This window comes from Triticum dicoccoides, chromosome 7B (genome assembly GCF_002162155.2).
Source record: "Triticum dicoccoides isolate Atlit2015 ecotype Zavitan chromosome 7B, WEW_v2.0, whole genome shotgun sequence".
Classification (NCBI taxonomy): Eukaryota; Viridiplantae; Streptophyta; class Magnoliopsida; order Poales; family Poaceae; genus Triticum; species Triticum dicoccoides.
Genome location: NC_041393.1, coordinates 248,305,577 through 248,377,665, shown reverse-complemented (window position 1 = coordinate 248,377,665; position 72,089 = coordinate 248,305,577). Strand labels below are relative to the sequence as shown.

The window sequence follows — 72,089 nt, the reverse complement described above, 5'->3', positions numbered from 1 at the left end:
CCACAAGCACCATGAAACCCTATTTCCACCGCCGCAACCTTCTCTACCCGTGAGACCCCATCTTGGAGCCTTTTCTGGCGCTCCGTCGGAGGGGGAATCGATCACGGAGGGCTTCTACATCAACACCATAGCCTCTCTGATGAGTTGTGGGTAGTTTACCATAGACCTTCGGGTCCATAGTTATTAGCTAGATGGCTTCTTCTCTATCTTTGAATCTCAATACAATGTTCTCCTCGATCTTCTTGGAGATCTATTTGATGTAACTCTTTTTGCGGTGTGTTTGTCGAGATCCAATGAATTGTGGGTTTATGATCAAGTCTATCTATGAGAAATATTTGAATCTCCTCTGAATTCTTTTATGTATGATTTGTTATCTTTCCAAGTCTCTTCGAATTATCAGTTTGGTCTGGCCTACTAGATTGATCTTTCTTGCAATGGGGTTTCAATCTTCCGGTGTCCTTTCCCAGTGACAACAGGGGAAGCAAGGAACATATTGTATTGTTGCCATCGAGGATAAAAATATGGGGTTTATATCATATTGCTTGAGTTTATCCCTCTACATCATGTCATCTTGCCTAATGCGTTACTCTGTTCTTATGAACTTAATACTCTGGATGCATGCTGCATAGCGGTCAATGTGTGGAGTAATAGTAGTAGATGCAGCAGGAGTCGGTCTACTTGTTGCGGACGTGATGCCTATATACATGATCATGCCTAGATATTCTCATAACTATGCACGTTTCTATCAATTGCTCGATAGTAATTTGTTCACCCACCGTAATACTTATGCTATCTTGAGAGAAGCCACTAGTGAAACCTATGGCCCCCAGGTCTATTTTCCATCATATAAGTTTCCGATCTATCTTATTTTGCAATCTTTACTTTCCAACCTATATCATAAAAATACCAAAATATTTATCTTATCTTATTATCTGTATCATATCTCACTTCCGCAAGTGGCCGTGAAGGGATTGACAACCCCTTTATCGCGTTGGTTGCGAGGTTCTTGTTTGTTTGTGTAGGTACGAGGGACTCGCGTGTAGCCTCCTACTGAATTGATACTTTGGTTCTCAATAACCGAGGGAAATACTTACACTACTTTGCTGCATCACCCTTTCCTCTTCAAGGGAAAACCAACGCGGTGCTCAAGAGGTAGCAAGAAGGATTTCTGGCGCCGTTGCCGAGGAGGTCTTCACACAAGTCAAGACATACCAAGTACCCATCACAAACTCATCTCCCTCTAATTACATTATTTGCCATTTGCCTCTCGTTTTCCTCTGCCCCACTTCACCCTTGCCGTTTTATTTGCCCTCTCTTTTTCGTTCGCCTCTTTTTCACTTGCCTCTTGTGTGCTTGTGTGTTGGATTGCTTGTCACGATGGCTCAAGATAATACTAAATTATGTGACTTTTCCAATACCAATAATAATGATTTCCTTAGCACTTCGATTGCTCCTCTTACCTATGTTGAATCTTGTGAAATCAATGCTGCCTTGTTGAATCTTGTCATGAAAGATCAATTCTCTTGCCTTCCTAGTGAAGATGTCGCTACTCATCTAAACAACTTTGTTGATTTGTGTGATATGAAAAAGAAGAAAGACATGGATAATGATATTGTTAAATTGATGTTATTTCTGTTTTCACTTAGAGATCATGCTAGTATTGATTCATGGAATAAGTCCAAAGATGCTTTTATCTCTAAGTATTTTCCTCCCGCTAAGATCATCTCTCTTAGTAACGATATTATGAATTTTAAGCAAATTGATCATGAACATGTTGCACAATCTTGGGAGAGGATGAAATTAATGATTCGTAATTGCCCTACACATGGATTAAATTTATGGATGATCATACAATTTTTTTATGTCGGATTGAATTATGCTTCTAGAAATCTTTTAGATTCGGCCACGGGAGGCACTTTTATGTAAATCACTTTAGGAGAAGCTACTAAACTCCTAGATAATATTATGGTTAATTATTCTCAATGGCACACCGAAAGATCTACTAGTAAAAAAGTTCATGTGATAGAAGAAATTAATGTTTTGAGTGGAAAGATTGATGAACTTATGAAATTGTTTTCTAATAAGAGTGCTCCTATTGATCCTAATGATATGCCTTTGTCTATTTTGATTGAGAATAATAATGAATCTATGGATGTGAATTTTGTTGGTAGGAATAATTTTGGTAACAATGCTTATAGAGGAAACTTTAATCCTAGGTCGTTCCCTAGTAATTCCTCTAATAATTATGGTAATTCCTACAACAACTCTTATGGAAATTTTAATAAGATGCGCTCTGATTTTGAGATTAGTGTTAAAGAATTTATGAATTCTCAAAAGAATTTCAATGCTTTGCTTGAAGAAAATTGCTTAAGATTGATGAATTGGCTAGGAACGTGGATAGAATTTCTCTTGATGTTGACTATTTGAAACTTAGATCTATTCCACCTAAGCATGATATCAATGAGTCTCTCAAAGCCATGAGAATTTCCATTGATGAGTGCAAAGAAAGAACCGCTAGGATGCGTGCTAAGAGAGATTGCACTGTAAAAGTGTGTTCTTCTAGTTTTCATGATAATAATGATGAAGATCTAAAAGTGATTGATGTGTCTCCTATTAAATCTTTGTTTTGCAATATGAATCTTGATTATGATGGGACTTGAGATGAGTCAACTTTAGTTAAAAGGCGTCCCAATAATTTGGAGTTTTTAGATCTTGATGCTAAATTTGGTAAAGGTGGGATTGGAGAGATCAAAACTTTACATAGCAATGAACCCACTATTTTGGATGTCAAGGAATTTAATTATGATAATTGTTCTTTAATAGATTGTATTTCCTTGTTGCAATCTGTGTTAAATTCTCCTCATGCTTATAGTCAAAATAAATCTTTTACCAAACATATAGTTGATGCTTTGATGCAATCTTATGAAAGAAAAACTTGAATTAAAAGTTTCTATCCCTAGAAAACTTTATGATGAGTGGGAACCTACTATTAAAATTAAAATTAAAGATCATGAATGCTATGCTTTGTGTGATTTGGGTGCTAGTGTTTCCACGATTCCAAAAACTTTATGTGATGTGTTAGGTTTCCGTGATTTTCATGATTGCTCCTTAAACTTGCACCTTGTGGATTCCACCATTAAGAAACCTATGGGAAGAATTAATGATGTTCTTATTGTTGAAAATAGGAATTATGTGCCCGTAGATTTTATTGTTCTTGATATAGATTGCAATCTTTCATGTCCTATTATTCTTGGTAGACTTTTCCTTAGAACGATTGGTGCAATTATTGATATGAAGGAAGGAAATATTAGATTCCAATGTCCATTAAGGAAAGACATGGAACACTTTTCTAGGAAGAAAATCAAATTACCTTATGAATCTATTATGAGAGCCACTTATGAATTGAATGCCAAAGATGGCAATACTTAGATCTATTCTCGCTTTTATGCCTAGCTAGGGGCGTTAAATGATAGCGCTTGTTGGGAGGCAACCCAATTTTATTTTTGTTCTTTACTTTTTGCTTCTGTTTAGTATTAAATAATTCATCTAGGCTATGGTTAGATGTGTTTTTATATTTTAATTAGTGTTTGTGCCAAGTAGAACCTATAGGATCATCTTGGGTGATAGTTAATTTGATCTTGCTGAAAAACGGAAACTTCTGCATGCACGAGAATAATTTTAATAAATCACAGAAACGTTATTTTTAGTTGATTCATTTTGCATAAGATTAATATACAAATTTCCTAGGACTTCCTATTTCGTTAGGATTTTTAGAATTCCATAAGTATTCGAAAGTTACAGATTCATACAGACTGTTCTGTTTTTGACAGATTCTGTTTTCCGTGTGTTGTTTGCTTATTTTGATAAATCTATGGCTAGTATCGGGGGGTATGAACCATAGAGAAGTTGGAATACAGTAGGTTTAACACCAATATAAATAAAGAATGAGTTCATTACAGTACCTTAAAGTGGTGGTATGCTTTCTTGCACTAACGGAGCTCATGAGATTTTCTGTTGAGTTTTGTGTTGTGAAGTTTTCAAGTTTTGGGTAAAGATTTGATGGATTATGGAATAAGGAGTGGCAAGAGCCTAAGATTGGGGATGCCCATGGCACCCCAAGGTAATTCAAGGACAAACAAAAGCCTAAGCTTGGGGATGCCCCGGAAGGCATCCCCTCTTTCGTCTTCGTCCATCGGTAACTTTACTTGGAGCTATATTTTTATTCACCACATGATATGTGTTTTGCTTGGAGCGTCTTGTATGATATGAGTATTTGCTTTTTAGTTTACCACAATCATCCTTGCTATACACACCTTTTGGGAGATACACACATGAATCGGAATTTATTAGAATACTCTATGTGCTTCACTTATATCTTTTGAGCTAGATAATTTTGCTCTAGTGCTTCACTTATATCTTTTTAGAGCACGGCGGTGGTTTTATTTTGTAGAAATTATTGATCTCTCATGCTTGACTTATACTATTTTGAGAGTCTTTTAGAACAGCATGGTATTTGCTTTGGTTATAAAATTAGTTCTAATATGATGAGCATCCAAGATAGGTATAATAAAAACTATCATATGAAGTGCATTGAATACTATGAGAAGTTTGATGCTTGATGATTGTTTTGAGATATGAGGATGGTAATATTAGAGTCATGCTAGTTGGGTAATTGTGAATTTGAGGAATACTTGTGTTAAAAGTTTGTGATTCCCGTAGCATGCACATATGGTGAACCGTTATGTGATGAAGTTGGAGCATGATTTATTTATTGATTGTCTTCCTTATGTGTGGAGGTCGGGATCGCGCGATGCTTAACTCCTACCAAACCTTCCCCTAGGAGCATGCGTGTAGGACTTTGTTTTGATAACTTGTAGATTTTTGCAATAAGTATGTGAGTTCTTTATGACTAATGTTTTGTCAATGGATTATACGCACTCTCACCCTTCCATCATTGCCGGCCTCTCTTGTGTCGCGCAACTTTCGCCGATACCACACACCCACCATATACCTTCCTCAAAACAGCCACCATACCTACCTATATGGAATTTTCATAGCCATTCCAAGATATATTGCCATGCAACTTTCCACTATTCCGTTTATGACACGCTCCATCATTCATATTTCTTTTGCATGATCATGTAGTTGACATCGTATTTGTGGCAAAGCCACCATTCATAATTCTTTCATACATGTCACTCTTGATTCATTGCATATCCCGGTACACCGCCGGAGGCATTCACATAGAGTCATATTTTGTTCTAAGTATTGAGTTATAATTGTTGAGTTGTAAATCAATAAAAGTGTGATGATCTTCATTATTAGAGCATTGCCCCAAGTGAGGAAACGATGATGGATACTATGATTCCCCCACAAGTCGGGATGAGACTCCGGACTCTATGAAAAATAAAACAGGCCAAAGAAGCCCAAATAAAAAAAGAGGCCAAAGAAGCCCACCAAATAAAAGAGAGAAAATGAGAGAAGGGACAATGTTACTATCCTTTTTCCACACTTGTGCTTCAAAGTAGCACCATGATCTTCATGATAGAGAGTCTCCTATGTTTTCACTTTCATATACTAGTGGGAATTTTTCATTATAGAACTTGGCTTGTATATTCCAATGATGGGCTTCCTCAAATTGCCCTAGGTCTTCATGAGCAAGCAAGTTGGATGCACACCCACTTAGTTTCTTTTGATGAGCTTTCATACATTTATAGCTCTAGTGCATCTGTTGCATGGCAATCCCTAATCACTCACATTGATATCTATTAATGGGCATCTCCATAGCCCGTTGATATGCCTAGTTGATGTGAGACTATCTTCTACTTTTTGTCTTGTCCACAACCACCATTCTATTCCACATATAGTGTTATGTCCATGGCTCACGCTCATGTATTGCATGAAGATTGAAAAAGTTTGAAAATACTAATGTATGAAACAATTGCTTGGTTAAAACCGGGGTTGTGCATGATTTAAATATTTTGTGTGATGAAGATAGAGCATAGCCAGACTATATGATTTTGTAGGGATAACTTTCTTTGGCCATGTTATTTTGATAAGACATAATTACTTTGATAGTATGCTTGAAGTATTACTATTTCTATGTCAATATGAACTTTTATCTTGAATCATTTGGATTAGAACATTCATGCCACAATAAAGAAAATTACATTGAGAAATATGCTAGGTAGCATTCCACATCAAAAACTCTGTTTTTATCATTTACCTACTCGAGGGCGAGCAGGAATTAAGCTTGGGGATGCTTGATATGTCTCCAATGTATCTATAATTTTTTTATTGTTCATGCTATTATATTACCCGTTTTGGATGTTTATGGGCTTTACTATACACTTTTATATCATTTTGGGACTAACCTATTAACTGGAGGCCCAGCCCAAATTGCTGTTTTTTTGCCTATTTTAGTGTTTCGAAGAAAAGGAATATGAAACGGAGTCCAAATGGAATGAAACATTTGGGAGAGTTATTTTTGGAACAAACGCAATCCAGGAGACTTGGAGTGGATGTCAAGAAGCAAACGAGGCGGCCGCGAGGGTCCAGGGCACGCCCTAGGGGGGTGGGCGCACACCCCACCCTCGTGGGCCCCTCGTGGCTCCCCTGACCGACTTCCTTCGCCTATATATATCAACATACCCCGAAAACATTCAGGAGCACCACCAAACCCTATTTCCACTGCCGCAACCTTCTGTACGCGTGAGATCCCATCTTGGAGCCTTTCCGGCGCTCCACCAGAGGGGGAATCGATCACGGAGGGCTTCTACATCAACACCATAGCCTCTCTGATAAGTTGCGAGTAGTTTACCATAGACCTTCGGGTCCATAGTTATTAGCTAGATGGCTTCTTCTCTCTCTTTGAATCTCAATACAATGTTCTCCTCGATCTTCTTGGAGATCTATTTGATGTAACTCTTTTTGTAGTGTGTTTGTCGAGATCCAATGAATTGTGGGTTTATGATCAAGTTTATCTATGAGAAATATTTGAATCTCCTCTGAATTCTTTTATGTATGATTGGTTATCTTTGCAAGTCTCTTCGAATTATCAGTTTGGTTTGACCTACTATATTGATCTTTCTTGCAATGGGAGAAGTGCTTAGCTTTGGGTTCAATCTTGCGGTGTCCTTTCCCAGTGATAGCAGGGGCAGCAAGGAACGTATTGTAATGTTTCCATCGAGGATAAATAGATGGGGTTTATATCATATTGCTTGAGTTTATCCCTCTACATCATGTCATCTTGCCTAATGTGTTACTCTGTTCTTATGAACTTGATACTCTAGATGCATGCTGGATAGCGGTCGATGTGTGGAGTAATAGTAGTAGATGCAGGCAGGAGTCGGTCTACTTGTTGCGGACATGATGCCTATATACATGATCATGCCTAGATATTCTCATAACTATGTACTTTTCTATCGATTGGTCGACAGTAATTTTTCCCCCACCGTAATACTTATGCTATCTTGAGAGAAGCCATGGCCTCCGGGTCTATTTTCCATCATATAAGTTTCTGATCTATCTTATTTTGCAATCTTTACTTTCCAATCTATATCATAAAAATACCAAAAATATTTATCTTATCTTATTATCTCTATCAGATCTCACTTTCGCAAGTGGCCGTGAAGGGATTGACAACCCCTTTATCATGTTCGTTGCGAGGTTCTTGTTTGTTTGTGTAGGTACGAGGGACTTGCGTGTAGCCTCCTACTGGATTGATACCTTGGTTCTCAAAAACTGAGGGAAATACTTACGCTACTTTGTTGCATCACCCTTTCCTCTTCAAGGGAAAACCAACGTAGTTCTCAAGAGGTAGCAGGGCGTGCCCTACCCCCCTTGGCGCGCCCCCTACCTCATGGCCGCCTCGGAGACCCCCCTGACTTGTTCCTGACGCCAATACCTCTTATATATACCCAAACTTCCAGAACAAAACCTAGATCGGGAGTTCAGACGCTGCAAGCCTATGTAGCCACCAAAAACCAATCGGGCCCTGTTCCGGCAGCCTGCCGGAGGGGAGATCCCTCACCGATGGCCATCTTCATCATCCCAACGCTCTTCATGACGAGGAGGGAGTAGTTCACCCTCAGGGCTGAGGGTATCTACCAGTAGCTATGTGTTTGATCTCTCTCTCTCTCTCTTGTGTTCTTGATTCGGCACGATCTTGATGTACCCGTGGTGACAATGGGGTATTCTATTGATCCACTTGATGTATGTTTTGGTGATCAACTTGCGGGTTCCGTGACCTTGGGAATCTATGCATAGGGGTTGTCACACGTTTTCGTCTTGACTCTCCGGTAGAAACTTTGGGGCACTCTTTGAAGTTCTTTGTGTTGGTTTGAATATATGAATCTGAGATTGTGTGATGTATATCGTATAATCATACCCACGGATACTTGAGGTGACATTGGAGTATCTAGGTGACATTAGGGTTTTGGTTGATTTGTGTCTTAAGGTGTTATTCCAGTACAAACTCTAGGATAGATCGAACGGATAGAATAGCTTCGTGTTATTTTACTACGGACTCTTGAATAGATCGATCAGAAAGGATAACTTTGAGGTGGTTTCGTACCCTACAATAATCTCTTCGTTTGTTCTCCGCTATTAGTGACTTTGGAGTGACTCTTTGTTGCATGTTGAGGGATAGTTATATGATCCAATTATGTTATTATTGTTGAGAGAACTTGCACTAGTGAAAGTATGAACCCTAGGCCTTGTTTCCTAGCATTGCAATACCGTTTGAGCGCACTTTTATCATTAGTTACCTTGCTGTTTTTACATTTTTCAGATTACAAAAACCTATATCTACCATCCATATTGCACTTGTATCACCATCTCTTCGCTGAACTAATGCACCTATACAATTTACCATTGTATTGGGAGTGTTGGGGACACAAGAGACTCTTTGTCATTTGGTTGCAAGGTTGTTTGAGAGAGACCATCTTCATCCTACGCCTCCCACGGATTGATAAACCTTAGGTCATCCACTTGAGGGAAATTTGCTACTGTCCTACAAACCTCTGCACTTGGAGGCCCAACAACGTCTACAAGAAGAAGGTTTACCTTAATACTTCTTTTGTAGTTGTAGATGCTTGAAATAGGGGTTAATCATAAGTGGGATGCTTGTCCAAGGAAGGGCAGTACCCAAGCACCGGTCCACCCACATATCAAATTATCAAAGTAACAAATGTGAATCATATTTGCGTGATGAAAACTAGCTTGATGATACGTCTCCAACGTATCTATAATTTTTTATTGTTCCATGTTATTATATTGTCTATCTAGGATGTTTTATATGCTATTTTGTATGATTTTTGGGACTAACCTATTAACCTAGAGCCTAGTGCCAGTTTCTATTTTTTCCTTGTTTTTGAGTATTGCAGAAAATGAATACCAAACGGAATCCAATTGACGTGCCAATTTTTGATGATTTTTTATGGACCAAAAGAAGCCCCCGGAGTAAAAGAGTTGGGCCACAAGAGTCCCGGGCCGTCCACGAGGGTGGGGGCGCACCTTACCCCCCTGGGTGTGTCCCCCTATCTCGTGGACGACTCGGAGACCCCCCTGACGTGAGACCTACGCCAAAAATTCCTATAAATACAGAAACCTCCAGAAAATAACCTACATCAGGAGTTCTGCCATCGCAAGCCTCTACAGCCACCAAAAACCAATTGGGACCCTGTTCTGGCACCCTGCCGGAGGGGGTATCCCTCACTGTGGACATCTTCATCATCCCAGCGCTCTCCATGACGAGGAGGGAGTAGATCACCCTCGGGGTTGAGGGTATGTAACAGTAGCTATGTGTTTGATCTCTCTCTCTCTCTCTCTTGTTCTTGATTCGGCACGATCTTGATGTATCGCGAGCTTTGCTATTATAGTTGGATCTTATGATGTTTCTCCCTCTCTACTCTCTTGTAATGGATTGAGTTTTTCCTTTGAAGTTATCTTATCGGATTGACGTGATCTACTTGACATATGTTTTGGTGATCAACTTGCGGGTTTAGTGACCTTATGAACTTATGCATAGGGGTTGGCACATGTTTTCGTCTAGACTCTCCGGTAGAAACTTTGGGGCGGTCTTTGAAGTTCTTTGTGTTGGTTGAATAGATGAATCTGAGATTGTGTGATGCATATCGTATAATCATACCCACGGATACTTGTGGTGACATAGGAGTATCTAGGTGACATTAGGGTTTTGGTTGATTTGTGTCTTAAGGTGTTATTCTAGTACGAACTCTAGGATAGATCAAACGGAAAGAATAGCTTCGTGTTATTTTACTACGGACTCTTGAATAGATCAATCAGAAAGGATAACTTTGAGGTGGTTTCGTACCCTACAATAATCTCTTCGTTTGTTCTCCTCTATTAATGACTTTGTAGTGACTCTTTGTTGCATGTTGAGGGATAGTTATATGATCCAATTATGTTATTATTGTTGAAAGAACTTGCACTAGTGAAAGTATGAACCATAGGCCTTGTTTCAACGCATTGCAATACCGTTTGTGCTCACTTTTATCATTAGTTACCTTGTTGTTTTTATATTTTAAGATTACAAAAACCTATATCTACCATCCATATTGCACTTGTATCACCATCTCTTCGCCGAACTAGTGCACCTATACAATTTACCATTGTATTGGGTGTGTTGGGGACACAAGAGACTCTTTGTTATTTGGTTGCAGGGTTGTTTGAGAGAGACCATCTTCATCCTACGCCTCCCACGGATTGATAAACCATAGGTTATCCACTTGAGGGAAATTTGCTACTGTCCTACAAACCTCTGCACTTGGAGGCCCAACAACATCTACAAGAAGAAGGTTGTGTGGCAGACATCACTTGACGATAATTTCCATGTGTCCTCAAGAGCGTTTTCCTTTATATAAGATTTTTTCCAGGCTTGTCCTTTGATACAAAAAGGATTGGGCCATCTTGCTGCACCTTATTTACTTTTATTACTTGTTACCCTTTACAAATTACCTTATCACAAAACTATCTGTTACCGATAATTTCAGTGCTTGCAGAGAATACCTTACTGAAAACCGCTTGTCATTTCCTTCTGCTCCTCATTGGGTTTGACACTCTTACTTATTGAAAGGACTACGATAGATCCCCTATACTTGTGGGTCATCACAGCTTCACCGAGGTCTTTCATTGAAAAATTCTTATTCAAGTATCCTTTTATGCTATCCAGAAATTTTGTATTATTTCCAATCAACAATATGTCATCCACATATAATATTTGAAATGCTACAGAGCTCCCACTCACTTTCTTGTAAATACAGGCTTCTCCAACAGTCTGTATAAAACCATATGCTTTGATCACACTATCAAAGCGTATATTCCAACTCTGAGAGGTTTGCACTAGTCCATAAATGGATCGCTGGAGGTTGCACACATTGTTAGCACCTTTAGGATCAACAAAACCATCTGGTTGCATCATATACAACTCTTCTTTAAGATATCCATTAAGGAATGCAATTTTGACATCCATTTGCCAAATTTCATAATCATAAGATGTGGCAATTGCTAACATGATTCGGGCACACTTAAGCATCGCTACGGGTGAGAAGGTCTCATCATAGTCAACTCCTTGAACTTGTCGAAAACCTTTTACAACAAGTTCAGCTTTGTAGACAGTAACATTACCGTCAGCGTTAGTCTTATTATTGAAGATCCATTTATTCTCTATGGCTTGCCGATCATCGGGCAAGTCAACCAAAGTACACACTTTGTTCTCATACATGGTTCCTAAGGGAGTCCTGGATTAGGGGGTGTCCGGATAGCCGACCTATCACCGTTGGCCGGACTCTTGGACTATGAAGATACAAGATTGAAGACTTCGTCCGTCCGGATGGGACTTTCCTTGGCGTGGAAGGCAAGTTTGGCGATACGGATATGTAGATCTCCTACCATTGTAAACGACTCTGTGTAACCCTAACCCTCTCCGGTGTATATATAAACCGGAGGGTTTTAGTCCGTAGGTGTCACACCCTAGCTAGTTCATGCATTAGAGTGTTGCATCATGTCTATTTTTCTGAACAAAAACTTGAAATGGGGATGACAGAACCCCCAGCCCCCTCTGAAACCAACTAGGGTTTACTAAAAATATTTTCAATGAACCTGAAATGCCCTTCTAAAATGTCCATCATTTTTGTCTTGGTTCAGACCTCTGCCAAAAGTGGTGCTCAATTTTCTAGGTCATCCTAAGGTTTTTGAATTAAATCATAAGTATTTGAGTTTGGGCATTTAAATTATATAAATTATTTTAAATGCTCAAATATTTCCAAACTAAAATGTTCCATGCTGTATATTCCAGCTAGTGGCCATGAGCGGGTTGGGAAATTTAGGAGTTGTTTAGGTATTTTTAATAAGTCCACAAAGTTACAAAATAATTAAAAAAGATTAAAAAAAATAGGAAAGTCTTACCTGGCGCCACCTAGCAGGCCACCTGCCGGCCCAGCCCAGCCACCGCTCCAGCGAGCTGCTTGGCTTGACCAGGCAGGCAGGCAGCTGCTCGACGGCGAGCACAGCATGCGTGCCACGCAGCTGCCCGCCGCCTCGCCGCTCCCCTCGTCCAGCTGTTGACAGGGAACGAACCCTCTCCCTCTCCCCGACCCCGCAGACACCCGCTCCTCCCCCAGCTCCTCTCCCTCGCTCTCCCGCACCATGGCCGACGCCACCGCAGCCGCACCGTCGTCGTAGTCGCGCTCTCCATCAACCCCGCGCTGCGCCATCGTGTCCAGAAGCTTCGCCGCCCTCCGCTCCTTCGAGCAAGCCGAGCCCCGAGCGCTCGCTTGCCCTGAAGCCACTGCCCCGACCTTGTTCGACCTCGCCACCGCCGGAGATCCCTTTCGCCGTCGCCGCCGCACCAGCTCATCCCCGACCGCGTTGTCTGCTTCCTCAAGACCGCTGTGAGCCTGGCTACCTCCTCCCCTTCCCTTTCTCGCTCTCGTGCACCACCGTGAGCACACGTACCTCACCCGCACGCGCCGCCGCGGAGCTCGTCGCCGACGTGTCTCCGGCTAACCACCGGCCACCCCACCATGTCTAACGCACTCACTGTGTCCCTAGGGGCCCAACGCACCTCACCACGTGCCTCGTCGTGCCCCATAGCCTCGGATTCGTCTTCACCCGACTCCGGCGACCGCCAAAGTCGTCGCCGGCGACGTTTCCGGCCGCCCCGAGCTCAACCACCGCCACCAAGAGCTGCGGCTTGCTCCCAGCTACACGTAGATGCCCTCCGCCGCTCATTTGGTCGCCAGAATGCACAAAACCACTCTAGCCGCTGCGTTCGGCCTCGCCGGCGGCTAGACGCCGGCGTGTTTGACCTTGACTTTGACTAGGGTGGGTCCAGGTTGACTCCCCTGAGTCTATGACAAGTGGGGCCCCCCTCTGCTAATTAACCAGTTTAGATTTAACTAAATTTAGTTAGTTAATTAACTACTGACATGCGGGACCCACTGGTCAGTTTGACCTGGACCGGCCTGTTGACCTGCTGAGGTCAGCATGACATCATGCTGACGCAGTAATCCTTTTCTGGAATTAAAATAAATCTAGAATGGTTTATAAATTTCAGAAAATGATCTAACTTCAAAAATTCATAGTAAATCATCTGTAACTCCAAATGTAAAGTTTTATATATGAAAAATGATTAGAAAAATCCAATCTATCCATCTGTACTGGTTTCATGCATGTTTAAGGAAGCTAACCTGATGTTTAGAGCAGAACTAGATAAAGCACTTATAAGGGCCATGTATGAGTTTGAAACTTGAATCTTTGATTCAAAATGGTTCAAACCCATCTAGTTTTAGTGGCATTAGCCCAATACACTCATGTTTGCCATGTCTCATGCATACATCATATTGTTGCATATTTTTTGGTGATGTTGTGTATTGGTGCTCTTTGCGGCAGGTTCTGCCTCCGAGGAGTACCACGATTACCCTAGCGAAGAACAATATCAGTGCATCGACCCATCAGGCAAGCAACCAACCATTTGATCATATCAATACAATCCCATGTTCTCGCTCCTGCTCTCTTTTACTGCATTAAGACAACGTGTTTCAAACTGCTGTGTGCTACGGTAGTTGAACCCATTTCCTCTGCATGACCTGTCATTGCCACAGTAACTAGATGAAACCCACTAGCATGTGTAGGAGTTGTTTGAGCCATATGTATGTGTTGTTCCTACCTTCTATGCCTTCTATGCTTAGAGTCGTGTCAGGTCTGGTTCATCTGTGTGATGGGCTAGAGTGAAATGATCATGCCGGTAATGAGAGTGATGTGGTGAACACGGTTTGGTAAAGGTATCGATGAAAGGCCATGTAGGAGTACATGGTGGGTTGTTTCATTGAAGCCGTCCTTAAGCACTGAGATCTGTATGTGTGATTTAAGAATCAGCTACTACCATGCATTGGGCCCGAAACCAATGGACCCTCTCGGCTTCTTATTCACCCTAGTCCTCTATCTAGGAGTTGCAAGTAGTTTCTGGTGTTTGTAGCCTACTGGAGGCCGTGGACAGCGCTGACCGTAGGGGTGGGCTATGATGCGGTAGGTACATGGCCGGGTGTATCGGATACCCGTTAGGTATCTCGGGAACCATGTACACATCGTTTGGGGCCGTATGTGGAAACCTCGGCCGGACTCCCTGCGGATGGAACCTGGATAGGCGATAAACCTGGACTAGAGACTTAGGTGTTTAGGTAGGTCGTGGCCAACACCCACGTTGGGCTTCCGCTTGAAGGTTGCCGAGTACATGTCGTGTAAATGGCGGTAAGTGGTGAGAGTGTGTACGAAGAAGTACACCCCTGCAGGGTTAACATTATCTATTCGAATAGCCGCGTCCGCGGTAAAGGACTACTTGGTTGCCTATACAGTTCATAGACAAGTAAATGGATACTACTAAAAATCTCAAGATAAGCGTGAGTGCCGAGGATGGTTCTTCCGTAGGATGACGGAGGTGGATCCTCGGTGGTGTATTGAAGTGGTGAGTAGTGAACTCGTGTGCGCAAAACCATTTCAAGTTGGTGTCTCGTAGGATAGCTTAGCCAAGAGTCAAAGCTGGCTTGCTGCAATAACCCCACCAACCCTTCTTGATAATGTGCATGTATGTAGGATCTGATGTAAGTCTTACTGAGTACCTTTGTACTCATGTTGCTTAAATTTACATTTTTCAGAAGACGCTGCAACCCCTTCTGATGGGTTCTTCGTAGACGTTGACATCGATGAGTAGACCGAGGCCCAGGTGGTGATCCTGAGCTTGTGAAGGACCATGTAGTATAGCCAGGCTTCCCAAGCCTCTTTTATTTTACTAGTTGTCTGTACTCAGACAAGTTACTTCCGCTGTTGGCTTGTGTGTCTGTATGACTTGAATGTGGGTCGTGTGACCCGTACTTGTGTGTATGCTATGTATGGCTCTCTGAGCCCTTAAATAAAGTACTTGTGTTGTAGAGCCATGTTGTGATGCCTTGTTGTATTTGCACATATCGAGCATATTGTGTGTATGATTGAAATGCTTGGTATGTGTGGGATCTGACTATCTAGTTGTTTATTCTTAGTAGCCTCTCTTACCGGGAAATGTCTCCTAGTGTTTCCACTGAGCCTTGGTAGCTTGCTACTGCTCCGGAACACTTAGGCTGGCCGGCATGTGTCCTTCTTCGTTCATGTGTCTGTCCCTTCGGGGAAATGTCACGCGATGGATACCGGAGTCCTGTTAGCCCGCTACAGCCCGGTTTACCGTAGTCCTGCTAGCCCAGTGCTACAGCCCGGATTCACTTGCTAATGACCGACACGTTCGATGCTGGGTCATGGATGTCTGTCCCTGTAAGTCTGTGCCACTTTGGGTTTACGACTAGCCATGTCAGCCCGGGCTCCTTACCATATGGATGCTAGCAACACTATCATATACGTGTGCCAAAAGGCGCAAACGGTCCCGGGCAAAGGTAAGATGACACCCGTGGGAATACCGTGCGTGAGGCCGCAAAGTGATATGAGGTGTTACATGCTAGATCGATGTGGCATCGAGTCGGGGTCCTGACAGCGTTGGCATCAGAGCCGGACTGCCTGTAGGTTCTCCAAGCCAAACTGGTCGATGTTGAGTCTAGAAATGCTTTAGTTATATGTAGGGGAATTGTTTGTGGGATGGAACATAAGGCTCTTTTTACTCCTTTATCTCATGACATTCTGATCTGAGTCAGTCTATTCTTCCACCGGGGGTTAAGGACTAGGATCTCTTCTCTCTATCAGGTTCACGTGTTACTAATCAGTAGTACCTTATAGGTTTGATGGATACAAGCCTAGTTCAGTTCTACTACCCCATTATGTTGCTAAGATGGACCCAGAACCTTGATATGATGTTGTTGAGTGTCTATGCAATTCTTTGTCAAATGCCTCAAAATCCTTTTTGAGCATTTACAGCCGTTATGCTGTCCAATTTCTGCTAGGAATCTTAATGTCTTGTGTTTATCATGTTCCAGATGGCGTCCCGTCCTCAGAATCAAGTGGTTCATTTGACTCGATGTCTAGATGTACCCGGCTATACTGCTATGTTGGTCAGGGTAATGACCGAGGCTGGATACCGTTGGTATCCTGAGTACACGATCGAAGAGCAATTCCGAGACTTTAATCAAAGTCAATATTTTTGCACTGTCAGGATATTTCCATCTTATCCTGGATCTACCGAGCCCCTCCACTGTTCCTATGGACTCGGGGTTACTATTGAGATGGCTGTGCAGGATGCTGCCTACTCTATGATGACCATCATGCGAGTCAGGACTGGCCTATTTCGGGACTCCGACTTCCGGTTTATGCCAGCTTCACTCCCGGGAGCACAAGGGTATCTCCAGGCTATCTATGCTGACTCCACTCAGGAGGATTCACTGACCCGCACCACTGCACAGTTGCTTGAAGACAAGGACCGTGAAAATCAGGCCTTGAGACTAGAGCTTTTCAATACCCGTGCTGATCATTGGGCCACTTTGACTCGGTTTGCACCGGCTGTGCAAGCTGGATATATGGATATGCGAGATCTCTATCCTGTGAGATCTGCTCTGCCAGACGTGATGGATTGGCGTGATGTAGGAGGCATCACCCCACCTCATGGTCCCCGCAGGCCACCATTTGTTAGTCCAAGACCTCATCCTAGCCCCTATGGTCCACAAGCTCCACGGGACCGACTGTTTCCGGATGATCACGTTGAGCTTCCAGGCTATGGAGGTGACTTCTATGAAGACTACTACGGAGCTGTCTGAGTTAGTAGTAGTATCACTAGTATCGTACTAGCTGTATCGTCCACCGTCCTGCGTGACTCGTGGGATATGACTTAGCTTGTACCGCCTTTCGGAGGTGTAGAAAAATAATGTATAGGAGCTTGGAATGCCTCCGATGAGATGTAATCCTCTTTTCACCGTAGTAGTACTTTGTTTGGTTCTGTACTAAACCTTGTATGGTGTGTATGACGATGGAATAAAAGAAGCAGTTTTTGTATCTACCATGTCATACGGATGCTCATCTTACATTCCGAGTTATCCATTACATTCTACATTTCTATGTCACAATCCTATCATCCTGGACTTAACCATTGTCTTGTTTTCCTAGGATGGTTAACACCCGCACCAATCCTGCTCCCCCAGAGCAGGCCGAAGGCAGCAGAGTTGGGGGAACAAACCTGCCTCAACCGCCCTCTCTGGCTGAAGTTATGCTGGAAGCCGAGAGAAACAAGCGGGAGACCAACCGTTTGTTGGAGCGCATCGAGCAAAACACGGCACACCATCAGAGGAATAACTTGGTGTCACTCAGTGATTTCATCAAGTTACATCCACCCACTTTCCACCACTCCGTCGAGCCTCTCGACACCGATGACTGGCTTCGCAGTATTACTCACAAACTGCGTTCTGCGCTAGTAGCTGAGGCTGATAAGGTCACCTTTGCTGCATATCATCTCGAAGGCCCCACCAGTCTCTGGTGGGAGAACTATGAAGCTATGCGCCCAGCGGGCCATGTCACTACTTGGGCTGAATTCAGCGAGGCTTTCCATGAACATCACATTCCGGAGGGTCTCATGGACCGTAAACGCGAGGAGTTCTGCAGTTTCACTCAAGGCCGACTCTCTGTTGACGCTTACAGCAGGGAGTTCGGTAACCTAGCACGGTATGCAACTGAGGAAGTCTCTACTGATGCAAAGAAGCAAGCAAGGTTCCGCAAGGGACTTAGCCCTGAGCTTCGCCGCGACCTCCGTTTGCATGAGTGCACATCTTTTCAGAAGCTTGTTAACAAAGCCATCAGTGCTGAGTCTGGTCAGACTGATTATGAAGCAACACGCAAGCATGGCCGTGACATGGGTTCCTCATCCGGTGCTGGTCCTCAGAAGCGCCGCGTGTGGGTGCCTAACACTGCCCTGCCACCCAGGTTCACACCGAGGCCATCCTTTCAGGCGCCTTGCCCCGCTCCATAGTTTGCACCAGCCAAGCTCTATGGTGGTCCAACCAACAATGCTCCTCCACGTACCAGCTCTGTGACTTGCTTTAAGTGTGTGGAATCGGGCCACTACCTACGCGAGTGCCCCCAGACCAACCCCAACCAGTCTGGAAAAGCTGTTGGCCATGGCAAGCCAACAGGAAAAGTGTTCTACGCCAAGCCGGCCACCGCTGCACGTGGCCATGTCAACTGTATCTGGGCTGAAGAAGCTCAAGAGGATCCCAACGTCGTTCTTGGTACGCTCCTTGTTAATTGCCACACAGCATCTGTTCTTTCCGATACTGGAGCATCTCATTCTTTCATATCCGAAAATTATGCTCGTTTGCATAACACCGCATTCTGTGACATGCCGTCCACTATGGAAATTTCTACTCCTGGTTCTAGATGGCAAACCTCTAGAGTAAGCCATGAAAATGAAATTCAAGTCGACCGACTTGTTTTCCTCGCATCCTTGATAGCTCTCAAATCTTCGGATATTAATATCATCTTGGGTATGGACTACATGTCAGCCCATCATGCCAAAATTGATTGTTTCTCTAGGACTGTTCAACTCACACATCCTTCAGGAAAGATAGTCAATGTCTTGACCCGAGTAGCTAAGCGACAGCTATATTCTCTTAACGCCAGTCCATTGCCAGACCTCGAAGACGTTCCGGTAGTTCGTGACTTCCTGGATGTCTTTCCAGAAGAATTGCCAGGTGTTCCACCTGACAGAGATGTCGAGTTCGTAATAGATCTCATTCCAGGAACTGTCCCAATTTCTAGAAGACCCTATAAGATGGCACCTTTTGAACTAGCCGAGCTTAAGAAACAACTCGATGAGTCCTTGAAAAAGGGCTTCATCCGTCCTAGTTCGTCTCCATGGGCTTGCCCCGTCCTCTTTGTCAAGAAGAAGGATGGTACGGACCGGATGGTTGTAGATTATCGACCAGTCAACCTGGTCACAATCAAGAACAAATATCCGCTCCCCAGGATCAACGACCTGTATGATCAGCTCGCTGGATCCTCAATCTTCTCTAAAATGGATTTGAGGTTGGGCTACCATCAAATCAAAATCGGGAACGGGACATTCCTAAAACGGCCTTTGTTACTCGTTATGGGCAATACGAGTACACCGTCATGTCCTTCGGTTTAACCAATGCTCCAACCACTTTCTCTCGCTTAATGAACTCAATCTTCATGGAGTATTTGGATAAATTCGTCGTGGTTTACCTCGATGATATACTCATCTACCCCAAGAACGAGCAAGAACATGTCGAACATCTAAGGCTAGTGTTGATGAAACTTCGAGAGCATCGCCTTTATGCCAAGTTCTCCAAATGCGAATTTTGGTTGCTAGAAGTGACCTATCTAAGGCATGTAATTTCTGGTAAAGGTATTGCTGTTAACCCCGAGCGAGTTCAAGCCGTCCTTAATTGGACTCCACCTGAATCGGTCAAGCAAGTTCGGAGTTTCCTTGGCTTAGCGAGCTATTGTCGCCGCTTTGTCGAGAACTTCTCCAAGGTTGCTAAACCTCTAACTGAACTCCTTAAGAAAGATAAAAAGTTCGAGTGGACTCCACAATGTGAGCATAGCTTTCAGGAACTGAAAAGACGCCTGACATCTGCTCCCGTATTGGTACCACCAGATTTCTCTAAGGACTTTGTTATCTATTGCGACGCCTCGCGACAAGGACTAGGTTGTATTCTCATGCAAGATCGTCACGTAATTGCTTACGCTTCACGGCAATTGCACCCACATGAGGAGAATTATCCTACTCATGATCTAGAGCTTGCAGCTGTAGTCTATGCACTTAAAACCTGGCGACATTACCTCCTTGGTAATCGTTGCGAAATCTTCACCGATCACCAAAGTCTGAAGTACATCTTCACCCAACCGGATTTGAATCTCAGGCAAAGACGTTGGGTTGAGTTGATCATAGATTTTGACTTAGGGATAACTTACACCCCAGGAAAAGCCAACGTCATGGCTGATGCGCTAAGTCGTAAATCTTATTGCAACAATCTAATGTTGCAACAAAGTCAACCACTTCTCCATGAGGAATTTCGGAAACTTAACCTTCACATTGTTCCTCAAGGATTCCTTTCCACCTTGGTGGCGAAACCTACCCTTACGGATCAGATCATCAAAGCGCAGAAGGTAGATCCGGGGATTTCCCGCATCAAAAGAAACATCAAGAAAGGAGTTGTGAATTGTTTCTCCATTGATGATCAAGGAGTCGTATACTTCGGGAACCGTCTAGTGGTTCCCAAAGTGCGAAACCTGAGGCGATTGATCCTAAAGGAAGCTCATGAATCTCCTCTCACCATTCATCCCAGTAGTACCAAGATGTATCAGGACCTACGCTAGAGGTTCTGGTGGACTAGGATGAAGAGAGAAATTGCTCAGTATATTGCTAGTTGCGACGTCTGTCGTCGTGTAAAAGCAGAGCATCAACGGCCTGCTGGCACCCTTCAACCCTTAGCTATTCCTGAATGGAAATGGGACAAAATTGGTATGGATTTCATTACCGGTTTTCCCAGGACCAAGAGAGGGAATAACGCTATCTTCGTCGTTGTCGATCGTCTTTCCAAAGTAGCCCATTTCTTACCTGTTCGCGAGAGTATAACCGCTAGTCAATTAGCAGACTTGTACATCTCCCAAATAGTGTCTCTCCATGGTGTTCCACTGGAAATTAACTCGGATCGAGGAAGTCTCTTCACCTCTCGATTTTGGGAAAGTTTCCAAAATGCTATGGGAACCCGCCTTTCCTTTAGCACTGCCTTTCACCCTCAATCAAGTGGTCAAGTAGAACATGTTAACCAGATTCTAGAAGACATGCTTAGAGCTTCTGTTATCTCATTCGGAATGGATTGGGAGAAATGCCTTCCATTTGCTAAATTTGCTTATAACAACAGCTATCAATCTAGCTTGGGTAAAGCCCCTTTTGAAGTTCTCTATGGACGAAGGTGTCGAACGCCTCTTAACTGGTCAGAAACCGAGGAAAGACAATTCTTTGGCCCGGATATGATCCAGGAAGCAGAAGAGCAAGTTCGCATTGTTCATGAAAAGTTGAAAACAGCCCAATCTCGTCAAAAGAGTCAATACGACCGAAAACATAAGGCTATGACTTTTGAGGTTGATGAGAAGGCTTACCTTCGGGTTACTCCTCTGAAGGGAACCCATCGTTTCGGTATCAAAGGCAAATTGGCTCCTCGCTACATTGGACCCTTTCGCTTTCTCGCTAAACGAGGAGAAGTTGCCTACCAATTGGAACTACCTCTGCATCTCTCCAGAGTCCACGACGCCTTCCACGTTTCTCAACTCAGGCGTTGCTTCTCGGATCCTATCCGTGGAGTGGACCAAAAAACGCTTGATCTTCAAGATAACCTCATGTATCGAGAGTACCCCGTTCGTATCCTCGATCAAGCCGAGCGTACCACTCGACGTCGTAATATCAAGTTTCTCAAGGTTCAATGGTCGCACCATTCTGAGAAGGAAGCAACTTGGGAAAGGGAGGATCGTCTTCGACTTGAGTACCCCGCCTTCTTTCTGGAGGAACCTAAATCTCGGGACGAGATTCTTTTGAGTGGGGGTGAGTTGTCACACCCTAGCTAGTTCATGCATTAGAGTGTTGCATCATGTCTATTTTTCTCAACAGAAACATGAAATGGGGATGACAGAACCCCCAGCCCCCTCTGAAACCAACTAGGGTTTACTAAAAATATTTTCAATGAACCTGAAATGCCCTTCTAAAATGTCCATCATTTTTGTCTTGGTTCAGAACCTCTGCCAAAAGTGGTGCTCAATTTTCTAGGTCATCCTAAGGTTTTTGAATTAAATCATAAGTATTTGAGTTTGGCATTTAAATTATATAAATTATTTTAAATGCTCAAATATTTCCAAACTAAAATGTTCCATGATGTATATATTCCAGCTAGTGGCCATGAGCAGGTTGGGAAATTTAGGAGTTGTTTAGGTATTTTTAATAAGTCGACAAAGTTACAGAATAATTAAAAAAGATAAAAAAAGAGGAAAGTGTTACCTAGCACCACCTAGCAGGCCACCTGCCGGCCCAGCCCAGCCACCGCTCCAGCAAGCTGCTTGGCTTGGCCACGCAGGCAGGCAGCTGCCCGACAGCGAGCACAGCATGCGTGCCACGTAGCTGCCCGCCGCCTCGCCGCTCCCCTCGTCCAGCTGTTGATGGGGAACGAACCCTCTCCCTCTCCCCGACCCTGCAGACACCCGCTCCTCCCCCAGCTCCTCTCCCTCGCTCTCCCGCACCATGGCCGACGCCACCGCAGCCGTACCGTCGTCGTAGTCGCGCTCTCCGTCAACCCCGCGCTGCGCCACCGTGTCCAGAAGCTTCGCCGCCCTCCGCTCCTTCGAGCAAGCCGAGCCCCTAGCGCTCGCTTGCCCTGAAGCCACTGCCCCGACCTCGTTCGACCTCGCCACCGCCAGAGATCCCTTTCACTGTCGCCGCCGCACCAGCTCGTCCCCGACCGCGTCGTCTGCTTCCTCAAGACCGCTGTGAGCCTGGCTACCTCCTCCCCCTTCCCTTTCTCGCTCTCGTGCACCACCACGAGCACACGTAGCTCACCCGCACGCGCTGCCGCGGAGCTCGTCGCCGACGTGTCTCCGGCTAACCACCGGCCACCCCACCATGTCTAACGCACTCACCGTGTCCCCAGGGGCCCAACGCACCTCACCACGTGCCTCGCCGTGCCCCATAGCCTCGGATTCATCTTCACCCGACTCCGGCGACCGCCAAAGTCGTCGCCGGCGATGTTTCCGGCCGCCCCGAGCTCAACCACCGCCACCAAGAGCTGCGGCTTGCTCCCAACTACACGTAGATGCCCTCCGCCGCTCATTTGGTCGCCGGAATGCACAAAACCACTCTCGCCGCCGCGTTCGGCCTCGCCGGCGGCTAGACGCCAGCGTGTTTGACCTTGACTTTGACTAGGGTGGGTCCAAGTTGACTCCCCTGAGTCTATGACAAGTGGGCCCCCCCCCCTCTGCTAATTAACCAGTTTAGATTTAACTAAATTTAGTTAGTTAATTAACTACTGACATGCGGGACCCACTGGTCAGTTTGACCTGGACCGGGCTGTTGACCTGCTAAGGTCAGCATGACATCATGCTGATGCAGTAATCCTTTTCTGGAATTAAAATAAATCTAGAATGATTTATAAATTTCAAAAAATGATCTAACTTCAAAAATTCATAGTAAATCATCTGTAACTCCAAATGCAAAGTTTTATATATGAAAAATGATCAGAAAAATCCAATCTATCCATCTGTACTGGTTTCATGCATGTTTAAGCGAGCTGACCTGATGTTTAGAGAAGAACTAGATAAAGCACTTATAAGGGCCATGTATGAGTTTGAAACTTGAATCTTTGATTCAAAATGGTTCAAACCCATCTGGTTTTAGTGGCATTGGCCCAATACACTCATGTTTGCCATGTCTCATGCATACATCATATTGTTGCATATTGTTTGGTGATGTTGTGTATCGGTGCTCTTTGCGGCAGGTTCTGCCTCCGAGGAGTACCACGATTACCCTAGCGAAGAACAATATCAGTGCATCGACCCATCAGGGAAGCAACCAACCATTTGATCATATTGATACAATCCCATGTTCTCGCTCCTGCTCTCTTTTACTGCATTAAGACAACGCGTTTCAAACTGCTGTGTGCTATGGTAGTTGAACCCATTTCCTCTGCATGACCTATCATTGCCACAGTAACTAGATGAAACCCACTAGCATGTGTAGGAGTTGTTTGAGCCATATGTATGTGTTGTTCCTACCTTGCTATGCCTGCTATGCCTAGAGTCGTGTCAGGTCTGGTTCATCTGGGTGATGGGATAGAGTGAAATGATCATGCCGGTAATGAGAGTAATGTGGTGAACACGATTTGGTAAAGGTATCGATGAAAGGCCATGTAGGAGTACATGGTGGGTTGTTTCATTGAAGCCGTCCTTAAGCACTGAGATCTGTATATGTGATTTAAGAATCAGCTACTACCATGCATTGGGCCCAAAACCAATGGACCCTCTCGGCTTCTTATTCACCCTAGTCCTCTGTCCAGGAGTTGCAAGTAGTTTCTGGTGTTTGTAGCCTACTGGAGGCCGTGGACGGCGCTGACCGTAGGGGTGGGCTGTGATGCGGTAGGTACGTGGCCGGGTGTACCGGATACCCGTTAGGTATCTCGGGAACCTTGTACACATTGTTCGGGGCCGTATGTGGAAACCTCAGCCGGACTCCCTGCGGATGGAACCTGGATAGGCGATAAACCTGGACTAGAGACTTAGGTGTTTAGGTAGGTCGTGGCCGACACCCACGTTGGGCTTCCACTTGAAGGTTGCCGAGTACATGTCGTGTAAACGGCGGTAAGTGGTGAGAGTGTGTATGAAGAAGTACACCCCTGCAGGGTTAACATTATCTATTCGAATAGCCGCGTCCGCGGTAAAGGACTACTTGGTTGCCGATACAGTTCATAGACAAGTAAATGGATACTACTAAAAATCTCAAGATAAGCGTGAGTGCCGAGGATGGTTCTTCCGTAGGATGACGGAGGTGGATCCTCGGTGGTGTATTGAAGTGGTGAGTAGTGGACTCGTGTGCGCAAAACCATTTCAAGTTGGTGTCTCGTAGGATAGCTTAGCCAAGAGTCAAAGCTGGCTTGCTGCAATAACCCCACCAACCCTTCTTGATAATGTGCATGTATGTAGGATCTGATGTAAGTCTTGCTGAGTACCTTTGTACTCATGTTGCTTAAATTTACATTTTTCAGAAGACGCTGCAACCCCTTCTGATGGGTTCTTCGTAGACGTTGACATCGATGAGTAGACCGAGGCCCAGGTGGTGATCCTGAGCTTGTGAAGGACCACGTAATATAGCCAGGCTTCCCAAGCCTCTTTTATTTTACTAGTTGTCTGTACTCAGACAAGTTACTTCCGTTGTTGGCTTGTGTGTCTGTCTGACTTGAATGTGGGTCGTGTGACCCGTACTTGTGTGTATGCTATGTATGGCTCTCTGAGCCCTTAAATAAAGTACTTGTGTTGTAGAGTCATGTTGTGATGCCTTGTTGTATTTGCACATATCGAGCATATTGTGTGTATGATTGAAATGCTTGGTATGTGTGGGATCTGACTATCTAGTTGTTTATTCTTAGTAGCCTCTCTTACCGGGAAATGTCTCCTAGTGTTTCCACTGAGCCTTGGTAGCTTGCTACTGCTCCGGAACACTTAGGCTGGCCGGCATGTGTCCTTCTTCGTTCCTTTGTCTGTCCCTTCGGGGAAATTTCATGCGATGGATACTGGAGTCCTGTTAGCCCGCTACAGCCCGGTTTACCGGAGTCCTGCTAGCCCAGTGCTACAGCCCGGATTCACTTGCTGATGACCGACACATTCGATGCTGGGTCATGGATGCCTGTCCCTGTAAGTCTGTGCCACTTTCGGTTTACGACTAGCCATGTCAGCCCGGGCTCCTTACCATATGGATGCTAGCGACACTATCATATACGTGTGCCAAAAGGCGCAAACGGTCCCGGGCAAAGGTAAGACGACACCCGTGGGAATACCGTGCGTGAGGCCGCAAAGTGATATGAGGTGTTACATGCTAGATCGATGTGGCATCGAGTCGGGGTCCTGACAGTAGGACGAAAAACAAATCATACCATAGGCTAGCTTCTAGGGTTTAGCCTCTTTGATCTCGTGGTAGATCTACTCTTGTACTACCCATATCATCAATATTAATCAAGCAGGAGTAGGGTTTTACCTCCATCGAGAGGGCCCGTACCTGGGTAAAAACATCGTGTCCCCTGTCTCCTGTTACCATCCGCCTAGACGCACAATTCGGGAACCCCTACCCGAGATCCGCCGGTTTTGACACTGACATTGGTGCTTTCATTGAGAGTTCCTCTGTGCCGTCGCCATCAGGAAGGATGCCTCATCCCGTCTTTAAACACAACACCATTGCTAAAGGAGATTTGGCCGTCGGCCAAACTCTCCGGCTAGGTGGTTTTCTTATGACCGCCTGTTCGGCCGCCGCGCCGGCGATGACTTCTCGGGTCATCAAAAGCAATCTTCACGTCAACTCGGAACTCGCTGAGCAGTTAGATCCGATGGAGCTCTCCTCCTTAAACGAGCTCTTGGATCGCATCGCCGCCCTGGGAGTCGCTACAGACTACGACCAGATTGGGCCTAAAATTGATCTGAGAGAGATTAACTCTCCCCAGGCTACCCACCATGTTGTCGTGGTAGAGGAACAATATGGCGACCCTTCTTCTATCCTAAGGACTAGCTATGTCAAGATTCCTAACCCCTCCATGCCGGATTCCCGCGGAGGGGAGAACGCCACTCAAGCCCTGAACGTAAAGTCAGGCAGCGGGCTAGATTCATCGGACAATGTCCAAGAACCCAAGCTTCCAAGTTCGGAAGCTTCTTGGCCCCTGAGTCTTAGATCGGACGGAGTTCGGAATTTAACTCCACCCGCACACCCAAACATAAGTGATCTATCCCAAATCCGGCAAGAGCCCGCTGAAACAGTACATCATTACTGGGCCAGATTCCTCCTGGTCATGAACAGGATAAAGGACTACCATGAAGAGGATGCAATTTCATTCTTCCGCATTAATTGCACGGACGAAGGAATCCTCAACGCCGTAAGTCGTCGCGAAATTACACGCTTTGCTGACTTGGCATCCATAGTACGAAAGTACTGAGCGATGGAGAGCGCCTGGAAAACCGAAATCAAATTTTGGGATAATTCGGCCTTGAACACAACCCTAGTCCAAAGTAAAAGGGTGCATCATTACCAGGCACCTAGGTTAAATACCAAAAAGCAAAAACCCTCTAAAGAGCATGGAACCGTACTGGAGGGATGGCTCAATGGACCCTGCAAAATTCATAGTACAGAGGGCGCCACGCCAACCCATAGCCTTAGAGCATGTTGGATACTACGGCAGGTGGCCAAAAGTGGCGAAGAGCTTCTAGCTCCAGAGCACCAGCCCAAAAATACCAGTACAGTATTAACAGTCTTCGAAACTTTCGCATCAAATAATATGCGGAAACGAACACTCCGCAGCCTCGCCGAAGTCCACCAGGTAGCAACAATAAATCCATGGAGTGACACGGCTATTACCTTCAACGCCAGTGACGAACCTAAATTCCGAACAGCCCGAGCACCAGCCGCATTGGTCCTCAGTCCAATAGTGGACGGCTTTCGCCTTACCAAGGTACTCATGGATGGCGGCAGTGGATTAAACCTCATTTATGAGGAAACCCTTCGAAAAATGGAAATAGACTGGAGCCGCATTGAGAGAAGCAGCGTAACCTTTAGAGGAATAATCCCCAGTCGGGAAGCATGCTGTACAGGAAAAATCACACTGGATGTGGTGTTCGGCACGCCGGATAATTACAGGTCCGAGGAGGTCACATTCCAAGTGGCCCCATTCAGCAGCGGATACCACGCTCTATTAGGGTGAGAGGCATTCACAATTTTTCAAGCTATACCCCACTACGGGTACATGAAGCTCAAAATGCCCGGACCCAATGGAATCATCACTCTTGCTAGTGACCCGGACATAGCACTCCGCGCCAAAAATAAAACAGCCGCACTTGCCCTTGAGGCACTATCCGAAGCCCTAGTGGCTGAGGAACTCACTGCGCTGAGCTCCACGGTGAATAGGGACGATGTGATACTCGATAAGAGATCCAAGTCCACCTCTTTTAAACCGGTGGACGAAATAGTCAAATTCCAAGTCCATCCAACAGACCCTACAAAAACGGCCTCCATCGGGGCACAATTAAACCCTGATGTAGACGCCGCACTACGTGAATTCCTACGCGAAAATTGGGACATCTTTGCCTGGCACCCTTCAGACATGCCAGGAATCCCACGTCGGCTGCCCGAGCACAGCCTAAATATCCTAAAAGGATTCAAGCCAGTCAAACAAGCTCTTCGGCGCTTCTCCGAACCTAAGAGACAGGCCATGGGAGAGGAGCTAGCCAAACTATTGGAGGCCGGATTCATTAGAGATATAAAACATCCGGACTGGCTAGCAAACCTAGTAATGGTACCAAAGAAGGACAAATCATGGCGCTTGTGTGTTGATTTCAAGGACCTTAACAAGGCTTGCCCAAATGATCCCTTCCCCCTCCCCCGCATCGATCAAATTATCGACACTACCGCAGGACATGATTCATTGTGCTTCCTCGATGCATACTCCGGCTACCACCAAATTAAGATGGCAGAGCCAGACAAAGCCGCAACGGCATTCATCACTCCATACGGCCCATTCTGCTTCAACACAATGCCCTTCGGGCTCAAAAACGCCGGCGCAACATATCAGCGCATGATTCAGACATGTCTGGCAAACCAGATCGGCAAAACAGTGGAGGCATACGTAGATGATGTGGTCCTCAAATCTAAGCAGGTTGAAACTCTAGTAGATGACTTGAGGCTCACATTCGACAATCTCCAAGCATATGACATTAAGCTCAAGCCGGAAAAATGCGTTTTCGGCGTACCAGCCGGAAAGCTCTTGGGCTTCATCGTATCTGGTAGAGGAATTGAAGCAAACCCAGCTAAGATCCGAGCTCTGTCACAATTGGATATCCCAAAAGACCTCAAACAAATACAAAAATTGACTGGATGCATGGCGGCTCTAAGCCGCTTTATCTCCCGCTTAGGAGAAAAGGCATTACCCCTTTATGGCCTCCTGCGGCGCACCGAACACTTCGAGTGGACGGATGCCGCCACAGCCGGACTCGAAGAAATCAAAGCCATATTGGCAACAAATCCAGTCCTGGCTGCACCCAACACGGGCGAACAATGCTATTATACATCGCGGCAACCCATCAAGTTGTAAGCGTGGTGCTCATTGTCGAACGAGAAACGGACGGACACAAGTTCCCTCTCCAAAAACCAGTTTACTACGTGTCCACTGTCCTAACTCCATGCAAGTCACGGTACCCGCATTATCAAAATATAGCATGCACGGTGTTCATGGCATCCCAGAAGTTGCGACACTACTTCCAAGAGTGTTTGATAACAGTAGCCTCCGAAGTACCTCTTAATGAAATTATATACAACCGCGACGCAACGGGCCGGATTGCCAAATGGGCCATCGAGCTCCTCCCGTTCGACATAACTTACAAGCCACGGCGAGCTATTAAGTTGCAGGTTTTGGCCGACTTCATCACCGAATGGACTGAAGCCGAACTCCCTAAAGAGTACGACGCATATTCCAACTGGATCATGCACTTCAACGGCTCCAAAATGTTGGCTGGCCTAGGGGCTGGCGTCATTCTGACATCCCCAACTGGATATATAGTCCAATACGTACTTCAGATAATGTACACGGACTCGAACAACGCAGCTGAATACGAGGCCCTTCTACATGGTCTCTGGATGGCAGTCTCCATGGGCATTCAGCGCCTAGAGGTCCGTGGGATTCAAACCTCGCGATATCCCAAATAAACGGAGACTTTGATGCCAAGGATCCGAAAATGGCAGCTTATCGCAACGCCATCCTAAAAATGTCAGCTCGGTTTGAGGGGCTCAAATTTCACCATATAGCCCGGGAGAACAACTAGTCAGCAGACATGTTGGCACGCAATGGCGCAAAGCGCGATGCCGTCCCTCCCAACATCTTCCTAGAGAGGCTTTTCAAGCCATCCGTATTACGGGAGGGAGAGTCGGGAAATAACATCCCGGACCCAACCACACTACCCCTCACCAAACATTCTCACATAGTTGGTGGCTCTGCCAACGAAATAACACCGTCAGCCCACACAATAATGGCAGTCATTGCCCCGCGGATAGAACCATTCCTAGCCTACCTAACTAGGCAGGAACTTCTCGAGGACCAAAACGAGGCCCGCTGCATAGTGCGGCGATCTAAAGCCTATAAGGTCCATGAGGGAGAGCTTTATAAGAAAAGCACAACCGGAGTCCTTCAAAGGTGTATCTCCGAAGAGGAAGGGCAGAATCTTCTGGCTGAAATTCATGTCGGACTCGGCGGGCACCATGCCGCAGCCCGGGCCCTTGTAGGCAAGGACTTCCGTACATGATTTTATTGGCCGACGGCCCAGGCAGATGCTCAGGACTTGGTCCAACGATGCGTTGGATGCCAGCTCTTTGTTAAAAGCCACATGCCACCTACCGCCCTCAAAACTATACCCATCACCTGGCCGTTCGCGGTCTAGGGGCTTGATATGGTTGGACCCCTTAAAGGAGGAACCCACAAGCAAAAATACCTATTGGTCATGGTGGATAAATTCACCAAATGGATAGAGGCAAAGCATGTTAAGACGGCCGAATCCAGACCGGTGATAGACTTCATATCAGGGGTAGTACACCGTTACGGCGTCCCCCACAGCATCATCACTGATAATGGCACGAACTTCACGGCCGATGAGGTCAAACTCTGGTGCAAAAACATGGGCATCAAGCCCGAGTACGCTTTAGTCTATCACCCTCAAACTAACGGTCAAGTCAAGTGAGCAAATGGTCTAATAATGAGCGGCATTAAACCCAGACTAGTGCGGTCCCTCAAGGAATCTAATATGCACTGGGTAGAGGAGCTCGACTCCGTACTCTGGGGGCTGCGGACCACGCCGAATCGCACTACTGGATTCACACCATTTTTTATGGTGTACAGCACAGAGGCAGTTTTGCCCTGCGACATAATTCATGACTCACCTCGCGTGCGCATGTACGAAGAAAGAGAAGCCGAGCTCGATCGGCAGGACAGTTTGGACGCCTTGGAGGAGGAGCGCGACGTGGCAAAAGCCCGTTCCGCATTCTATCAACAGCAGGCTCGAAGATACCAAAGCAGAGAAGTACGGGCCAAAGCTTACAATGTTAGTGAATTAGTTCTACGCCTGCCGGACAAGAAAAAGGACAAACTCAAGCCCAAATGGGAGGGTCCCTTCATCATCGACAAAGTCCTGACCGGCGGAGCGTACCGTCTGCGGAACACATTGGATAACCAACTAGAGCCGAACCCATGGAATGCAGCCCGTCTCCGAAGATTTTATGCCTAGTGCCGGACTCTGGGTTCGTCTCCTTCCTCCGTCTATATTTTATACTTTAACTGTCCTTTATTTTTCTCCTTCTCCCTCTTTTTTTCTGAAGCCGTTGGAGGCTCATCTACGCACTGTTCGCACACACTTGACGCGTTATCCGCGCTTAGTATACCTGGGGGCTTCATTAACAGAAGCTTATTTATACGGGCTTTATGCCCAACACATGTGTCACACTTCCGCATGTACCTTTTATTCACCATTATATGCATCGATATGACTTAAGTTTTGGCCAAGCTGGGTTGCCTAGCTCCTGTGCTTACCCCTACGTTCCCGATTGTTCGGCTAGGTGGTAAAGGGAGCACCTCTGCGATTGTTACCGCCGGGTCAGCCGGACGTGTACCTCAGACTGGGTGAAGCCGAAAGCTAGCGTTCTTAAGGGAATATTCGGTCGGTGAACTAAAAGAAGATTTCGTACTTAGTCATTTATCTGCCCCCAGATGTTTTTCTGCTTTTTTTCGCAGTCCGGACATGCACTTTAGGGCATGCATCCCAGGGAAAGGAACCCCTAACGAAACTATTCTCCCTGGAAGATGTTTCTTACTAACTATGTAATATAACATAACTAGTTGGGCACTTGTCTGATAGAGCACTAATGACCCCTACGCCTGGTCTCCACGCATGCCCCGGTTCTTACATAACCGCGAGGGTATTCGGACACACTCCAGACTATCGGGTCCCGAGGTTGAAGCGAAAGGGTCCGCTACGACAAACGATCTACAATCCGGCTAGAAGGTATTCTACATGTCATTTTTAATTACATAGTCAAATTGACTGATTGTATTCCTCTTCAATACCATCTAATAGGCTGTCTAGTTTACAGTCCCGCTGGGAATACTTTGCGGCCAACTCTACTTGGCCGTACACTAAGCTCGCAGGGATCTCCTTCCCATCGGGCCCCACAGGTCTGACCTCGGCCATGTGGTTTGGGTCAGCCTTCGTGTACCGCATCTTCACCATGGCCCAGGCCTCCCTGGCGCCTTGACGGCAGGCCGATATCTTCCATAGCCAGAAGCGCCGCCGTGCTCCCTGAAGCCTCTCTGCAATCTCTCCAAGGCCTTAGGGTAGGGAGATGGATGGCCACAAGGCCTGGCCGACGTCTCTTATCACCTGCCGAACTCATTTGTGCAGTTGCAGCAGCTCGGGAAGTAGGTCACCCGTTGAACCGGGCATTTCCTCTGCAGGACAACCTATGAGCATACCTACAGACATATTTCTGTTAGTCGACTTCCTCGCCGAACTCTTCATTTCAAAAAAGCTTGCTCAAGCACTTACTATAAATGTCGCGACGAAGCCGCCGATTCTCCCTAACGGAGTCAGACAGCTGGGCTCGAACATCCTTTAGTTCCTCACCCAGATGGGTGTTAGCATCTTGGAGATTGTTTTTCTCTTGCCTCACCCTTGTAAGCACATTCTCGCCGGCCTTTAAATGGCGCAGGAGATGTTGCTTGTGCAGATCTAGTCCGGCGCCATCTGCAATATTATTGTCAGACTTATACACACGTCGCACTTCACAAACTACTTATCTTTTGAAGTATATATTACCAGAGGGGGTCTCTGTGGCTCCCCCTGTGCCGGCTAGCGCGGCCTCAAGCTGGGCCTTGCACTCTTCAAGCTCCTGAGACAGTCGGGTATTCTTTTCCGTAAGATCCTGCATAACAAATGATCCGTAAATCAGTTCTCCTAACTATTTTAAGTCTTGGGGGCTACTGGCATATATAACTGTCAAATCTCCTCACCTGTATGTCCTTTACATACTGCTCTGTGGCTCTGGCTAGACCATCTTGAGCGGCACGGAGGTGCGCGTCTCCCGAATTGAAGGCGTTCAATGCCTCTTGGGAGAAACATGCGTCACAAAGAACTGTCTGGCGGCGCCTGTCATTCATGGCACTCTCCACCTCGGAGTTGGTGGCGGACAATCTGTCGGCATCCTCTGTCAGAGGAGCATTCGATGCACGCCTCGTGTTCACCTCCGCTTCCGGACCCGGCGTTGGAGCCTGGCTGGTGGAGGCTCGGTTGGCCATCTCTCCGGACACAGTCCGGCCAACGCTCTTTTTCCTGAAAAGAGCACCAGCGTTAATATACCTTCCCGGAATCAATCCCAGGAATATGGTGACACGCCTTACCGTTGCGGCTGCGCTTCAATCCGAACCGCACTTCTTTTTAGCCTGCGTGGCCGTGCTGCCCCTTGTTGGCTAGTCGCCGCGGGCTCGGCCTCCCGCCTCGAAGGCACCCCCTGCGAAACACCATTGATATACGATGATCAAAAATAAGCACCGATGGGTCATTATCAAAGTACTGGGGCTTCGGTCTCAGTTACTTGTGAGGCTGGAAGTATTCCAGGGTAGTCGGCCGTAATGGAGACCAAGGCATTATCGATGCTTAGTTGGTGAAATACCCCATCAATCAGCTCCACCAATATGTCCGAATCCTCTTGGAGGTCGGATCAAGGAACCGTTCCGGATCCTCGGGTTGCGGAGGTGGGCTGTTTATATCTTTTACGGCCCGACGCAGTTCCTGCGTCGAACTCACAAAATGAGATATATAACCATGGGAGTACGGATCGGATGTGCGAAAAAGGAGATGTTCACTTACCCAGCTTCGGGGATTGTTCATAGAAAATCCATTCAATGGACTGACACGGAGAAAATCCTCCTCTTCCCCCTTGTATAGCGCGGACAAGATCTGCACCAGATCGACGACCGATCCTGGCCCCTTACGGCCGTGACGGGTGGCATAGTCCTCCCCGTTGAAATCCCACATGGGGTGGCCCCTATACTGGAGTGGCTGCACCCCCCGCATAATGCATGTGGCCATGACACCGATCATGGTTAGTCCGAAATGAGCTAGCAACCTTATTCGGCTCATCAGGTAAAGGACGTCCCTGTCGCTGTTCCTCTTGGGGCTCCGTGGACGCCAACTTAGGCGTTTCTTCAAGGGAGCATTACTGAACTCTGGGAGGCCAGTCCGAACGGGATCCGGTAGCGGGGCGTCTTCTATATAAAACCATTCCGAAGGCCAGTCTTTGGACGCCTTCTTCGGGGTTCCGGATAGATATCCGGTCCCGGCGATGCGCCATAGCTCGGCTCCGCACACTTGATATATTGACCCCTCATGAGAACGGGGTACGAGGCAGAATAATATCTTCCATAGCACAAAATGAGCCTCGACGCCCAAAAACAGTTCGCAAAGGGCTACGAAGCCCGCGATGTGCAGAATAGAGGCGGGCGTAAGGTGGTGCAGCTGGAGGCCATAGAACTCCAGGAGCCCCCGGAGAAACGGATGTATTGGAAATCCGAGTCCTCTTATCAGATAAGAGAAAAAGCATACCGGCTCTCCTTTGGAAGGATCGGGGACGCTCTCCGCTTGCTTTCTGCCCTTATAGGTGGCGAGTCCGGCTCGAACCGGAACCATGAAGGCTGGGGGAAGAAATCCCTTGGTTTGGAGCGTCACTAGCTTGCTATGCAGGACTGAGCACCTCTCCCAATCCCCAGGCCGGGGGCTGGGAGCGCGAGAGGAGGAGCCGCGTTGACTGTCCATGATGGAATGGATTTTTTGTCAGAGGCGCTCCAATGAAAGCTTGCGAAGGGGGGATGGTGTGATTCGGATCTAGATCCTCGTCTCTTTTTATAGGCAGCTCATTTGCGTAGCTAGGGGGGAAAGTGTATAAATACCCTGGCTTTTCGCATTCGTTCAACACATGGAAGATGGCCATTATTGGGCATGGAAGCCAAGGAGCGCAGCATTTATCAGAAGCCGGACACTATTCGACAAGTATATGGAATTTGGAGAAGAACCCGCCTCGCAATGCCGAAGACAATCTACGCGCCGGACTCGTCGTCATTGAAGCCTTGTTCGGGCGCTACTAAGGGAGTCCTGGATTAGGGGGTGTCCGGATAGCCAAACTATCACCGTTGGCCGGACTCCTGGACTATGAAGATACAAGATTGAAGACTTCGTCTCGTGTCCGGATGGGACTTTCCTTGGCGTGGAAGGCAAGCTTGGCGATACGGATATGTAGATCTCCTACCATTGTAACCGACTCTGTGTAACCCTAACCCTCTCCGGTGTCTATATAAACCGGAGGGTTTTAGTCCGTAGGACGAACAACAAATCATACCATAGGCTAGCTTCTAGGGTTTAGCCTCTTTGATCTCGTGGTAGATCTACTCTTGTACTACCCATATCATCAATATTAATCAAGCAGGAGTAGGGTTTTACCTCCATCGAGAGGGCCCGAACCTAGGTAAAAACATCGTGTCCCCTGTCTCATGTTACCATCCGCCTAGACGCATAGTTCGGGAACCCCTACCCGAGATCCGCCGGTTTTGACACCGACAGTTCCCATCTCAGATGTCATGGCCTCAAGCCTTTTCGCGGAATCTAGGCTCATCATCGCTTCCTCATAGTTCGTAGGTTCGTCATGGTCAAGTAACATGACCTCCAGAACAGGATTACTGTACCACTCTCATGCGGTCCCTACTCTGGTTGACCTACGAGGTTCAGTAGTAACTTGGTTTGAAGTTTCATGATCATCATCATTAACTTCCTCAGTAATTGGTGTAGGAATCACTGGAACTGATTTTTGTGATGAACTACTTTCCAATTCGGGAGAAGGTACAATTACCTCATCAAGTTCTACTTTCCTCCCACTCACTTCTTTCGAGAGAAACTCCTTCTCTAGAAAGGATCCATTCTTAGCAACGAATATCTTGCCTTCGGATCTGTGATAGAAGGTGTACCCAACAGTCTCCTTTGGGTATCCTATGAAGACACATTTCTCCGATTGGGTTCGAGCTTATTAGGTTGAAGCTTTTTCACATAAGCATCGCAACCCCAAACTTTAAGAAACAACAGCTTAGGTTTCTTGCTAAACCACAGTTCATATGGTGTCGTCTCAACGAATTTAGATGGTGCCCTATTTAACGTGAATGCAGCCGTCTCTAAAGCATAACCCCAAAACGATAGTGGTAAATCGGTTAGAGACATCATAGATAGCACCATATCTAATAAAGTACGGTTACGACATTCGGACACACCATTACGTTGTGGTGTTCCAAGTGGCATGAGTTGTGAAACTATTCCACATTGTTTCAAATGAATACCAAACTCATAACTCAAATATTCACCTCCATGACCGGATTGTAGAAACTTTATTTTCTTGTTACGATGATTTTCCACTTCACTATGAAATTCTTTGAACTATTCAAATGTTTCAGACTTATGTTTCATTAAGTAGATATACCCATATCTGCTCAAATCATCTGTGAAGGTCAGAAAATAACGATACCCGTCGTGAGCCTCAACACTCATTGGTCCGCATACATCAGTATGTATTATTTCCAATAAGTTTGTTGCTCGGTCCGTTGTTCCGGAGAATGGAGTCTTAGTCATCTTGCCCATAAGGTATGGTTCACAAGCATCAAGTGATTCATAATCAAGTGATTCCAAAAGTCCATCAGCATGGAGTTTCTTCATGCGCTTTACAACAATATGACCCCAACGATAGTGTGATAAATAAGTTGCACTATCCTTATTAACCTTGCACCTTTTGGCTTCAATATTATGAATATGTGTATTACTATGCTATCTCTTGAGCATGTGTTGGTTTTCCCTTGAAGAGGAAAGGGTGATGCAGCAAAGTAGCATAAGTATTTCCTCGGTTTTTGAGAACCACGGTATCAATCCAGTAGGAGGCTCCTCAAAAGTCCCACGCACCTACACAAACAAACAAGAACCTCGCAACCAACGCGATAAAGGGGTTGTCAATCCCTTCACGGTAACTTGCGAAAGTGAGATCTGATAGAGATAATAAAATAAGATAAATATTTTTGGTATTTTTATGATATAGATTGGAAAATAAAAGATGCAAATAAAAGTAGATGGGAAACTTATATGATAAAAGATAGACCCAGGGCCATAGGTTTCACTAGTAGCTTCTCTCAAGATAGCATAAGTGTTACGGTGGGTGAACAAATTACTGTCGAGCAATTGATAGAAAAGTGCATAGTTATGAGATTATCTAGGCATGATCATGTATATAGGCATCACGTCTGTGACAAGTAGACCGACTCCTGCCTGCATCTACTACTATTACTCCACACATTGACCGACTCCTGCCTGCATCTAGAGTATTAAGTTCATAAGAACAAAGTAACGCATTAAGAAAGATGACATGATGTAGAGGGATAAACTGAAGCAATATGATATAAACCCCATCTTTTTATCCTCGATGGCAACAATACAATACGTGCCTTGCTGCCCCTGCTGTCACTGGGAAAGGACACCGCAAGATTGAACCCAAAGCTAAGCCCTTCTCCTATTGCAAGAAAGATCAATCTAGTAGGCCAAACCAAACTGATAATTCGAAGAGAGTTGCAAAGATAACCAATCACACATAAAAGAATTCAGAGAAGATTCAATTATTTCTCATAGATAAACTTGATCATAAACCCACAATTCATCGGATCTCGACAAACACACCGCAAAAAGAGTTACATCGAATAGATCTCCAAGAAGATCGAGGAGAACTTTGTATTGAGATTCAAAGAGAGAGAAGAAGCCATCTAGCTAATAACTATGGACCCGAAGGTCTGTGGTAAACTACTCACAACTCATCGGAGAGGCCTTGGAGATGATGTAGAGGCCCTCCATGGTCGATTCCCCCTCCGGCGGAGCGCCGGCAAAGGCTCCAAGATGGGATCTCGCGGATACAGAAGGTTGCTGCGGTGGAAATAGTTTTTTGTGGTGCTCCCGGATGTTTTCGGGGTATGTGGATATATATAGGAGGAAGAAGTATGTCGGTTGACGCTAGAGGGGGCCACGAGGGTGGGGGCGCGCCCACCCCCTTAGGGCGCATCGGGCACCCTCGTGGCCGCCTCATTCGCTGCTGGACGTCCACTCCAAGTCTCCTGGATTGTGTTTGTTCCAAAAAGATCGCTCCCGAGGGTTTCATTCCGTTTGGACTCCGTTTGATATTCCTTTTCTTCGAAACACTGAAATTGGCAAAAAAATAGCAATTCGGGTTGGGCCTCCTGTTAGTTGGTTAGTTCCAAAAATGATATAAAAGTGTAAAGTAAAGCCCATAAACATCCAAAACGGGTAATATAATAACATGGAACAATCAAAAATTATAGATACGTTGGAGACGTATGAAGCATCCCCAAGCTTAATTCATACTCGTCCTCGAGTAGGTAAATGATAAAAATAGAATTTTTGATGTGGAATGCTACCTAGCATATTTCTTAATGTAATTTTCTTTATTGTGGAATGAATGTTCAGATCCAAATGATTCAAAATAAAAGTTCATATTTACATAAGAAATAGTAATACTTCAAGCATACTAACTAAGCAATCATGACTTCTCAAAATAACATGGCATTAGAAGGTTCATCCCTACAAAATCATATAGTTAGGCTATGCTTCATTTTCATCACACAAAATACTCCCATCAAGAACAACCCCGGTTTCAGCCAAGCAATTGGTTCATACTTTTTAACGCGCTTCAGCTTTTTTCAACTCTCACGCAATACATGAGCGTGAGCCATGGATATAGCACTATGGGTGGAATAGAATATGATGATGGAGGTTTGATACGTCTCCAACATATCTATAATTTTTGTTTGTTCCATGCTATTATATTACCCGTTTTGGATGTTTATGGGCTTTACTTTACACTTTTATATCATTTTTGGGACTAACCTACTAACCAGAGGCCCAGCCTGAATTGTTGTTTTTTGCCTATTTCAGTGTTTGGAAGGAAAGGAATATCAAACGGAGTCCAAATGGAATGAAACCTTCGGGACCGATCTTTTTGGAACAAACGTGATCCAAGGGACTTGGAGTGGACATCAAGCAACAACCAAGGCGGCCACGAGGGTGCCCGGCGCGCCCTCTAGGGGTGGGCACGCCCCCACCCTCGTGGGCCCCTCGAGCATCCACCGACCTACTTATTCCTCCTATATATACCCATGTACCCCGAAAACATCCAGGAGCACCACGAAAAACTATTTCCACCACCGCAACCTTCTGTATCCGCGAGATCCCATCTTGGAGCCTTCGCCGGTGCTCCGCCGGAGGGGGAATCGACCATGGAGGGCCTCTACATCATCTCCAAGGCCTCTCCTATGAGTTGTGATTAGTTTACCATAGACCTTCAGGTCCATAGTTATTAGCTAGATGACTTCTTCTCTCTCTTTGAATCTCAATACAAAGTTCTCGTCGATATTCTTGGAGATCTATTCATGTAACTCTTTTTGCTGTGTGTTTGTCTAGATCCGATGAATTGTGGGTTTATGATCAAGTTTATCTATGAGAAATATTTGAATCTCCTCTGAATTCTTTTATGTGTGATTAAGTTATCTTTGCAAGTCTCTTCGAATTATCAGTTTGGTTTGGCCTACTAGATTGATCTTTCTTGCAATGGGAGAAGTGCTTAGCTTTGGGTTCAATCTTGCGGTGTCCTTTCCCAGTGACAGCAGGGGCAGCAAGGCACGTATTGTATCGTTGCCATCGAGGATAAAAAGATGGGGTTTATATCATATTCCATGTGTTTATCCCTCTACATCATGTCATCTTTCTTAATGCGTTACTCTGTTCTTCATGAACTTAATACTCTAGATGCAGGCAGGAGTCGGTCGATGTGTGGAGTAATAGTAGTAGATGCAGGCAGGAGTCGATCGATGTGTGGAGTAATAGTAGTAGATGTAGGCAGGAGTCGGTCTACTTGTCATGGACGTGATGCCTATATACATGATCATGCCTAGATAATCTCATAACTATGCGCTTTTCTATCAGTTGCTCGACAGTAATTTGTTCACCCACCATAATACTTATGCTATCTTGAGAGAAGCCACTAGTGAAACCTATGGCCCCCGGGTCTATCTTTTATCATATAAGTTTACCATCTACTTTTATTTGCATCTTTACCTTTCCAATCTATATCATAAAAATACCAAAAATATTTATCTTATCATATTATCTCTATCAGATCTCACTTTCGCAAGTGGCCGTGAAGGGATTGACAACCCCTTTATTGCGTTGGTTGCGAGGTTCTTGTTTGTTTGTGTAGGTGCATGGGACTTTTGAGGAGCCTCCAACTGGATTGATACCTTGGTTCCCCAAAACTAAGGGAAATACTTACGCTACTTTGCTGCATCACCCTTTACTCTTCAAGGAAAACCAACGCAAGCTCAAGACGTAGCAAGAAGGATTTCTGGCGCCGTTGCCGAGGAGGTCTTCGCTCAAGTCAAGACATACCAAGTACTCATCACAAACTCATCTCCCTCGCATTACATTATTTGCCATTTGCCTCTCGTTTTCCTCTCCCCCACTTCACCCTTGCCGCTTTATTCGCCCTCTCTTTCCCAATATCCTCTCTTTTTCGCTTGTCTTTTGTGTGCTTGTCGCTATGGCTAGTCCTCCTATTATCGTTAATACTCCCTATCATGAAGTTCCCAATTTTAAATAAAGGGAGGGAGAAAAATTAAAAGATGCTTGGCATAGAATTTTCAATGCTCAAAATAGATCTACTAGGAAGCAATCTACTTCTGTTCGTCTTCGCAATTTTTATGTAGTCATTACTCCTTGGAATAGATATATTCTTGATACCATTACCGGAGGAAATTTCTTGGGTAGCCATACTTTTGATGCTTATAATGCCATCTTAGATTTGTTTGGTCCACCCCCTCTTTTGATTAATGGAACTGTTTTAACTTTGGAACATGTGATGCAAAGGCTTGAAATTATTGAAAATAAAGTTGCCACTGTTGAGTTAATTGAAAATTTGGATAAAAAGATCCACACTCAGATTACCCAATATGGATCTAGGGTTGGAGTTACCTTGAAATTTTTTAAAGAAAAAGAACCTATAGTTAATGAAATAATAGATTTAGATTCTACAAGAATTGGTAAACTGGAGGACATTATCACCAACTTAGGGTCTGCTTTTTCATCTGTGAAAAATACCCCAACTCCCCCTACCAAAATTGCCAAGGTCATGTATGTTCCTAAAAATAAGGGTGAGTCTTCTAGTAAAGGAAGTGCCGATCTCAAATCAATAAGTGTTCATCCCAATTTTCTCACTATCATTAAGAAACCTTTTGCTACAAACGAACTTCTTGATTTCTTGCCTAGGAGTTTAATCATTGCTAAAAATAAAGAAACTCCTAAGGATTATAAGTGCTCTATTGAAGAGTTGAGTGCCAAAGATGGCACTACTTAGATCTATCCTCGCTTTTATGCCTAGCTTGGGGCATTAAATAATAGCGCTGGTTGGGAGGCAACCCAATTTTTCTTGTTTTTTTTTGTTTTTGCTTATGTTTAGTAATAAATATTTCATCTAGTTTCTGTTTAGATGTGTTTTCATGTTTTAATTAGTGTTTGTGCCAAGTAGAACCTATAGGATAACCTATGGTGATAGTTAATTTGATTTTGCTGAAAAACAGAAACTTTTGCGCGCATGAGAATAATTTTAGTAATTCACAGAAACGTGCTTTTGCGTTGATTCTTTTTGATATACATAAATAGACAAATTTCCCAGGACTTCCTATTTCTGTAGGATGTTTAGAGTTCCATAAGTATTCGAGAGTTACAGATTGCGGCAGACTATTTCGTTTTTGACAGATTCTGTTTTTCGTGTGTTGATTGCTTATTTTGATGCATCTATGGCTAGTATCCGTGGGTATGAACCATAGAGAAGTTGGAATACAGTAGGTTTAACACCAATATAAATAAAGAATGAGTTCATTACAGTACCTTATGTGATGGTTTTTCTTTCTTGCACTAACGGAGCTTATGAGATTTCCTGTTGAGTTTTGTGTTGTGAAGTTTTCAAGTTTTGGGTAAAGATTTGATGGACTATGGAATAAGGAGTGGCAAGATCCTAAGCTTGGGTATGCCCATGGTACCCCAAGAAATTCAAGGATAACCAAAATCCTAAGCTTGGGGATGCCCCGGAAGGCATCCCCTCTTTCGTCTTCGTCTATCGGTAACTTTACTTGGAGCTATATTTTTATTCGCCACACGATATGTGTTTTGCTTGGAGCGTCTTGTATGATATTAGTCTTTGCTTTTTAGATCACCACAATCATCCTTGCTGTACACACCTTTTTGGAGAAGCCCACTTGATTAGAATTTATTAGAATAGGCTATGTGCTTCACTTATATCTTTTGAGCTAGATATTTTTGCTCTAGTGCTTCACTTATATCTTTTAGAGCACGGCGGTGACTTAATTTTGTACAAATTGTTGATCTCTCATGCTTCACTTATATTATTTTGAGAGTCTCTTAGAACAGCATGGTATTTGCTATGGTTATAAAATTGGTCCTAGAATGATGGGCATCCAAGTTGGGTATAATAAAAACTATCATAGAAAGTGAATTTGATGCTATGATCAATTCGATGCTTGATAATTGTTTTGAGATATAGAGGTGGTGATATTAGAGTCATGCTAGTTGGGTGATTGTGAATTTAAATAATACTTGTGTTGAAGTTTGTGATTCCCGTAGCATGCACGTATGGTGAACCGCTTTGTGATGAAGTTGGAGCACAATTTTATTTATTGATTGTCTTCCTTATGAGTGGCGGTAGGGGACGAGCGATGGTATTTTCCTACCAATCTATCCCCCTAGGAGCATGCGCGTAGTACTTTGTTTTCAAAGGCTTGTAGATTTTTGCAATAAGTATATGAGTTCTTTATGACTAATGTTGAGTCCATAGAATATACGCACTCTCACCCTTCCACCATTGCTAGCCTCTCTTGTGCCGCGCAACTTTCGCCGGTACCATACACCCACCATATACCTTCCTCAAAACAGCCACCGTACCTACCTATTATGGCATTTCCATAGCCATTCTGAGATATATTGCCATGCAACTTTCCACCTTTCCGTTTATTCTGACACGCATCATCATTGTCATATTGCTCTTTGCATGATCATGTAGTTGACATCGTATTTGTGGAAAAGACACCTTCATAATTTTTCATACACGTCACTCTTGATTCATTGCATATCCCGGTAGACCGCCGGAGGCATTCATATAGAGTCATATCTTGTTCTAAGTATGGAGTTGTAATCTTGCGTTGTAAGTAAATAAAAGTGTGATGATCTTCATTATTAGAGCATTGTCCCAGTGAGGAAAGGATGATGGAGACTATGATTCCCCCACAAGTCGGGATGAGACTTCAGATTTTATATAAAAAAAAGAGGCCAAAGAGCCCACCAAAAAAAAAGAAAAGCCAAATAAAAAATGAGAGAAAAATACAGAAGGGACAATGCTACTATCCTTTTTACCACACATGTGCTTCAAAGTAGCACCATGATCTTCATAATAGAGAGTCTCCTATATTGTTACTTTCATATACTAGTGGGAATTTTTCATTATAGAACTTGGCTTGTATATTCCAATGATGGGCTTCCTTAAAATGCCCTAGGTCCTCATGAGCAAGCAAGTTGGATGCACACCCACTTAGTTTCTTTTGTTGAGCTTTCATACATTTATAGCTCTAGTGCATCTGTTGCATGGCAATCCCTACTCACTCACATTGATATCTGATACGTCTCCAACGTATCTATAATTTATGAAGCATTCATGCTATTTTATTATCTGTTTTGAATGATTACGAGCTTTATTATACACTTTTATATTACTTTTGGGACTAACCTATTAACCGGAGGCCCAGCCCATATTGCTCTTTTATTGTCTGTTTCAGTATTTCGAAGAAAAGGAATATCAAACGGAGTCCAAACGGAATGAAACCTTCGACAACGTGATTTTTGGGAAGAATATCACCCAGGAGACTTGGAGTTCACGTCAGAAGAGCCTCGAGGAGGCCATGAGATAGGAGGGTGCCCCCCCTACTGGGCGTGCCTCTGTCTAGTGGACCCCTAGAGCACCCTCCGACCGACTTCTTTCGCCTATATAAGCCTACGTACCCTAAAACCATCGAATATCAAGATAGATCGGGAGTTCCGCCGCCGCAAGCCTCTATAGCCACCAAAAACCTCTCGGGAGCCCATTCCGGCACCCTGCCAGAGGGGGAACCCATCACCGGTGGCCATCTTCATCATCCCAGCGCTCTCCATGACGAGGAGGGAGTAGTTCACCCTCGAGGCTGAGGGTATGTACCAGTAGCTATATGTTTGATCTCTCTCTCTCTCTCTCTCTCGTGTTCTCTCTATGGCACGATCTTGATGTATCGCGAGCTTTGCTATTATAGTTGGATCTTATGATGTTTCTCCCCCTCTACTCTCTTGTAATGAATTGAGTTTCCCCTTTGAAGTTATCTTGTCGGATTGAGTCTTTATTTGAGAACACTTGATGTATGTCTTGTCGTGTTTATCTTTGGTGACAATGGGATATCACGTGCCACTTGATGTATGTTTTGGTGACCAACTTGCGAGTTCCGCCCATGAACCTATGCATAGGGGTTGGCACACGTTTTCTTGACTCTCCGGTAGAAACTTTGGGGCACTCTTTGAAGTGCTTTGTGTTGGTTGGATGAATCTGAGATTGTGTGATGCATGTCGTATAATCATGCCCACGGATACTTGAGGTGACAATGGAGTATCTAGGTGACATTAGGGTTTTTGGTTGATTTGTGTCTTAAGGTGTTATTCTAGTATGAACTCTTGAATAGATCGTTCCGAAAGAATAACTTTGAGGTGGTTTCGTACTCTACCATAATCTCTACGTTTGTTCTCCGCTATTAGTGGCTTTGGAGTGACTCTTTGTTGCATGTTGAGGGATTGTTATATGATCTATCTATGTTATTATTGTTGAGAGAACTTGCACTAGTGAAAGTATGAACCCTAGGCCTTGTTTCCTACCATTGTAATACTGTTTACGCTCACTTTTACCATTAGTTACCTTGCTGTTTTTATAATTTCAGATTACAAATACCTTTATCTACTATCTATTTTTCACTTGTATCACCATCTCTTCGCCGAACTAGTGCACCTATACAATTTACCATTGTATTGGTTGTGTTGGGGACACAAGAGACTCTTTGTTATTTGGTTGCAAGGTTGTGTGAGAGAGACCATCTTCATCCTACGCCTCCCACGGATTGATAAACCTTAGGTCATCCACTTGAGGGAAATTTGCTACTGTCCTACAAACATGTGCACTTGCAGGCCCAACAACGTCTACAAGAAGAAGGTTGTGTAGTAGACATCAATATCTATTAATGGGCATCTCCATAGCCTGTTGATACGCCTAGTTGATGTGAGACTATCTTCCTCCTTTTTGTCTTCTCCACAACCACCATTCTATTCCACATATAGTGCTATGTCCATGGCTCACGCTCATGTATTGTGTGAAAGTTGAAAAGGTTTGAAATTACTAAAGTATGAAACAATTTCTTGGCTTGTCATCAGGGTTGTGCATGATTAAATACTTTGTGTGATGAAGATAGAGCAACAGCCAAACTATATGATTTTGTAGGGATAACTTCTTTAGCCATGTTATTTTGAGAAGACATGATTGCTTTTATTAGTATGCTTGAAGTATTACTATTTCTTATGTCAATATGAACTTTTATTTTGAATCATTTGGATCTGAACATTCATGCCACAATAAAGAAAATTACATTGATAGTTATGCTAGGTAGCATTCCACATCAAAAATTCTGTTTTTATCATTTACCTACTCGAGGACGAGCAGGAATTAAGCTTGGGGATGCTTGATACGTCTCCAACGTATCTATAATTTTTGATTGTTACATGCTATTATATTACCCGTTTTGTTTGTTTATGGGCTTTACTTTACACTTTTATATCATTTTTGGGACTAACCTACTAACCGGAGGCCCAGCCCGAATTGTTGTTTTTTGTCTATTTCAGTGTTTTGAAGGAGAGGAATATCAAACGGAGTCCAAACGGAATGAAACCTTCGGGGGCGATCTTTTTGGAACAAACGTGATCTAGGGGACTTGGAGTGGACGTCAAGCAACAACCGAGGCGGCCACGAGGGTGCCCGGCATGCCCCCCACCCTCGTCGGCCCCTCGAGCGTCCACCGACCTACTTCTTCCTCCTATATATACCCATGTACCCTGAAAACATCCAGGAGCACCACGAAAAACTATTTCCACCACCACAACCTTCTGTATCCGCGAGATCCCATCTTGGAGCCTTCGTCGGCACTCCGCCGGAGGGGGAATCGACCATGGAGGGCCTCTACATCATCTCCAAGGCCTCTCCTATGAGTTGTGATTAGTTTACCACAGACCTTCGGGTCCATCGTTATTAGCTAGATGGCTTCTTCTGTCTCTTTGAATCTCAATACAAAGTTCTCCTCGATCTTCTTGGAGATCTATCCGATGTAACTCTTTTTGCGGTGTGTTTGTTGAGATCCGATGAATTGTGGGTTTATGATAAAGTTTATCTATGGGAAATATTTGAATCTCCTCTGAATTCTTTTATGTGTGATTAAGTTATCTTTGCAAGTCTCTTCGAATTATCAGTTTGGTTTGGCCTACTAGATTGATCTTTCTTGCAAGGGGAGAAGTGCTTAGCTTTGGGTTCAATCTTGCGGTGTCCTTTCCCAGTGACAGCAGGGGCAGCAAGGCACGTATTATATTGTTGCCATCGAGGATAAAAAGATGGGGTTTATATCATATTGCATGAGTTTATCCCTCTACATCATGCCATCTTTCTTAATGCGTTACTCTATTCTTCATGAACTTAATACTCTAGATGCAGGCAGGAGCCGGTCGATGTGTGGAGTAATAGTAGTAGATGTAGGCAGGAGTCGGTCTACTTGTCACGGACGTGATGCATGTATACATGATCATGCCTAGATAATCTCATAACTATGTGCTTTTCTATCAATTGCTCGACAGTAATTTGTTCACCCACCGTAATACTTATGCTATCTTGAGAGAAGCCACTAGTGAAACCTATGGCCCCCGGGTCTATCTTTTATCATATAAGTTTACCATCTACTTTTATTTGCATCTTTACCTTTCCAATCTATATCATAAAAATACCAAAAATATTTATCTTGTCATATTATCTCTATCAGATCTCACTTTCACAAGTGGCCGTGAAGGGATTGACAACCCCTTTATTGCGTTGGTTGCGAGGTTCTTATTTGTTTGTGTAGGTGTGTGCGACTTTTGAGGAGCCTCCTACTGGATTGATACCTTGGTTCTCAAAAACTGAGGGAAATACTTACGCTACTTTGTTGCATCACCCTTTCCTCTTCAAGGAAAACCAATGCAAGCTCAAGACGTAGCAAGGTTGTGTGGAGAAGACAAAAAAAGAAAGTCTCATATTGACGAGGCTAATCAACGGGCTATGGAGATGCCCATCAATCGATGTCAACATGAGGAGTAGGGATTGCCATGCAACGGATGCACTAGAGCTATAAATGTATGAAAGCTCAACAAAAGAAACTAAGTGGGTGTGCATCCAACTTGCTTGCTCACGAAGACCTAGGGCATTTTGAGGAAGCCCATCGTAGGAATATACAAGCCAAGTTCTATAATGAAAAATTCCCACTAGTATATGAAAGTGACAACATAAGAGACTCTCTATATGAAGAACATTGTGCTACTTTGAAGCACAAGTGTGGAAAAGGATAGTAACATTGCCCCCTTTTTTATTTTCTTTTTCTTTCTTTTTTTGGGACCTTTTTGGCCTTTTTTTCTTTGGCCTTTCCTTTTTTTCTTTTTGGCCTTTTTTTATTTGGGGACAATGCTCTAATAATGATGATCATCACACTTCCATTTATTTACAACTCATGAGTTACAACTCAAAACTAGAACAAGATATGACTCTATATGAATGCCTCCGGCGGTGTACCGGGATGGGCAATGAATCAAGAGTGACATCTATGAAAATTTATGCATGGTGGCTTTGCCACAAATACGATGTCGACTACATGAACATGCAAGGCAACATGACAATGATGATGCGTGTCATGATAAACGTAACGGTGGAAAGTTGCATGGCAATATATCTCCGAATGGCTATGGAAATGCCATAATAGGTAGGTATGGTGGTTGTTTTGAGGAAGATATAAGGAGGTTTATGTGTGATAGAGCGTATCGTATCATGGGGTTTGGATGCACTGGCGAAGTTTGCACCAACTCTCAAGGTGCGAAAGGGCAATGCACGGTACCGAAGAGGCTAGCAATGATGGAAAGGTAAAAGTGCGTATAATCCATGGACTCACATTAGTCATAAAGAACTCATATACTTATTGCAAAAGTTTTATTAGCCCTCGAAGCAAAGTAATACTACGCATGCTCCTAGGGGGAGGTTGGTAGGAGTTAACCATCGCGCGCCCCCGACCTCCACACAAGGGAAGGCAATCAAAAGAGCACCCCATGCAATAAATTTGTTACACAACTTTTACCATACGTGCATACTACGGGACTTGCCAACTTCAACACAAGTATTCTTTAAATTCACAATTACCCAACTAGCATGACTCTAATATCACCACCTCTATATCTCAAAACAATTATCAAGCATCAAATTGATCATAGCATCCAATTCACTTCCTATGATAGTTTTTATTATACCCAACTTGGATGCCCATCATTCTAGGACCAATTTTATAACCATAGAAAATACCATATTGTTCTAAAATACTCTCAACATAATATAAGTGAAGCATGAGAGATCAACAATTTCTACAAAATCAAGCCACCGCCGTGCTCTAAAAAGTATAAGTGAAGCACTAGAGCAAAAACTATCTAGCTCAAAAGATAAAAATGAAGCACATAGAGTATTCTAATAAATTCCAAATCATGTGGGTTTCTCCCAAAGGTGTGTACAGAAAGGATGATTGTGGTAAACTAAAAAGCAAAGACTCATATCATACAAGACACTCCAAGCAAAACACATATCATGTGGTGAATAAAAATATAGCTCCAAGTAAAGTTACCGATAAACAAAGATGAAATAGGGGATGCCTTCCGGGGCATCCCCAAGCTTAGGCTTTTGGTTGTCCTTGGATATCTTGGGGTGCCATGGGCATCCCCAATCTTAGTATCTTGCCACTCCTTATTCCATAGTCCATCAAATCTTTACCCAAAACTTGAAAACTTCACAACACAAAACTCAACAGGAAATCTCATAAGCTCTGTTAGTGCAAGAAAGAAAAACCACCACATAAGGTACTGTAATGAACTCATTATTTATTTATATTGGTGTTAAACCTACTGTATTCCAACTTCTCTATGGTTCATATCCCCCGATACTAGCCATAGATGCATCAAAATAAGCAAACAACACACAAAAAACAGAATCTGTCAAAAACAAAACAGTCTGTAGCAATCTGTAACTTTTGAATACTTATGGAACTCTAAAACTCCTACCAAAATAGGAAGTCCTGGGAAATTTGTCTATTTATCTACAGCAAAAAGAATCAACGCAAAAGCACGTCTCTGTGATTTACTAAAATTATTTTCGTGCGTGCAAAAGTTTCTGTTTTTCAGCAGAATCAAATTAACTATCACCGTAGGTTATCCTATAAGTTCTACTTGGCACAAACACTAATTAAAACATAAAACCACATCTGAACAGAAGGTAGATGAAATATTTATTACTAAACAGAAGAAAAAAGTAAGAAAAAATAAAATTGGGTTGCCTCCCAACAAGCGCTATCGTTTAACGCCCCTAGCTAGGCATAAAAGCGAGAATAGATCTAAGTGATGCCATCTTTAGTTTTCAGTTTTCTAGCGGAGTCATGCTCGAATCCGGGAGGTTCTTTAAGTTTCCCTTCATACTCAGAAATTTTTAGATCTAAGGAATCCAACCGCTTATTGCAAAGAGTAATCAACATATTCATGCGGTGAAGATTTCCGCTAACACTTTTAAGAGGTTCAAGAGACTTTTGTAAGATTTTTGTTACTTCGCAAATCTTTTCAAAAACTTGTGTCTCTTCTTGGGTAGGATGTGGCCCTCCCTTTTGAGGTAGTGTTCCCACTATTCCCTCTATAATTTCATGTGCAATATTGGGATCAATTTCAATAAAATTTCCTTTGGCAATGCAATCCAAGAGTTGTCTATGGGACATATTTAGCCCAACATAAAAATTGCGAAGTAAAATTCTAAATTCACCTCTAGGGTGCAATCACGATAAGATTCCATCATCCTATACCAAGCATCTTTTAAGTTTTCTCCTTGCCTTTGCTTGAAGTGAAGAACTTCAAACTCGGGAGACATAGGAGCGTATAAGGGACTAGCCATGACGACAAGATAAACGATCTAACACACGAGGACACAAGAGGCAAGCGAAAAAGAGGCGAACGGAAAAGAGAGGGCGAATAAAACGGCAAGGGTGAAGTAGGGGAGAGGAAAACAAGAGGCAAATGGCAAATAATGTAATGCGAGGGAGATGAGTTTATGATGGGTACTTGGTATGTCTTGACTTGAGCGAAGACCTCCCCGACAACGGCGCCAGAAATCCTTCTTCGTACCTCTTGAGCATGCGTTGGTTTTTCCTTGAAGAGGAAAGGGTGATGCAGCAAAGTAGCGTAAGTATTTCCCTCAGTTTTTGAGAACCAAGGTATCAATCCAGTAGGAGGCTCCTAAAAAGTCCCACGCACCTACACAAACAAACAAGAACCTCGTAACCAACGCGATAAAGGGGTTGTCAATCCCTTCACGGTAACTTGCAAAAGTGAGATCTCATAGAGATAATAAAATAAGATAAATATTTTTGGTATTTCTATGATATAGATTGGAAAATAAAAGATGCAAATAAAAGTAGATGGGAAACTTATATGATAAATGATAGACCCGGGGGGCATAGGTTTCACTAGTGGCTTCTCTCAAGATAGCATAAGTGTTACGGTGGGTGAACAAATTACTGTCGAGCAATTGACAGAAAAGTGCATAGTTACGAGATTATCTAGGCATGATCATGTATATAGGCATCACGTCCGTGACAAGTAGACCGACTCCTGCCTGCATCTACTACTATTACTCCACACATCGACCGACTCCTGCCTGCATATAGAGTATTAAGTTCATAAGAACAGAGTAACACATTAAGAAAGATGACATGATATAGAGGGATAAACTCAAGAAATATGATATAAACCCCATCTTTTTATCCTCGATGGCAACAATACATTACATGCCTTGCTGCCCCTGCTGTCACTGGGAAAGGACAACGCAAGATTGAACCCAAAGCTAAGCACTTCTCCTATTGCAAGAAAGATCAATCTAGTAGGCCAAACCAAACTGATAATTCAAAGAGACTTGCAAATATAACCAACCACACATAAAAGAATTCAGAGAAAGATTCAATTATTTCTCATAGATAAACTTGATCATAAACCCACAATTCACCGGATCTCGACAAACACACCGCAAAAAGAGTTACATCGAATAGATCTCCAAGAAGATCGAGGTGAACTTTGTATTGAGATTCAAAGAGAGAGAAGAAGCCATCTAGCTAATAACTATGGACCCGAAGGTTTGTGGTAAACTACTCACAACTCATCAGAGAGGCCTTGGAGATGATGTAGAGGCCCTCTGTGGTTGATTTCCCCTCCTACAGAGCACCGACAAAGGCTCCAAGATGGGAACTCACGGTTACAGAAGGTTGCGGTGGTGGAAATAGTTTTTCGTGGTGCTCCCGGATGTTTTCGGGGTACGTGGATATATATAGGAGGAAGAAGTATGTCGATTGACGCTCGAGGGGCCCACGAGGGTGGGGGCGTGCCCACCCCCTTAGGGCGCATCGGGCACACTCGTGGCCGCCTCGTTCACTGCTTGACGTCCACTCCAAGTCTCCTGGATTGCGTTTGTTCCAAAAAGATCGCTCCCGAAGGTTTCATTCCGTTTGGACTTCATTTGATATTACTTTTCTTCGAAACACTGAAATAGGCAAAAAAAAATAGCAATTCGGGCTGGGCCCCTGGTTAGTAGGTTAGTCCCAAAAATGATATAAAAGTGTAAAGTTAAGCCCATAAACATCCAAAACGGGTAATATAATAGCATGGAACAATCAAAAATTATAGATATGTTGGAGACGTATCATACTACAATCAAGATTCAACAAAAATAGACCACTCATCAAGGGCGCATGACCATAAAAGATATTACTCATACAAACAGAACAACCATTATTCTCTGATTTAAATGAATAACCATTTCACATCAAACAAGATCCAAATATAATGTTCATGCTCAACGCTGGCACCAAATAACAATTATTCAGGTCTAAAACTAATCCCGGCGGTAGATGTAGAGGTAGCGTGCCGACGGCGATCACATTGAATTTGGAACCATTTCCCACGCGCATCATCACCTCGTCCTTAGCCAATATTCGTTTAATCCGTAGCCCTTGTTTCGAGTTGCAAATATGAGCAACAGAACCATTATCAAATACCCAGGCGCTACTATGAGCATTGGTAAGGTACACATCAATAACGTGTATATCAAATATACCTTTCACTTTGCCATCCTTCTTATCCGCCAAATACTTGGGGCAGTTTCGCTTCCAGTGACCAGTCCCTCTGGAGTAGAAGCACTCAATTTTAGGCTTAGGGCCAGACTTGGGCTTCTTTCCTTGAGCAGCAACTTGCTTGTCGTTCTTCTTGAAGTTCCCCTTCTTTCCTTTGCCCTTTTTCTTGAAACTAGTGGTCTTGTTAACCATCAACACTTGATGCTCCTTCTTGATTTCTACCTCCGCAGCCTTCAGCATTGCGAAGAGCTCGGGAATTATCTTTTCCATCCCTTGCATATTATAGTTCATCACGAAGCCTTTATAGCTTGGTGGCAGTGATTGAAGAACTCTGTCAATGACACCATCATCAAAAAGATTAACTCTCAGCTGAGTCAAGTGGTTATGATACCCAGACATTTTGAGTATATGTTCACTGACAGAACTATTCTCCTCCATCTTGCAGTTATAGAACTTGTTGGAGACTTCATATCTCTCAACTCGGGCATTTGCTTGAAATATAACTTCAACTCCTGGAACTCATATGCTCCATGACATTCAAAACATCTTTGAAGTCCTGATTCTAAGTCGTAAAGCATGGCACACTAAACTGCCGAGTAGTCATCAGCTTTGCTCTACCAGACGTTCATAACGTCCGCAGTTGTTCCTGCAGCGGGCTTTGCTCCTAGCGGTGCTTCCAGGACGTAATTCTTCTGTGCAGCAATGAGGATGATCCTCAAGTTACGGACCCAGTCCGTGTAGTTGCTACCATCATCTTTCGACTTAGCTTTCTCTAGGAATGCATTAAAATTCAAAGGAACGGTAGCACGAGCCATTGATACACAACAACATAGACATGTAAAAAACTATCACATACTAAGTTCATGATAAATTAGAGTTCAATTAATCATATTACTTAAGAAATCCCACTTAGATAGACATCCCTCTAGTCATCTAAATGATCACGTGATCCATAGTAACTGAACCATGTCCGATGATAACGTGAGATGGAGTAGTTTCTAATGGTGAACATCACTATGTTGATCATATCTACTATATGATTCACGTTCGACCTTTCGGTCTCAGTGTTCCGAGGCCATATCTACATATTCTGGGCTCGTCTAGTTTAACCTGAGTATTCTGCACGTGCAAAACTGGCTTGCACCCATTGTATGTGAACATAGAGCTTATTACACCCGATCATCACATGGTGTCTCGGCACGACAAACTGTAGCAATGGTGCATACTCAGGAGAACACTTATACCTTGAAATTTAATGAGGGATCATCTTATAATGCTACCGCCATACTAAGTAAAATAAGATGCATAAAAGATAAACATCACATGCAATCAAAATATGTGACATGATATGACCATCATCATCTTGTGCCGTTAATCTCCATCTCCAAAGCACCGTCATGATCTCCATTGTCACCGGCTTGAAACCTTGATCTCCATCGTAGCATCGTCGTCATCTCGCCAACTATTGCTTCTAGGACTATCGCTACCGCTTAGTGATAAAGTAAAGAAATTACATGGCGGTTGCATTTCATACAATAAAAGCGACAACCATAAGGCTCCTGCCAGTTGCCGATAACTTTTACAAAACATGATCATCTCATACAACAATTTATATCTCATCATGTCTTGACCATATCACATCACAACATGCCCTGTAAAAACAAGTTAGACGTCCTCTACTTTGTTCTTGCAAGTTTTACGTGGCTGCTATGGGCTTCTAGCAACAACCGTTCTTACCTACGCATCAATACCACAACGATTTTGCGTCAAGTGTGTTGTTTTAAACTTCAACAAGGACCGGTCGTAGTCAAACTCGATTCAACTAAAGTCGGAGAAACAGACACCCGCCAGCCACATGTGTGTGAAGCACGTCGGTAGAACCATTCTCATGAATGCGGTCATGTAATATCGGTCTGGGCCGCTTCATCCAACAATACCACCGAATCAAAGTAAGACGTTGGTGGTAAGCAGTATGACTATTATCGCCCACAACTCTTTGTGTTCTACTCGTGCATATAACATCTACGCATATACCTGGCTCGGATGCCACTGCTGGGGAACGCAATATTTCAAAAAAAATCCTATGATCACGCAAGATCTATCTAGGAGATTCATAGCAACGAGATAGGAGAGTGTGTCCACGTACCCTCGTAGACCGAAAGCAAAAGCGTTTAGTAACACGGTTGATATAGTCGAACGTCTTCACGATCCAACCGATCCAAGTACCAAACATACGACACCTCCGTGTTCATCACACGTTCAGCATGATGACGTCCCTTGAGCTCTTGATCCCGTAGAGAGTCGAGGGAGAGTTTCGTCAGCACGATGGCGTGGCGACGGTGTTGGTGATGTGATCCGCGCAGGGCTTCGCCTAAGCACTACGAGAATATGACCGGGGTGGTGAACTGTGGAGGGGGGCACCGCACACGACTAAGAAACAACTGTTGTGCCTTTGGGGTGCCCCCTGCCCACGTATATAAAGGAGGGGGGAGGAGGAGGCCGGCCAAGCGGGAGGCGCGCCAAGGGGGGGAGTCCTACTAGGACTCCAAACCTAGTAGGATTCGCCTCCCCTTTCCCTCCAACAAAGAGGGGGAAAGGGGAAAGGAGGGAGAGGGAGAAGGAAAGAGGGGTGTCGCGCCCCCTCCCCTTGTCCAATTCGGATTGGGGCAAGGGGGGCACGCCCCACCTCCTGTGGCGTGCCTCCTCTCCTCTACTATGGCCCATTAGGCCCAATAACTTTCCCATGGGTTCCGGTAACCTCCCGGTACTCCGAAAAATCCCTGATCTTCTTCGGAACCATTCTGGTGTCCGTATACAACCTTCCAATATATCAATATTTAGCTCTTGGCCATTTCTAGACTCCTCGTCATGTCTGTGATCTTATTCGAGACTCCGAACAAACTTCGGTCACCAAAACACATAACTCATAATACAAATCGTCATCGAAAGTTAAGCATGTGGACCCTACGGGTTTGAGAACTATGCAGACATGACCGAGACACATCTCCGGTCAATAACCAATAGTGGAACCTGGATGCTCATATTGGCTCCTATATATTATATGAAGACCTTTATCGGTCAAACCACATAACAACATACGTCATTCCCTTTGTCATCGGTATGTTACTTACCCGAGATTCGATCGTCGGTATCATCATACCTAGTTCAATCTCATTACTGGTAAGTCTCTTTTCTCGTTCCGTAATGCATCATTCTGCAACTAACACGTAGTCACATTGCTTGCAAGGCTTATAGTGATGTGCATTACCGAGAGGGCCCAGAGATACCTCTTCGATACTCGGAGTGACAAATCCTAATCTTGATCTATGCCAACTCAACGAACACCATCGGAGACACCTGTAGAGCATCTTTATAATCACCCAATTACGTTGTGACGTTTGATAGCGCACAAAGTGTTCCTCTGGTATTTGGGAGTTGCATAATCTCATAGTCAGAGGAATATGTATAAGTCATGAAGAAAGCAATAGCAATAAAACTAAACGATCATAATGCTAAGCTAACATATGGGTCTTGTCCATCACATCATTCTCTAATGATGTGAACCCATTGATCAAATGACAACACATGTCTATGGTCAGAAAACACAACCATCTTTGGTTAACGAGCTAGTCAAGTAGAGGCATACTAGGGACACTTTGTTTGTCTATGTAATCATACATGTATTAAGTTTCCGGCTAATACAATTCTAGCATGAATAATAAACATTTATCATGATATAAGAAAATATAAATAACAACTTTATTATTGCCTCTAGGGCATATTTCCTTCGGTAGTTATGGTCATAATTGTGTTATTTACATACATGGCAGAATTCTTATACAAAGCATGGCATTTTTAATTAAAATACCATGACAAATTTTAATATACATATGCCATGGAAATTTTGGTCAATTTTTTTGTTATTTTCATTCGTGGAAAATTTCTTATACAAAGAATGACAATTTTAATTATAATACCATGTATTTTTTTAATATACATCGGTCATGGTAATTTTGGTCATAATTTGTTTTTTTACTATTCATTTTGGTTTTTACATGATATTTTTTTGGCCTGGCGTTTCCGAACATACTTTTTTGCCATGGCAATTCTAGAAAATTGTCTTGTGAGCATTATCAGATATGTTGGAATATTCTTGCCCTTCTTTTTTGGAATAATATAAAACTTGCCATTTTAAAAAGAACATCATGGCAAATTGTTAAATAGTTTGTTCTAGTCAAATGGAAAAAAATGTTTTCATTGGACAATTTTCATATATATTTTAACTTTTTTGCCACTTTAGGTTCAAACATAATGGCAACTTTCATACTATTTGTTTAGTTTTTCTTTTCATGTTTGTAAGATATGACGTATTTTAGTTGCTCATGCATGGCACTTAACTAAATTCCATGCATGTGACTGACATAAGGCAAACTTATGTTCAAACATCCCCCTTCCACCCCACTATCATGGCAAACTTACACCGTTTATGCTTTTCTTGGTTTTGATCGGCATCATGGCAATTTTTCTACAAGTTTTGTATCTCTACATTTCCATGCAAACTTTACTATGCACATTTTTTTGTTATTGTAATAGACGTCAACACTTTCTTTCTAATATAAATGTCCATTCTTTTGTACTCCCTCCGTTCCCAAATACTTGTCTTTCTAGGCATTTCAAATGGACTCAACATACGGATGTATGTAGACATATTTTAAAGTGTAGATTCACTTATTTTGCATCGTATGTAGTCACTTGTTGAAATCTCTAGAAAGACAAGTATTTAGGAACGGAGGGAGTACACTACATGGTAATACATACTGCATATGTCATGTACTAAAGTTTCTATTTTTTATATGTATTTTTTTACACTTTTTATTTTATTTTTTGTGCAAAGGTAATTGTGTTGTGCCGGGAGGCCTAGTTAAAGGGCCCGCCTTGCATACTATTCACACTGGGGGTTTACCGTATTGGATGAAATCATTTGTTGGGGGATCGGTTGTAACGAACTTTCATTTGCTCCATCCCACCCCGAAATCTGACGTCCGCCTCACATTGGGGAAGATATACTTGACATGACTAATGCTGAACCACTAGAATATTTATGTTCCCGTTGCAACACACAGATATTCTGCAGGTACATTTTACATGTGACTTTCGACCTTCCACGTGGAGTCATTGAAAGGATGTACACGGACCGTACTAATCCTACAAGGTTAATATGATCCAGTTATCAAATTTGACCAAAATTATATCTTGTTTCAAATTTCAAGGAAAAACACATGCATATATTATAATATAAACAATAAAATTCAAGCATGTCCATTGATAATTTGCAAAATACCCGAGAATCGCAACATAAGTTCTTTACAGCAAGTTAATTAATGGCTTAAATTATAGGTCATGTCCCCCCACGAGAAGTAGCGTAGCATAAACTTGATGGAAATCAATCAATGCCGTGTCCATTAAAAACTGAATGCACTCTCCATATTTAGTAAATAACAAACTGGAATTTGTATTTTTGTGTGGAATTGGTACGTTTTGCATTTTTATCACCATGTATTTACACTTGTTAATATGCAACCTTAATCCTTTCCACATGTGCATGTGATACCAATGCTAAACGTTTATGAGTTGCCCTTGTACCGTCCGTTACTCGCCCCAAAACGTGTATGAGGATAAGCTTATATTGCAAGTAAAACGTGTTTGCGTCATGTTTTCCTATATATATTTTGCACTGTTTCACTCTCAACCACCAAATGCCCAATCTCCACGAGATAAATGCTTCGTTGTTGTTGTAAATAGAAATCCCTGACGAGTGTCCCTGCGATTTTCCAGGCTCTCCTTCACTGTTTGTCGTCCGGAAAATAGGCGCACGCAAATCCAATCTGCAAGCCGATGAACAGAACGAATAGGCCAGGAATTCTCTTCTTTCTCTTGTCGTTTGAATCCAAGGTGGTTGCTGTTCTTCCTCGCGCGATCGATATACCAGAAAAATGTTGGTTTGTTTAGATCTTCTCCTTTTTGCAGTACCGTCCAAACCTCAACGTTTTCCGTCACGATTCCTGACCACATTCTCTCAATTCCGTAATCCAACAAGAACGTTGGACCAAAAAATTTGCGTGGAGGGATATTCTAAAGGGAGATTCTTGGAGCCAAGAACATGAGCAGGTCTCCGGTCCCGGATGGCGGCGGCGGCGGCGGCAATCGCTTGCCGCCAGTGAAACCGTCGGTGTCGCTGTCACCCTCGTCGCCGACGGGCCCTCCGGAGAGCGACATCAGCCACATGCCGGACTCCCCTGCGCGCAGCCTCGGCCACCGCCGCGCGCACTCCGAGATCATCGGCCTCCCCGACGACCTCGACCTCGGCGTCCCAGGCTGCGGCGGCGGCGACGGGCCGTCGCTGTCGGACGAGAACGAGGAGGAGCTCTTCTCCATGTTCCTCGACGCCGAGAAGCTCAACGCGCAGCTGCGCGAGGCGTCGGAGACGGAGTCGTCGTGCGCCTCGGCTGGCGCCGGTGCGGGGCCGAGGCCGCGGCATCACCACAGCCATTCCATGGACGCGTCGAGCTCTTTCGACGCGGAGCAGCTGCTTGGGACGCCGGCGGTGGAGGGGATGTCGACGGTGGAGGCCAAGAAGGCAATGTCCAACGCAAAGCTCGCAGAACTGTCGCTTGTCGACCCTAAGAAGGCAAAAAGGTTTGGTCTCTTCTCTTCTCTTCTTGCGAAATTCCATCCGTAAGATTATCCACTGTTCATCACAATTTGATAAGTACTTACATTTTTTTTTCATCCCAGGCTATTTCTTATCGAATACTTACAGCTGTTATATGGATGAAGAAAGAATGAAAGGGGTCTGAAATGTTGTCAAAAGAAACAAAATACATAGAACATTAGAAGATTTATCGTGAAGGAGATTAAAGTTTATAAATTAAAACTGATTGAACGTGACCTAGAGTTAACATTTATCATGAACACGCATCGTGTGTGATGTGACCCTACTAACGAGCACTGACAATTACAATTTATTCCTCAATTTTTTTGTCCAATGTGTTGTTTTTTGGGGAATGGCTAGGAGTCAATCGACTGAAATTTTGATTTGGGTCAGTCAATTTGGCCTGGATCAGTTTGAAGCGTTAGATGGAAAATGAACGGCCCGGATTATGTCTTCTTCCTCCGTGTGTTTTCCAGATCGCATCTTCCTCCTCCCACCGACTGCAGCCACCGGCCGGGCCGCCTGCTGCCGCCGCCCGCGACCGCCCTCCCTTCAACCTCCCCCCACCGCCGGTCTTGTCACCGCCCCGGGCCATCCCTCTAGCCCCGCCTGAGTACTTTTTTTTTTCTCTGGCGAAGCCCCACCACCGCCCGGACCCTGAACCTTAAGATAGATAACGGGATGATGACGGCGAGCCCCTTCCTTCTCTCTGATGAGGCCCTTCCTTCTCCTTTCTTCATTCAAAATCGACTGACCCGAATTCAAAATTCAGCTGACTGACATGTAGCTAAACTGGTGTTTCTAAGGTCAAAATCTCTCGGATGAAAATGCTTCTTAGCCATAAGTATAAGCTAAACACACGATGTGATCCGAAGAACATGCAAACCTTTACCTAGAAAATGGCAACTAACCCTAGTTAGTCCTTCTGTTCGAAAAGTTCATAATTATCTATGTTTACTTAGTCTCCATAATTCATGTGATAGGATTTGGGCTAATAGACAATCGGCGGCCAGATCGAAAGAAAGGAAGATGCGGTATATTTCTGAACTTGAACGGAAGGTGCAAACCCTGCATGCAGAAGCAACAACATTGTCAACACAGCTGGCACTCCTACATGTAAGAACTGCCCCTCTTCAACTTCTGTTATTCCTCTTCTCCCAATATTATGTTTAAAAATATGGAAGAAAATCTTGACCTATCTGTTTTGATCGGCACCTGTAATGCTGGTTTACACGGCAAGAAATAGAACTAACTAGAAAATCTAACAGAAGAATACTACTCTCTCCGTTCACTTTTATAAGTCGTTTCAGACAAGTGAAATCGAGCTGTTTTACACACTGTCTGAAGCATCGGATCATGCGTATCCTCTCCCATAGATTTCATGTAGTTTTCACTATCATGGTGAAAATTGTCCAAGCATGTCATAGCTACCTTCAACAGGTAGACAATGCCATCATCCCCATGTTTGTGTCAGGTAGCTTTATCCACCTTGTTAGCTGCTAGGTAGTGGTCTGCATCTCAGTTCCCACTGTTATGGCTAACAACAGAGAGAAGAAATAATTTGCTTGATATGACTGAGGGTGTGTTAATTATGGGTCGATAGCTAACCTTGTTCCCTTTGCCACGTTGGTAAATGACACAGAGAGACACTGCTGGGCTCTCTACCGAGAACAGCGAACTGAAGATGCGCCTGCAGAACGTGGAGCAACAAATCCACTTACAAGATGGTAAAGTCAGTAATTCCAGTTACTCGTTGTCTTTCACCTTCTTCGTTCTGCCATGAATGTAAGACAATCTTGCATGTTCACCATGCGGGAGAAGGTGATTAAAAGGTGCTGTGAACTTCTTGATCAGCTTGAGGGGCGCTCTAGCACGTACAAGAAGGAAAGATAATTTGTCATGACCATTTTGTGGTTTTTCGTCGAAAACTTACCATCTGCTGCTGTTGTCGCAGCTCTGAATGATGCACTGAAATCTGAGCTGCAAAGGCTGAAGATGGCGACGAGCCAGATGGGCAATGCTGTCGGGGGAATGATGAACTTGATCGGCCCACCCCCGCCGCACTCGTTCGGAGGAGGAAACCAGCCAATGTTCCACATTCAGGGCCAGGCTGCAATGCAGCCACTGCAGCAGATGCAGCAGATTCACCCTCAGCACCAGCAGCCGTTGTTGCATCCGCTGCAACTGCAAGCACAGCAGCTGCTGTTGCAGCAGCAGGCTTCTGCTGCACCACCACCCAACCCGAAGATGAAACGGGCCATCTCCGCTCCCAACCAGTGGATTGGTGGGTGGTCCGAGAGCAGTGGCAACTGATCGAGCTCCTGTCTGGATTACAGGAATTTCACAGGGATACTGTGAAACGAAAATCCCTACCGGGCAAAATCCATGGTATCTGTCAGAGCCGAGCCGATTCAGGGGGTTGTTGGGGTATCACCCAAGTGTAGATGGATCATCAGCAAGTATATAGCCTATATATACAGGGTTCGAGGCTACTCAAGTTACAGTCAGTTGTCTAGTCTTCCTTCTGAAGAAAAGTTTTGTTCTTGTGGGTTCTACAGGTGCGGATGTTTGTTGAAGGAAAATGTTACCAACTCATGCAGATTCTTCGGATTTGAAAATTTCTGGGGTCTACAGGTGCGGATGTCTGTTGAAGGAAAATGTTACCAACTCATGCAGATTCTTCGGGTTTGTTGATAAGCTGTCAATCTGATTAAGAAGCTGGTTTACAAAGGAAGATGCTGCTCCATTTCTTAATCTCATGCGCTGGCCTTTGTATGTACAGATTGTTTTCTTTGTTTTGGTCTGGGGCCTTTTCATCGTGGATTCATGGTCACTTTTGGTGACTGGCAAGTTTTAATGTCCTCTCTGCGTTCTTCAAATACAAAATGATGCGTATTTAGCAGCATATTCATCGAAGAAACAAAGACAATCTGACAAGTGTGATTTATACTAGTGTTTTTTAAAAGACTCACCAATTTAGTACGTTAGTAGTTGGCTTAATTGCACAAACCACATGTTTTGGGACTACGGTTTCACGTAACCACATGTCTTGCAAGAAAAAGGGAATCGCAGATCCCTCAAAAAGGAAAAGCACAGAACCGTGTATTTATTGAAAGACTAGAATATGGATTAAGAAACCACTCTATTGAGTGCTCCATGTTCCTTTTTGGGCGAGCAAATCTGACACTTAACTGAAACACACACCAAATCTCCACGTAAAACACTGGGCAAGTGAATAGAAGGATTAGCACATATCTTTATATCACTAAGGCTACATTATTCCATTCACAACCAAGGTTGCTATGCACTTAATACAAATAATCACACTTTCGTATAATTTGCTGCCGAAAACAATGTCACTCTACATATATGGTAATTCATAAACAGAAAATCATTCTCTTCAGTTGCCTCATGTAAAGTTGCAAGATGATGCTTTTACTCATCGTCATCAAGACCAGGTACAAACAATAGGTTGACGTCAAATACGACGGGGCTGCTCGGAGCCACTCTTGGCCTCCCGGGAGCTGATGTAAGGCCCTTAGGGAATGCTAACTGCTCAGATCAAGAAGATGGGAAATCATCACTATCCTGTCCAGATATCCCAGACTGAAGAAACACAGCGCATGGTCATTGGAGGAAAAGGTAAAGTTTTCTTGCACAACAGCTAGTTTTGTTTTGTTTCGTTCTTGGCATTGCTTTGCTAAACTCGACAAGGCAAGACTACTTACTTGACCAGGTATGTACAATCGACGTAATCCTCCAACTTTCATCGACAAGATTCCTTCATCAAGTCCCTTTATCACCTGATATTGCCAAACATATGAATGAGAAGATAGAACACCATGCCAAATCTGATACTTTGAAGCTATGAACTGCATATATGTAAGTATATGACAAATTTAGATTTCCTAGGGTAGACAACGAGGCAAAACTGCTTGTTAGTCCACAATTGCAGATGATAAAGATGAGCATGAAATTAATTTAGTTGTGCTACAATTAAAACAAAGGGTTATATCCTTTGAAGATGAATGCGAGACCATTTGGCATGAATGGTGAGCTATATCAAAAACAATGAAGATGAATGCGGAGCGCTGTCAATAAACAATGAAGATCAATTCACAGCTGTACGGGTTAATTTTAGTCGTCACTTCCAGAGGGGCATGCAAATCGCTTGATGTAGAGGCCGGGGTAAACAAAGAGGGGCATGCAATGCATCAGAGCCTGCAGTAAATACCTGTCCAGCGCCAACACGGAATATGTAGGGCTGGCCTTTCTCCAGCGAGCTGCACAACAACATCAGGACATGGTAAGAGTGTTACTGACCAATTATGTGCACGCTGAATGCACGGTCGGTCTGTCACCCATCAAATGCGCTCAGCTCAGTGATCTCTCACCTGTCGAATATCTGTCCGTTTGGCACCATGGCGATGCAGTTTGCAGCAACCTACACACACGGTGTTTAGTAACTAGTAAGTGATCAAGAAGCTTACGTGTTTGCAGACAATCGTCGAAGCGAAAGAGAGAGCAAAAAGAAAGAGGTAAGGGTGAGCACCTGGAAGCCAATGGGCGGACTCGGCCCTTGCCCGACTTTGATGTCCTTGTACTGCAAACCGGACTCCGTAGTCACCATAGGCAGCTGAAAAGGCAGGAAAAAAAATTGTGGCCTGATTCCATGGATTTTGCAGGAAATACTGCATGAATCAAGCAAACGAAATGCTGCATTCCAACGAAGTGGGGCATGGCGAACGTACATTTTCGAGCTCTGCCTCGCAGGCGGCGTCGCAGAGCTTGGGCTTCTCCTCCGGCGGCAGCCCGCCGGCGACGGCGTCGAGCGCGGCCTGCAGGCAAAACGCGGAGGAGGACACCCCGAGAGCCACCGCCCCGACCACGCCCCTCCGGGTGACCACGCCGCCGTTGTCGTCAGCTCCTCCGCGTTGAGCCGCGCTTACGCCAGCGGCAGCCCTGCAGCAGCATGGCGCCCTGCTGTTGCCACCTCTGATGAACGCCCTGCCGCCGCCGCCGCCGCTGGGAAGACAGGCCCTCGAGCTCGCGCCACGCGGCCCTGACGGGAGGAGAACCGGCGAGGCCGAGGAAGAGGCCGCAGCAGCCATTGGATTAGGGAGGGGGAGGGGGAGGAGGAGGAAGACGGCGGGGAAGAGGACCACGGACGAGTCCACGAGAGAGAGTGGATAGAGCAAATTAAATCCGCGGTGCGCCGGTGTCCGTCCAGCCTCCACCACTCGCTTCGCGCGTGAGTACGTGACGCACGGCGCACGGCGACGGCAATCAACGGCCGTTGTGTGCAGCTTTGTGTTAAATCAACGCCGCTAGATTTTTTTTTGTTCTTGTACGGGACGCTTATTATTATTATTTCTGCACATGCATACCCTACCCCTATGAGCACCTCCGAAAGACTGAAATGGCATATCATTTTGAGATTTTACAAAGTCACCTTAGGCACCTCGCAGTCTACTGTTTTCCAGTGCTTTACACCTATAAAAAAAATACATACTCCCTTCGCCCGAAAATACTTGTCCTAGAAATGGACAAATGGAATGTATCTATAACTCAAATAAGTCTAGATACAACCATCACAAGTATTTCCGGACGGAGGTAGTACCTCCATCCGTCGTTTTCTTTCTCGGTTGATAATCACATATTGGTTGTAAAATACAACTGTAGAATAAATACGGGTGTAAAAAGAAACACCGATTCCAAGCGGGTCCTTGTGTTGTCCACCCCCTATTTACTATAGCTCACCTTTAGCGCTACGACAAACCCAACCTCAGTTCTTGCCACGATCGACCCCGGTGACTCAGATCTGCGGAAGCGGCGGCAGCGAAGGTGGCGACTTCAATCTCCGGCGGCAAGATGCTTCTCCCCTTCGTCTCCGACCCCGTCTCATCCTCCTTGTCTGCGCCATGGGTGGGTGGGCGGCTCCAATGGGTCTAAGCAACGTACAACCCCCCCCCCCCTAGGTCGTTAGGTATGGTGCAGGGTCTGTTTCTCTATTTCTCATCGCACCATCGATGTCACCATTAGGTTATGGACGAACAAATGAAGCTGGTTATTCAGGCATCATCACTCATAGCTGTGATTCAGGTCTGGGTCCGGTTGGTCCACACAAGAGGTGTACCTCGGAGTGATACGTCTATCATCTGTTATGGTCCAATATTAATTCGAGATAGGGAGGTGCTGGTGAATTTGAACTACATTTACAACTGCAACAACGTAGAGGCTCTGCATGTTGTAGGTCATAATAAGAGTTTTAGGGTTATTCACAAATCACAACACACCCCAGAGATAAAATTGAGACCATTTCTAGATATTTCAAGCAAGTCTTGCATGCTATTGGGGAGATCAAATGAGAGATGGTCAAGGCATCAACTTGGTAAACTCCTAGCAAGATTCAAAAACAACCCAAGATGGTATCCGTATTTCAAGGTGAGGACCACTCATAATTCATGCCTTGACATGCTTGTATTGTTCTGAATACAACCATAACATTATGTTTTCATGCCATCACAGTATAGCATTGGGGCAATAGATGATACTCATGTGACCGCTAGAGTGTCGAGGTCATAGGCTGCAACGTACTGGGGTAGAAAGCATTGCACAAGTTAGAATGTGTTCGCTGCTCATAGGGGGTAGAAAGCACTACACAGGCTAGAATGTGTTCACTGCTCCTAGGGGGTAGAAAGCACTACAAATTTTCGGCGGGCGCAAATGAGGATAAAGTACATGGGAAAGACTAGTGTTAATCTGTGAGGCCAGTCTAGATCCTAGGTGGTAGCCATGCGCAACGGCCAGAAATCGATGGATCAACTGACTGGTTTGGTTGGGGCGTTACAACGAGCATGCGTCGACGCACGATGACACGACATGCCAATGACCTTCGCGAGCATCCGAGAACATTGGGGAGGGGAGAGGCATGGAAAGAAGATAATGACAGCTCAAATTCCTCGATGCCATCTCTCCTCGCGAGGCGAGCTTGGTGAGTTTATTTTTAGGAGGTGGCCGTGAAGGAAATATGCCCTAGAGGCAATAATAAAGTTATTATTTATATTCCTTATATCATGTTAAATGTTTATTATTCATGCTAGAATTATATTAACCGGAAACTTAGTACATGTGTGAATACATAGACAAAACATAGTGTCCCTAGTATGCCTCTACTTGACAAGCTCGTTAATCAAAGATGGTTATGTTTCCCGACCATAGATATGTGTTGACATTTGATGAACGGGATCACATCATCAGAGAATAATGTGATGGACAAGACCCATCCGTTAGCTTACCATTATGATCGTTACAGTTTTATTGCTACTGCTTTCTTCATGACTTATACATGTTCCTCTAACTATGAGATTATGCAACTCCCGAATACCAGAGGAACACCTTGTGTGCTATCAAATGTCAGAACGTAACTAGGTGATTATAAAGATGCTCTACATGTGTCACTGAAGGTGTTTGTTGGGTTGGCATAGATCGAGATTCGGATTTGTCACTCCGTGTATCGGAGAGGTATTCTGGGCCCTCTCGGTAATGCTCATCACTATAAGCCTTGCAAGCAATGTGACTAATGAGTTAGTTACGTGATGAAGCATTACAGAACGAGTAAATAGACTTGCCAGTAACGAGATTGAATTAGGTATGATGATACCGACGATCGAATCTCAGGCAAGTAACAAACCGATGACAAAGGGAACAACGTATGTTCTTGTGTCGTTTGACCGATAAAGATCTTCGTAGAATATGTAGGAGCCAATATGACCATCCAGGTTCCGCTATTGGTTATTGATCGGAGATGTGTCTCGATCATGTCTACATAGTTCTCAAACCCGTAGGGTCCGCACGCTTAACGTTCGATGATGATTTGTATAATGAGTTATGTGTTTTTGATGACCGAAGTTTGTTTGGATTTCCGGATGAGACCACAGACATGACAAGGAGTCTCTAAATGGTCGGAAGGTAAAGATTGATATATTGGAAGGTTATATACGAACACTGGAATGGTTCCGAAGAAGATCGGGGATTTTTGGAACCCCCGGGAAAGTTATTGGGCCTATTGGGCCATAGTGGAGGATAGGAGGCTGGCCACGGGAGGTGGCACGCGCCCCCCTTGCCAAAATCCGAATTGGACAAGGGGAGGGGACGCAGCCCCCTTCTTTCCTTCTCCCTCTCTCCCTTCCACTTTCCCCTCTCCGTTGATTGGAAGGAGGGGGCCTAATCCTACTTGGACTAGGACTCCCCCCTTTGGTGTGCCCTCCTTGGCCGCCGGCCTCCTCCTCCCCCTCCTTTATATACGATGGCGGGGGGCGCCCCAAAGGGACACCAAGAATTCTCTTAGCCGTGTGCGGTGCCCCTTCCACAGTTTACTCTTCCGGTCATAGCATCATAGTGCTTAGGTGAAGCTCTGCACGGATCACATCATCAACACCGTCACCACGCCATCGTGTTGACGAAACTCTCCCTCGACCCTCTACTGGATCAAGAGTTTGAGGGACGTCATCGAGCTGAACGTGTGCTGAACACGGAGGTGCCGTACGTTTGGTACTTGGATCGGTTGGATCGTGAAGACGTTTGAATACATCAACCGCGTTAACTAACGCTTCTGTTTTCGGTCTACGAGGGTACATGGACCCACTCTCCCACTCTCGTTGCTATGCATCTCCTATATGGATCTTGCGTGATCGTAGGAAAATTTTTAAATTGCATGCTACGTTCCCCTACAGTGGCATCCAAGCCAGGTCTATGCATAGATGATACGCACGAGTAGAACACAAAGAGTTGTGGGCGATGATAGTCATACTGCTTACCACCAACGTCTTACTTTGATTCGGTGGTATTGTTGGATGAAGCGGCCCGGACCAACATTACATGGCCGCGTCCATGAGACTGGTTCTACCGACGTGCTTTGCACACAGGTGGTTGGTGGGTGTCTATTTCTCCAACTTTAGTTTAATCGAGTTTGACTATGGCCGGTCCTTGTTGAAGGTTATAACATCACACTTGACGAAAAATCATTGTGATTTTGATGCGTAGGTAAGAACGGTTCTTGCTAGAAGCCCGTAGCAGCCACGTAAAACTTGCAACAACAAAGTAAAGGATGTCTAACTTGTTTTTGCAGGGCTTGTTGTGATGTGATATGGTCAAGACATGATGTGATATAAATTGTTGTATGAGATGATCATGTTTTGTAACAGAGTTATCATCAACTGGCAGGAGCCATATGGTTGTAGCTTTATTGTATGAAATGCAATCGCCATGTAATTGCTTTACTTTATCACTAAGTTGTAGCGATAATCGTAGTAGCAATAGTTGTCGAGACGACAATGATGCTACGATGGAGACCAAGGTGTCAAGCCAGTGACGATGGAGATCATGACGGTGCTTTGGAGATGGTGATCAAAGGCACAAGATGATGATGGCCATATCATGTCACATATTTTGATTGCATGTGATGTTTATCTTTTATGCATCTTATTTGCTTAGTACGACGGTAGCATTATAAAATGATCCCTCACTAAATTTCAAGGTATAAGTGTTCTCTCTGAGTATGCACTGTTGCTACAGTTCGTCGTGCCGAGACACCACGTGATGATCGGGTGTGATAAGCTCTACGTTCACATACAACGGGTGCAAGCCAGTTTTGCACGTGCAGAATACCCGGGTTAAACTTTACAAGCCTAGCATATGCAGATATGGCCTCGGAACACTGAGACCGAAAGGTCGAACATGAATCATATATTAGATATGATCAACATAGAGATGTTCACCATTGAAAACTACTCCATCTCACGTGATGATCGGACATGGTTTAGTTGATTTGGATCACGTGATCATTTAGATGACTAGAGGGATGTCGATCTAAGTGGGGGTTCTTTAGTAATATGATTAATTGAACTTCAATTTATCACGAATTTAGTCCTGATAGTTTTTTGCATATCTATGTTGTTGTAGATCAATGGCCCGTGCTACCATTCCCTTGAATTTTAATGCGCTCCTAGAGAAAGCTAAGTTGAAAGATGATGGTAGCAATTACACGGACTGGGTCCGTAACTTGAGGATTATCCTCATTGCTGTACAAAAGAATTACGTCCTTGAAGCGCCGCTAGGTGTACGACTTGCGCGAGCAACTACAAACATTGTGAATGCTTAGCAGTTGCATGTTGATGACTACTCGATTGTAACATCCCAATTTTCAATTTGGATGTTATACATAGATCATTTGTATGGATACATGATTTATTGCATTTTGTTGTTTTTTTTGTTGCATTCTGATCCAAGAGGCCTTAAGCAACTCAAGGACCAATTTGAGAGAGTTGGAGGTTTCACAAAAATCCAATTTTGATTTATCAAAATTTGGTAATTGGATCAATTTGTTTTTCAAAATTCTTTTTCCTAATATTTTAAAAATAATGAAAGAAGATAAAATGACTTCTTCAATTCAGTAGAAAAATATTGGAAATTGAATTTTGAATTTTTGAGAGTTTATTTGATTTTATTCGCTAATTTATTTATTAGTTAGCGGAGTAATTATTACTCTAATGTTTGTTTTTAGTTTAGGCGTTTTAGTCCACAAAAATGTTCACGAGGTCACTAATAAGGCCATTTAGCTACGTGAATTTTTCTTGTATTTTTAGAACTATATTTATATTTATTTTGAGTGTTTTTATTCTCTGGAATTTTTTAAAAAAAACGCATGCCGCCGAACTAGGCCGGCCCAGCTCCCGCCACCGCCTTCGCCACGCGCCGCCGCGTTTCCGAACTGGACTCCGGCTAGGAGTCCGTGCTGCCGCCGCCGTCGCTTGCCTCCTTTGCAAGTTGGATGCCCCCCAAGCCTTTATATACGGGACCCCCAGCCTCGTTCCTCTCACCCCGAGCCTTCGTCGCCGCTTGCGCAGCCGCCGCCCCGCGAGCTCCGCAGCCGCCGCCGTCGACCTCACCTCGCCTCGCTGGAGCCCCGCAGAAGCCGGAGCCGCCACTACCGCCGTCGGTTTTTCTCGCTGCCGTTTAGCCGGTAAAAACCCGATCCGGTTCGCCCGGCCTTTTCCGGTTTTTTTGGTTTACTATTAGATCAGTTTATTTATTTTAGTTCATTAGTTAGCGAATGTTCACCCGTTTAGATTTGTTAATGAACGAGTTCGTTCGTTAGTCTCTGTTAGCGGACGTTCGTCCGATAGAGTTTCCTTTTTCTATTATTTTTCGGCCAGGGACCTATCCGCGAATAGTTTTATCGCAGTTTAGCCCTGATCTTCAAACTAGCGTAACTTTTAGCTCGTTTGACCAAATTCGATGAAACCAATGCCTAAATCTTTAGAGTGATCTCACCTATCCAGTAAACCAACTTGAACATGATTTTGACAATTTAAAATTTGAGTTTAGTGAGTTTGATCTTGTTTTGTTCGTATCTTGAGTTTCGTAGCTCCGTTTGAGTTGATTCTTTTTGCAAATCGTAGCTAATCACATGTACCTAATGTTAAGATCTAATCCACATAAATATAATGTTGATAGAATTTGTTTTCTATTTAGATTAGTTATTTGCTTGTTTCGAGTTTTATTTGGATCTTTTCTTGTTTTCTCTTTGCATCGTTTGCTTGATTGCTTATGTATGCTATTGTTTGTCTACGCTAGATTTTCCGGAGTGCGAAGCTTTTTACTACGAATCTCTATAGTTTTCCGATCATCAGCAAGGCAAGTTACACTTTGATCATACTTTTTCATACCCATTTTTACTATGCATTAGTTTTGCCCCTCAAATATTTGCATGAGTAGGATTGGGAACATGTGGTTTGGTTATAGTACTTGAGGTAGGAACCTATTAGCTTTGATCACCCCGGGAATGTACGTTATTCTCATATATTGCTTAGACATGCTTGTAGACAGGGATTGGATCGTGATGTACATGGAAGTTGAGAGAGATAATAATTTTGGATAACATTAAGGTGGAAAATTTAATACACATCTGGGTGGATTGGTTGGGGGACCTGAAGAAACCAATGCTTGCCCATGGGAATCCCAGAGTACCCGTGTGATTTTCCCTCAGTTCGCCACCCAGGCTCAAAGGGATCATATGATATTTCATGCCTAGAAACTTCCATGTGCAGCCACAAGCCATTATGGGCTCTGGCATAGTTGAGTAAGTTGTGTGAGCTCTTGAAGAGGTGGACTAGCAGATGTAGGGAAAAGTAGGTGTACCGGTCTACCCAGAGTAGAGAGTTAATGCTTCAGAAAGACTATGTCTCGATCTTCTGATCATGGATGCGGTGGAGTCTTGTAGGGAAAAGTGTGCAACCTCTGCAGAGTGTATAAACTAATCATGGTTAGCCATGTCCTTGGTTATGGACATTTGAGTATCTAGAAGTAGATATTATTGTTGATCTCATCACTCTTTA

General features: G+C 44.2%; 2 protein-coding genes across 4 annotated transcripts; one reads left to right on the top strand and one right to left on the bottom strand.

Moving 5' to 3' along the window:
* Positions 1-58,770: 58,770 nt before the first annotated feature.
* On the top strand, positions 58,771-62,799 carry LOC119337775 (transcription factor RF2a-like). 2 transcript variants are annotated; one of them, XM_037609956.1, is made up of 5 exons: positions 58,771-58,931; positions 59,007-59,675; positions 60,675-60,807; positions 61,334-61,418; positions 61,646-62,799. In XM_037609956.1, exons 2-5 carry the CDS (start codon positions 59,140-59,142, stop codon positions 62,002-62,004), a joined length of 1,113 nt encoding a protein of 370 aa, XP_037465853.1. In that variant the 5' UTR covers positions 58,771-58,931; positions 59,007-59,139; the 3' UTR covers positions 62,005-62,799. The 2 variants fall into 2 exon arrangements, with proteins under 2 accessions (XP_037465853.1, XP_037465854.1); XM_037609957.1 differs by having other exon boundaries at positions 58,771-58,974; positions 59,077-59,675.
* Positions 62,800-62,929: 130 nt separating this feature from the next.
* On the bottom strand, positions 62,930-64,903 carry LOC119337776 (peptidyl-prolyl cis-trans isomerase FKBP16-3, chloroplastic-like). Of its 2 annotated transcripts, none has more exons than XM_037609958.1 (6): positions 64,443-64,891; positions 64,244-64,327; positions 64,086-64,135; positions 63,926-63,974; positions 63,420-63,494; positions 62,930-63,243 (listed from the first exon to the last, which is right to left on the bottom strand). In XM_037609958.1, exons 1-6 carry the CDS (start codon positions 64,800-64,802, stop codon positions 63,127-63,129), a joined length of 735 nt encoding a protein of 244 aa, XP_037465855.1. In that variant the 5' UTR covers positions 64,803-64,891; the 3' UTR covers positions 62,930-63,126. The 2 variants fall into 2 exon arrangements, with proteins under 2 accessions (XP_037465855.1, XP_037465856.1); XM_037609959.1 differs by having other exon boundaries at positions 63,188-63,297; positions 64,443-64,903.
* Between the last annotated feature and the right edge of the window lie 7,186 nt (positions 64,904-72,089).

What these genes read in the sequence shown, in the direction of transcription:
- LOC119337775 (XM_037609956.1), top strand. Translation starts at nt 59,140, where the DNA reads ATGAGCAGGTCTCCGGTCCCGGATGGCGGCGGCGGCGGCGGCAATCGC. An exon ending in CACAGCTGGCACTCCTACAT is followed by an intron (nt 60,808 to 61,333) that starts GTAAGAACTGCC and finishes TAAATGACACAG; the next exon opens with AGAGACACTGCTGGGCTCTC. An exon ending in ACAAATCCACTTACAAGATG is followed by an intron (nt 61,419 to 61,645) that starts GTAAAGTCAGTA and finishes CTGTTGTCGCAG; the next exon opens with CTCTGAATGATGCACTGAAA.
- LOC119337776 (XM_037609958.1), bottom strand. Translation starts at nt 64,802, where the DNA reads ATGGCTGCTGCGGCCTCTTCCTCGGCCTCGCCGGTTCTCCTCCCGTCA. An exon ending in TCCGTGTTGGCGCTGGACAG is followed by an intron (nt 63,495 to 63,925) that starts GTATTTACTGCA and finishes TGGCAATATCAG; the next exon opens with GTGATAAAGGGACTTGATGA. An exon ending in GATTGTACATACCTGGTCAA is followed by an intron (nt 63,244 to 63,419) that starts GTAAGTAGTCTT and finishes TGATCTGAGCAG; the next exon opens with TTAGCATTCCCTAAGGGCCT.